This window comes from Rattus rattus, chromosome 8 (genome assembly GCF_011064425.1).
Source record: "Rattus rattus isolate New Zealand chromosome 8, Rrattus_CSIRO_v1, whole genome shotgun sequence".
Taxonomy (NCBI): domain Eukaryota; kingdom Metazoa; phylum Chordata; class Mammalia; order Rodentia; family Muridae; genus Rattus; species Rattus rattus.
Genome location: NC_046161.1, coordinates 77886709 through 77958797, shown reverse-complemented (window position 1 = coordinate 77958797; position 72089 = coordinate 77886709). Strand labels below are relative to the sequence as shown.

General features: G+C 42.6%; 1 protein-coding gene and 2 pseudogenes across 1 annotated transcript; 2 read left to right on the top strand and 1 right to left on the bottom strand.

Annotated features, from left to right (window-relative positions):
- Positions 1-16302: 16302 nt before the first annotated feature.
- On the top strand, positions 16303-44537 carry Elovl4 (ELOVL fatty acid elongase 4). Its single transcript, XM_032909876.1, has 6 exons — positions 16303-16645; positions 33518-33705; positions 35549-35629; positions 38606-38777; positions 40029-40156; positions 42431-44537. The coding sequence occupies exons 1-6, from the start codon at positions 16546-16548 to the stop codon at positions 42704-42706; spliced, it is 945 nt and encodes a 314-aa protein (XP_032765767.1). The 5' UTR covers positions 16303-16545; the 3' UTR covers positions 42707-44537.
- Positions 44538-54801: 10264 nt separating this feature from the next.
- Positions 54802-55220, bottom strand: LOC116907894 (annotated as a pseudogene).
- A 3399-nt stretch (positions 55221-58619) lies between these two features.
- LOC116908226 lies at positions 58620-59296 on the top strand (annotated as a pseudogene).
- Positions 59297-72089: the final 12793 nt, after the last annotated feature.

Here is a 72089-nt window from a genome sequence, read left to right as displayed (position 1 = left end):
TCACAGTAACATATCCCCCTGGAGCTGGTGTTAAAGGCCATATCCCCCTGGAGCTGGCGTCAAAGGCCATTGTGAGCCTTGTCCCAGCATGGATGTTCTCTAGCATCCACCTGTCCATACCCCACCACCCTGTGTCATGTCTTTAATGAGATCTTTTTTTTTTTCTTTTTTTCGGAGCTGGGGACCGAACCCAGGGCCTTGCGCTTGCTAGGTAAGCGCTCTACCACTGAGCTAAATCCCCCATCCCCTTTAATGAGATCTTATGTAACTGCAAGCCCTCCAGGATTTTCTCAGTTCTTCCTCACATCTCTATGCTTATCTGTTCACAGAGTTTTAAACCATCTATAGTAATACTGTTCATTCATTTGTGTTTACTGCTTCTTTGCCCTAACACAAGTACTTTGAACATGAGGTCTTTATTCTTCTTTGTCCCAGGATCAAACTGTAAACCCTGAGATTGTGTTGTTTTCTGAAAACAAACAAACAAACAAACAAACCTATTTCTAGTTGTAGTATGGCTCACCTGTAGCACGCACTTTTAATCCCTCTGGCTGGAATATAGACATGCCTTTAGTACACACCTCTCATTAGAGTTAGTTTGTAGAAGGAAGTCCCGCGCTTGAAAGTGATGTCTAATTGAGGGGCAGACGAAGTGACGAATCAGAGAAAGATTTGACAGAATAGGATACGCCCAACTCTCACAAGAATAGAGATAGAAGGGAAGATACTTGAGGTGCAGTGCAGAAAGAGGAAGGAGGCAGATTTCCTGGGAGAGTTTTACAGAGGCAGGCTGAAGAGAGAACAAGCTAGACAGACAGAAAGGTAGAAGATTAGAACAGATTGTCAAAATTAGTATGGAGGCCAAACAGAGCAATTCAGTAAGAAACTGAGAGAAGCTAGATTGAATCAGTCAGCTTGGAGAGGAGTTCGAGCCAGCAGAGTTGAGTTGAATCAGCCAGTTCTCAGAGAGAACTAGAAAGGGTCGGCTTAATTCAGCAGTGAATCTCAGAGGCCGGAAACATTCTAGTCCTGGATTAGACTCTACGAAGGCCAAAAGCTTTCAGGACTAGGCCTAGGTTAACAGCAGAGGCAGTAAGCCTCAAGACAACAATTACTAAAGGCGACTAAAAGTTACTTCCTCAACTTTTTCACTGTTGTGCCCAAACTATTCAGTGGCATCTAGTTTCGAAGAAGCAGCTGTCACAAAATGTTCAATGAATGTATCTTTACCCGTGCTGTACAGCAGACTATGACTTCTATAAGAACCAGACCGGAGTCTATTTTTCTCATTGCTTTGTATGCACACAGAGAATATGTGCTGTATACAAATGAGAGCTAGGATAGCGATGGTGATAATAGGTTCTAGGCTGTATTTACACTCAAGATCACTGGGCAACTGTCAGAGCATTTCTCTTATGTACCTAGGCTATAAGGTTGGTTTTTTGCCCCTCCCCCCAAGACTGTTGCTGCTCATTACGGCAGGGAGTATCTCGCTTTTGATCAGGAACAAATCCGGCCTCTATAATGTGCCTGTCCCATAGATACCTTCTCCTCCAAGGACCACCACTGCTCTGCCAGGTCACAGGCCTCTAAATATACAATTCTTAGTAAACCCCACTTCTACTACACTGACCATGAAGGATGTTACCACCCTCCACACGTAGTTTCAAAGTTCACAGGAACAAAGCTTGCTGACCCAAGTCAAACTGCCAACCATCACAGGTAAACCGAAATACGTTCGCCTCAACAAGTCTTCATGCTTGACTGATAACGGAAGTCTAACCAGCGTCTGGACGGAGGCAGCAAACAAACTAAGCAACCGTGCCATTACCTGAGCTCTGGCCAATCACAGGATGCCCAAGTATCAGACCGTGACTGTACGAAGAACACGTGAATTGCAACCCGTCAGGTTGTTTCTGTTTGTCACTGCTTTTCCTTTCACCAGAAATATAATTGACACATGCGGCTTGGTGGGGCGCTCTGACCCATCTTTGGTCCAAAATGTCCTATTTCAGAATGTATTCCTTGTCCAAGTATGCTTTATTAGTTGAAGGGGCTTTTTTCTTTTAACACCTTCCTTTCTTTCTCCTTTCTCCTCTTCCCAAATAAACACTGGCAGTATATCTTTTCCTGCACTTTGATGGTCTACGGCGGTGGCTCTCAACTTTATTGAGGCTGGGATCCTTTAATACAGTTCCTCATGTTGTGGTGAAACAGTCATAAAATTGGTTTCGTTGCTGCTTCATGGCTGTAGTTTTGCTACCGTTATGAATCCTAATGTAACCATTGGATAAGCAGGATACCTCACCTGCGACCCCTGTGAAAAGGTCATCTGAATCCCCAAAGGGGTCGAGACCCACAGGTTGAGAAGCTCTGGTCTACGGGCTGCTCGGTGATTGTCCTTATAGTTCTTACGTACAGACCCCAGATGGAACTGGGCTTTGAGTGGGAAGGAGCCACAAAGGTTTTTGAACCTCTTTTGCCCCTCTGGTGCATAAGGTGTGTAGCCTGCATTTCTCTTCTCCTATCCTTAGAATGAGTTCCTTGAAGGAAACTCAACAGCTTCCCTTCCGTTTGCAGTTTATTGCGGTGTTTCACAATTTACCCCACATGCCTGGTAGCACTATAAGGATACGAACCCCAAGCCTGTCCCAAAATGCTCCTCGGGCCCCAGGAAAGCAGCTGGTGTTCCAATTTCTCCAGACATGCCCAGACAGGTAGGACCTGTGACTGCTTCGGCCCAGGTTCCAGCCAAGTCTGTGCTGACTTGATTGATGCACAAGAAAATCTTCACATGGACTCAGCAGTGACAAGCCTTGAAGTCACATAAAGCCACCCACACCCTTGGCATTCAAGACAGTGTCTCCGGAAAGAAAATGGTCTTTTGTTTCTTCTATAAGGGGGCCTGACATAACTTGCTGTTGGATTGTAAGAGCCCAAATCCTTCCTTAAATTGGCTAGAAAAAAAATCACCAGTTTTTTCCTATTGTGTTGGGGTCTGGTGTTTCCTTCCTAAATTAAAAAAATGTGAATTTTTGGTGATTGGAGCAATTTCCTGACACTTTTGTACTGCTCGATTCCTTTTATTGAAAAGCTTCATGGGAATTTATTTGTCCTGTGTACAGATGCAGCAAAGACAGGCCTTAGAGTATAGGATAGAAGTCAGCCACATTATAACAGCTCAGAGCAGAGCTGGACTCCCATGGAGGACACACAGCGAGGTGCCCGAGGCATCTGTCAGAGGTTCACTCCCTGCTTTATCTGCTAGGACAAGCAAGACAGGGAGGGTCCTGCAGCCCAGCTGGTCAGAACCATGGTCCTCTTCTTCTAAACAGGATGAGAAAAACGAAGAGCCCCCTTTCCCACCAATGCCGTAGAGAGTCCAGCATGGATATGGAAGAAAAGCAGATGCCGATGGGTGGTAACAATTTTATTGGTCACGTGGTTCTCTTATACATAAACCATCTGATTTTTAAAATTCAGAAGAGAAGGGTAGAGTAGCAGGAACTTGAAAGGCAACCAAAGCAGGCCTAAATTAATGAATGGATTCTGAGTTTTTAAAGTTAAAAAAAAATTGGAATCCTACTTTAATGGCTTCGTTATTTGATTTGAGTGATTCAAAATTCTGGGGCTGTGCCAGGCAGCGGTGGTACAGTCTTTAATCCCAGCACTCAGGAGGCAGAGGTAGGCGGATCTCTGAGTTCAAGGCCATCCTGGTCTACAAAGTGAGTTCCGGTATAGCCAGGGATACAGAGACACCCAGTCTCAAAAAGAAAACAAACGAACAAACAAACAAATAAAACAATTAAATTAAATTAAATTCTGGGCTGCAGTCCTTTGAAATTGAAGCCTATCTTACCAGGGAATCACACCACATGACCAACAATGACCCTAACAGTAGAGCAGCAGCAATCAGTCCTGGGTTTCTGAAGGAAGCCTCAGAGAGAGCAAACAAAGGGCCAGCATTTTGAATTTGCAAACTGCTGTGTGGAAATCAATGTGCATTGCCATCAGTAGTCTCATTGGGTTCTAATACTAGTTTACAAAACAGGCCGTATAATTTTCTCATTTCTGCTTCCCCTTCCTCCCCCAACACACAGGAGACTGAAGTCCAAACCAGATTAAAGACTTGCCCTGGAATATTCCTCCAAGAAAAAACAAAATGGACATCCCCTTTTCAGTCCTTTTTTATTTCCGGTACAAATAGTATTCATATCTATACATTTGGCCACTAAAAATAGGTACCAGTGTCCAGAGGTGGTTGGTTTCTGTGCAAGTAGGTAGAATTCACATATTCTTTTAGGGTTGAACTGATGTATTTTATGGTGGTGCCTATGGTTAGTTTATATACCTAAATAGGTCAGATCCACATACTTCTTCATGCTGGACATAGAAGGTTGTGCATGTTCCAGCGTTTAATAAAACACTGTGTACACCAGCCTACTAGGCAACTGATCCACTTTCCCGTGGAGCTCCAGAGGGCCTGCTCCCATTGTGGTGCAGTTGGCACGTGTTCCTTCTGAAGGACATCACCTCTACATACTCCATACTCCACCCTCTGACCCAGTTTCTACCAAAAGTTGGCACCACAAGTATCGCATTGCACACACTGCCGAGAGCTCCGCACTTGTTTAAAGTCTGTCTCAGCAACTTTCAGCCAATTTAATTTACCCTGGAAAGAGCTGGGGCGGAGGCTAGGCCTCCACTTAGTTCATTCTTTCCCACCCAGGACAGGTACATTTTCACACAGACCTTCAAGGACCATGATGATATTACCCATGACAGAACTCCGGAAGGCACTTTAGAGGTTCCTGCCGTGATGGCATTCCACGAAGAAGAAGAGTCTGTTTAGCTGAGAACTTCCTGGTAACTGTGGGCCCACTTTGTGAATGAAAAACATTTGTGAGGTCTACAAGAATAGTAGAAAAAGACCCCCCACACTCTACTTGTTGAAATATTTAAATATCCGACTAAATACCTGTAAAATAAAATATGCCCTTTCCCCCTACTGGAACCAAATCATTAAATAAGAGTCGAATGAAAGTATATGTTCAAAATTATGATTTTTATGTCCTGTTATTTGGTAAGATATAAGACACATTCAAGTGTTATTATATCTTTACACTTTAGATGTTTTGTTTGAAAGATAATAACATGGAAGGATATAACTTATAAGCATATTTGCAAATTGATTTTCTTCATAAATCTGTTCTTATTTTCATCAGAAAATTTTCACTTATTAAGTTGCTATAAGTAGGATTATCACCAGGGTCAGTAGGTCATGTCTGTGATACCATCACTTGGGAGATTGACATAGTACGATTGCTGAGTTTGAGGTCAGCTTAACTACCACAGTGAGTGGGGTGATAGCTACACAGTGAGACCCTATCTCAAAAAAATGCAAATTTAAAAAACATATTTTCCTATAATTTATGACTATTAACACAAATGAATATGCTTTAAATGTCTTCAGAAAAATTAAGCATGCTTAAAACTATCTTATACTAGTCTTCTAAGAAGTAATTCTTCTTTAAAATGATCTGTTGAAGTGGAGAATCACATTCAGATCAACGTACATGAAAACTGTAATATAAATTATCTAGAGTTAACCTTTTGACTTACTTTTCAAAATAGCCAAATTTTAGATTGTATTTTATCATGTCTGAACTGGTGTGGTCTAATAAGGAGTAGCGTAAACTTTTTCATATTTTATATTAAAACTTTACCTATATCGTAAATGTATATAATAATTAATAATTTTAATGTTTTATTTATTCCTATAAGGCTGAAATATTATTTGAGCATATGATCAATATAAAACAATAAAGTGTTTTATAGTCTTTTTCATACTAAACCTTAAGTGTTTTAAAGCCCTCGTAAGTGTAGTTTACACTGATCACGCTCTCAGGTGGATGAGTCACATTTCAGATGCTCAATAGCTACAATTTCTTAACCTGGCAAGGATTCTTTGGCTGCCTGTGTGCAATTGTTGCAAATATTGCATTCATCAGTGAAGCTTTCAGACCCATGAACTGAGAGAAGCAAGAGTATGACTTTGCACTACTGGGAATGACTGTGAACAGAACTCAACTTGTCATTTTCTTTGTCTTTCCTCTTAACCAACCCCCTTTACCATTCCAGATCTGTGGGCAGTCTCCACTGTCCATGCAGATAGTGGCAGGATCCCTAGGCTTTCGTGGATGTAGGTGTTTTTGTTGTAAAAGACACAGGACAGGAATTTTGGAAAAGAATGACTCAGGGCCCAAGTGTGGTTAACCATTAATGTTTTCTACTTAAGTAGCTTAAGCCTTACTGCGTATAACTGAACACCAGCTAATGAGTAGTGGAGATTGGTGTGTGTGCTAATTCACAGGTTGGTGTGTTTGTGTAAGACAGGGCTCTGGGTTTATTTTCATAGGTATGAGGAAGGATCAGAATCAGGGCAACCCCAAGACTAGCTAGCTCTTCTAGGAGCACATGAGGACAGGAAATGATTAAGGTGAGCCGGTCCTCTCAGGACTGTAGATGAGCTGGACTTTGAGCTTCCACATGGCAAGATGGAAATGAATGGCAGGCCAAGGTGGGAACGAGCCTGCCCCCTTTGGCATGGCTGGGAAACTGACGATTTGGGATGCACATGATCCATTCACCTCTGTTAGCCTAGTTCTGTCACAGTAGTCAAATGTCGAAATGAAGGTACAAATTATTTCAGTGGCCACTTGCGTGTTCTAACTTACCCATCAGTCCATTCCTTTAGTCAACATTTGTTATCTGTATTGGACATTTATTTCTGGGAAGTTGGATCTTGGGACCACAGTACCAAGATGCCTAGGACAACATTGCCACCCATCAATAGCGCTTGCCATTCTGTAGGACTCAACCCCACAGGACCTTCTTTCTTTCCTTTGCCAGTAATTTCTTTGACATGAGAACACCTGGTTGTACTGTCCTAGTTGATGCTGGTGTGACCAAGGCTGCTATGGGAATATGGGAGATGTCTTCCATCATAATATCTCTCTCTCTCTCTCTCTCTCTCTCTCTCTCTCTCTCTCTCTCTCTCTTTCCCCCTCTCTTTCTTTTTTGGGGGGAGACTGAAAATTGCCCTGTAGCATTTTATAGGGTCTCCTTTTAAGGTCACTTGTTGAAGGAAAATTTCTCTATGAAATGTCTAAGTAGAATATATAGTGTAGGAAGAAAAGAGGGACATCAGATCCTTCTAAATTATATGTAATGGAAAAGAAAGAGAAAATAATGCTAACCCTACATTTAATGAAAGATGTTCTTTAAAGAAATAATAAAAAGCTCCATCCATTTGCCTAAGAATTTCATGTAGTCATTGTTTTTAATAGTAGTGCTCCATTGTGTAAATGTACCACATTTTCTGTGTCCATCCCGAGTGAGGTAACCCAATCACAAAAGAACACACATGGTATGCACTCACTGATAAGTGGATATTAGCCCAAAAGCTTGGAATACCTAAGAAAAAAATTCATAGATCATATGAAGCTCAAGAAGAAGGAAGACCAAAATGTGGATGCTTCAGTCCTTCTTAGAAGGGAGAACAAAATACTCATGGGAGAAATACAGGGGCAAAGAGTGGAGCAGAGACTGAAGGAAAGGCCATCCAGAGACTGCCCCACCTGGGGATCCATCCCATATGCAGCCACCAAACCCAGTCACTATTGCTGATGCCAAGAAGTGCTTTCTGACAGGAGCCTGATATGGATGTCTCCTGAGAGGCTCTGCCACAGCCCTACTGATACAGATGAGGATGCTTGCAGCTAGCTATTGGGCTGAGCACGGGAACCCCAATGGAGGCGCTAGAGAAAAGAGGCTGATCATGGGAATCCCAGCAGATGATGGTGGGTTGTTACAGAGAGGTGGGATATAGAGATAATATAGAGATAATATATACTGAAGATATAGAGACCCTGAATGAAGAGTCAGGATAGCAGGGATGTGTTGGAGCAGCTTCTCACAAGCTCATGGATGCCCACATGAGTATCTCCTTCCAGTCTGCATTCACTGATGAAATGTTCCTGGGCTTAGTCACACAGGGAATTTTTAATCACAGAAACCAGACAATGCTGCAAATGAAGCCTTTGATACCTCTTATACATTCTTCAAACTCCAAAAAGAACACACACACACACACACACACACACACACACACACACACTTTTTCTTCAAATTCTGCTCTTAAACTCTGCTCAAACCTTTCTCTTCATCTATTGTCGCTCTTTGCACCCTAATTATCTCCTTCTTACAGCACCTTTAAAGGTTCTTGATCTCCTTGTTGAAAGTGTTGATCCCTAAAGTGCCTCTTTCAAACATCAAATTGTTTTCTGAAATATATACAAGAGTATTCTTGTGCTTCTTATCTTTTCTATCAATTGTATACAGAAAAGGCCAACACTCCCCAGCATGATTTCCCAAGGCCTTTATCCACCATCTGATACTCCTGCCTTGATCTTAATACCTGGCAACCTTTCATTACTTCTTATTCTATGTATGGTGATGTGGAGATAAGCACAAATTCTATTTGTCACTTTTGAAGTTGTTGTTTTTAAATATCTTACATTTGTTAACAATTTTATACAATGTATACAGTATGTCTCGATCATGTATAACTTCTACTTTTCTTTCCCAAAGGTGGACTTGTAATTGTCTCCACTGTGTGAGAGGTTATCCTAGCCTGTGATGGTACGCTCCAATTGTTAATGTGACTCAATCTATAATCTCCTGGGAAGAGAGTCTCCATTAAGGTTCAGTTGAAGTTAGCTGATGCTCTTGCCTTTGGGGGATTGTCTTAATTATATTCACTGATGTGGGAAGACTCGTTCCACTGTGGGCACTACCATTCTCTAAGTTTGGGTTCTGACTGCATAAAGTGGGCAAGTACAAGTAGGTGTCTGGGAATTTATCTTCTCTCTGCTCTTGACTGTGGAGGCTTCAGTTCTAACCTCTGCACTCTTGGCCATTTTTACATTTACTTCATTCCATTGAAATCTTACCCTTCTTCCTCTCTAAAAATCCTAAGAAGAAAGACAACCTGGCATACACTCCAAACTTAACATACACAGAAACTCAACCGATATTTATTTAATGCTTAACGGAGTTCATGTTTATTCATGACATTCATTTTAGTTATTACTTTGTCCAATAAGCCAGAAATATCCCCCACCAGAATTGGAGATATTTTTATTTCACCTCATCATCCCCCTGGCTTCAATCTCATCAGTATTGTCGTTGAGGCTAATGTTTTCAACGTCATCATTTCTGCTACATTTAGTCAATATTCTGACCTAGGCAATGGGATTAACTATTTTTATGAAGTCAAAGAGAAAACTAAGAGCTATTCATTATCAGTCACTTGTCATGTATTATACTAGTTATTCTTTTTCCTATCTCAACAACACTGTCAGTTCTTTGAGGATTGTGCCTTATTCAGAGCCAGTTTTAAATAAAAATATTAACAGTTGTAAGTAATAACAACAATAAAGTGTGTGTACCAAAATTAGTATTTCCGAGCCTAGACTAAGATATATCAGTTATTTCTTCAGAATAAATTCCCAGACTCAAAATTACTCCAAAAGGTCATATTTTTCACTTTTTATTTATTCTTTAAAACTATTTATCAGTTACAAGAGTTTAAGATTTGCGTAGAGGGCTTGGAGAGATGACCTGGAAGTTAAGCGTGCTTCCTAATCTCCTAGAGGACCTGGTTCCCAGGACCCACATCAATGGCTTCAGGGGGTCTGATACCTTTTTCTGGCTTCCCTGGGCACCGTAACACTCTCAGTGTGTGTTGGTGTGTGTTCACATAGACACACATGTATACATGTACACATGAAAACAATAAAAGTAAATTTTTTTGAAGTTTTATGTAGAATTTGTAAAGATAAGCCAAAGTGTCCACATATGCCTTCTCCAGTTTTCCTTATTATCGAACATGACAACTTTGTCACACTTGCTCAAAAGACATAGAGCCTAAACTTTATGACTTACTTGGTTTTACACAACAATCAGTCACAGTTCCCGTCTCTTTTGCTGTTATAAAACACCGACTATAAACAAGTCGGGAAGGGAAAGGGTTTGTTTCATCATGCTATTCAGGTCACAATCCAACCACTGAGGGAAGCTGGGGCAGGAACTCAAGGCAGGAACCTGGAGGCAGGAACTGGAGCAGAGACCATGGAGAAACACTGTTTCCTGGCTTACTTTCCATAGCTTGCCCAATTGGCTTTCTTATACATCCCAGGTTCACTTGCCCAGGGGCGACACCACCTACAGTGGGCTGGGTCCTCCCACATCAAACAGCAATCAAGCAAATATCCCACAGACATGCCCATGGGCCAGCCTGATGGGGACAATTCCTCAATTTAGGTTCCTTCTCCCAGGTGGCTCTAGCTTGTGCCAAGTTGACAAAAGAGCTGGCTGGAGCAACTGACCTTCGTCAATCCAAAACACAAATCCATCACTGTTAAAACACGACCTGTTCTTTCTTGTTTACCCCCAAGATCTCATGCTAATCCACAAAATAAAGCATAGTGTAGCTTACGAAGCCCACACATCTTTAAAAGTTTCAGACACTTCAAGATCCAAAGCCTCTAACTGTAGGTTCCCATAAAATAAAATCTAAAAAACAACTTAAATAGCCCTTTACTCCAAAACGGGGGGTGGGGAGCACAGTGGGCACAAGAGCAGTCACGCTTAAGCAAAATCAATGTCTAGAAGTGTAGCTTCAAATCGTGTGGCAGGGTAGAATTCCCTGAAGTGTGTCCAGGAGGCCACTGGCGAAGGGGCTGCTTCCCCTGTAATGGAAACCTGAGCATATTGGAGAAGCCAATGGATGTCTCAGGACAACCACCAAAGATAACAGCAGGTGAGAAGCCTAGGGGTCAACCTGTGTGCTCCGATGGCAGAGAAACGCTAGTTCCATGTGCTGCAGAATAATTTGCCATCGGAACTTGTCTGCTGTTACTCACACGGTGAGAATTTTGAGGAGCAGGGCCAAGAGGCACACAGGGAACAGCTTCACATCACCATCCTTATCTGGTTTCAATATTTATTCTTTTCATCCATCTGATTGATGTTATCCACTGTGAAGTTACCCTTTTTCTTATTTCAGTTCTTTCCTGGCTGGGAAGAAGTTACGATGTATAGGATGCACACGGTAAGGAGTGGCTGTTATGACTTGAAGATAGGCTACCTACAAAAACTATTTGGAGTTTTTGCTGCAAAGATAATTTTTTTTAGTGCTAAGCATAAAAGGCAGGGCATCGTGCATTCTAAGTGTGTATTCTACCCCTGAGCTAAACCTCCAGCCCCATATAGCAAGTGCATTTATGCACAATCGCTAATATCTACATTCATCCCCAAATAAGCTTGTACTGTTGTGCCAAATTCTGATGTAGTGTGTCACATGACCACCTTGGCCTCCTCCTCCTGCTTACCTGTGCACTTACTTCTTTATTGAGATACTTGGCTTTGTCTGTGCATCCATTCACTTTCTGATTGAGTTCCAGTGTAACTATATGGATGTATCAGAATGATTGCTTCATACCACTGTGGGTACCAATTTGCCTTAGTATTTTAATGATGTTTTTTATTTATTTTTTTGAGCATTTTGTACAGTATATTTTGATCATACTCTTTCTCCTCTCGTAGCTTCTCTCAGAACCTCTCCTACCTATCCAACATAATGTTATTTCTCAACAAAACAAAACAATTCTCTCTCTTTCCCTCCCTCCCTTTCTCTCTCTCTTTCTCTCTCTGTCTCTGTCTCTCTGTCTCTGTCTCTGTCTCTCTCTCTCTCTCTCACACACACACACACATGCACACATGCACACACAATCATGGAGTCCAATAGGTGTTGACCAATTAATCTTGAAAATGGAGTCGGTCCTGAGTGTGGTTGATATACCCAATATTACGCACATCAAGAAAACTGATTCCCTCTCTCCCAGAAACTACCAATTGTAAGTAGCTTCTTGGTTAGGGGGGACTTTGTGCCCACTTCCCTTCCTTCCATTGTGGGGATTTATCTGGCTTGAATTTGTGCATATCTCGTGCATACAGGCATTGCCTCTATGAGCCCTGCTGTGTCTGGAAAAATACTATTTTGTTGAAGTTGTCCACCAACTCTGGCTGTTACAGTCTTCTTATTTTCATTCTACATAAATCCCTGAGGATAGAGGGATGGTTGGGTACAGTGCTCGAAGATCTCTCACTCTCTATGCATTGTCTATTCATAGGTCTCTGTGTTAATTGCCGTCTACCACACAAAGTGTTTCTGATGGGGGTTGAGCAATGCACTAATCTATGGGTATAGGCATACATCATTAAGAGCGGTTTTATTCCGGTGTTCATTTAGCAGAAGAATTGTAGCGGGTATCCCCCTGCCAACTAGACCTAGCTAGTCTCAGTTTCCTGGCCTCATTAACTTTGTCAGTTATGAGTTCTACCTCATAGAGGGGCTTTAAATCCAATAAAAGGGTATTGGTTACCCCAATAACTTTGTGCCATTAAGCCAGTGGGCTTGTCTTTCAGGCAGGCTGCTGTCATAGCTCTCAGGCTTCACGGCTGAGTAAATGGATAATTACAATAGTAACGTGAACAGCATTCTTGAGTATTATAAACAGTCAGCAGGGGTGGGAGTGAGGCTTGCAGTTGAATACCAGCTCGATTGCCTCTCGATTCTTTAAACGTGTGTTGTCTTTATCAACAGGGTCTTATCATCAGTGTTGCAGACTGGTGGCAACGCCATTTTGCCTTAGTGTTACTGACTATTCACGTTGGTCAGCAAATTATACTCGGATTCCATTCAGTCAGGCTTCTCTAATATAAGGAAGACAAGGAATTAAGTATGAGGTAACCAAGAAAGGCTTTATACGGATGACTATGTCTCCTGGTTAGATAAAAATTAGATGTGGGCCTGGCAGTGATGGCACATGCCTTTATCCCTAACACTCAGAAGGCAGAGCAGGCACTCTGAGTTCAAGGTTAGCCTGGTCTACAGAGGGAGTTCCAGGACAGCCAGGGCAGCACAGAGAATCCCTGCACAGAAAACACACACACACTAAGTATGTAAGTAAATAAATAGATAAATAGATAGAGTTAGATGTGAAGGAATGAAAGGGAATTCCAGCTGGATCTAGACAGATGTGTCTGACGGAATGCTTCATTCTGGTTAAATATCCTTAAATGTGCAAGTAGGTTCCTTTTGACATATTCAAAATGAGGGCACTAGGGAATTTTCCAAATTTGACATACACTAATGAGTATTCATCTCCCAAAGACCCTGACTTTATTATAATATTTACATTGTTGTTTGACATCCCTACCCTATTGTAGCAGTCCAAGAGGATTATGGGAAGAGTTACTTTAAAAGGGTAATAATCCACCATGATTTGGGAGAGGAGGAAAGGGTTATCTTACCTTCGTAAATATGCTACCCACTTCAGAAATACTCATACAAAATACTTCTTGAAGTTCCAGGATGTATTTGAGGTCAGTCTGTTTCCATGTTGAATGGAGTGTAGTATTGTCTTTGTCCTGCTTTGTTAAATAAGCTACCGAGGAAACTGCGTCTTCTCTGAATTCTTTCTTTTAAGACGAATCAGGGGAAATGTTCACCAAGTTCCAAGTATTTTGTAACATACTTACATTCTTTTGTGACAGTGTGTGTATATATATATACATATATATATACATAATATATATATATATATTATTCCATTTAAAAGTCCTAGTCCCGAAGGCCTCTGTGGGTTTGAGAAGGAAGAAAGAGTCATAGAGACACATGCAGGTTTTGGGATGGACATAACTTAAGTCAGAAGAGTTGCTAGGTCTCTCACATTTAACGAATCCAACTAAAAGCAATTGCTACCGTCGTGTTTTAGACAATTCTATCTGTAGCTCAGCTTATCATTGCTAATCTCCTTCCACACATCCCTAGGCATGGGCACAGTCTAGCCCATTTCACTTTACTTCAGTTTTCAGTGCTGTTCTTATTTCTCTCTGTGGCGTCATCAGAATGGTCTACCCTGTCTGTGTTTCTACTGCTGGTGACCACTTAGGTATAAAGATATGCAGTCCTTCTTCCCCAGGTTCTCTCTGCTGCTCTAACTATTCTTGGGGGGAAAAAAATCTCAATTTTGTAGCTAATCCTTGAAGCTCTTCCGGTCTCTACCCACTACCCTACAAAGCTGCTTCTTTAGTTCCAGGTATCTGCAGTAGCTGTAGGCCCTGCTTCTCATTGTTTTCTGTCTTAGTCTGTTTCCTGTTGCTACAAGAGAGTTCGAAAGTCTAAGTAAATTGTACAGAATACAGATTTAATTCTCACAGTTCTGAAAACTAGGAAGCTTACATTCAAGGCACTAGATCTAGTGAGGGGGACTCCCTCCCATACCCCCCCCCACATCATTCCATGGTAAAAAGGAGACAACTAAGAAGTGCTTATTGTGAGGGACCAAAGTCACAATTTAAAATGCTTTGCAACTTAATCTATTCGTGAAAGTGGAGCCCTCATGACCCACAGCGCTCCAAGTAGGTCTCATCACCCTACCTTGCTGTACTGAGGATAAAAATCCACCACAGGGACTTCCAAGGATGTATTCAAACCGTAGCAGCAAGTTTTGGTTTTATATCATCATTAGTATCTTTAAACCACTTGTGAATTAAGTAATATTAAGTAATGGACCGTAATCTTCACGTCAAGGAATAGAGCTCAAGAGTGAATACATCCTCAGACTGTTTCTTCTTGCATGCTTGAACGGCTCATAAGCATAAATAAAAATGACTATGCCCCCGAGTAAGGCAGACAAAATTATCTAGTTGCCATTTCTAACGTAACATTGATGGGGCTTGTCTATGATTTCCTTATGTGACAGGCGCCCCCTAGTGAACAAGGAACTTAAATTGCCCTCCACTGTAGAAGAGGGGCATCAAGGAAATTCTTGAATAAGGCTGCTCTAAGGATTTCACATTTTATTAGATAAGCAAAGATGGCGAGGTTTTCGTGAGGTGAGGGTAAGAATCTGTTCTCCATAAAAACATCCAAGACTCCAACTCAATAGAGAGATAGAACTCAATATTTATAAGCCAAGGGAAAAACTAACTCATACTTCCGTTACCAAAGGAAATGAGATTTGAGTAGAATTCTTTATAGTCACTAGAATCCTAACTAGGAATTGAGATGTAAGAAGTTCTTTACTCTGGGAAACTTCAGTCTAGCATGCAGATTTGACAAATTAATAGATCATATATCATTTGGTTGGCTTCAGAATAAGGCACTTGAAGAGAGCTATGGTAGCCTGAGTTATACAACAAATCAGTTACTTTTAATTACCCTTTCTCGCTGACAGTCTTTCTACTTAAACGACTCCCACTATGCTCTGGAAGTGGTGTGCATTATAATTTTGTCACCATAAATATTTATGACTTGCTATTTATAGCACAGAGTTAGGGTTCAGGTAGTACTCACCTTAGTTAGGCAATTAACTCAATGGCCTTTAAAATAAGCATTCTAAATCCAGCAAGTGGAGAGAAAAAGCTGAAACAAAAGTGGATGGCATGCATGTCTGGATAAAAAGCAGATGAATTTGTTATTGGACCATTCACTGAAATCTTTCTGTATGTCAGAAACTATAAAAATTACACAGTGTAATTTTATTGCTGCCGTTACTGTTCACAGGGACGGCTCTCTTTTCGCATGGCCCTTTGTCTCCTCAGCATCACCCTTTCAGATTGACTCTTTAATCTATTCTTATGGCTTCCTGTTCTCTGAACTACCAGTAGCCCAACACTGTTCAATATTCACAAGGATTTAACTACATGCTAATGTTATTTATAAGGCGACCACGGACTACTCTCCTTTGAGGCTGCATAAGACAAATGGCATTCTTTTACAGCGAAACCACCTGCGTTTCCTTGTCTGGGTGACAAGCACGTGCCAAAGGCGAAGATAGCAAAAGCACCAGTGATGAGGGTGAATGATAGGCAAGGACCAGAAATGCTTCGCCTGCTTCATCTTTGCCCACAAACTCCCACTGTTTTCCGTCCGGTTTCCCACGTTGCATCCGGTGGAGCAGAGGTAACCGTGGGCAGGAGGACAGGGGAGGGGAGGTGGACTGGGTACGAGGTGTCCCCCTGCGGCGTTCCTTTGGCTCAGGTGGTAGCCCAGGGCTGGCCTTAGCGCGCCTGCGCAGGCCAGGCACCACTCGCGACCGCAGCATCCCTGAGCCCCGGGCGAGAGGAGGCGGCGCCCCGCCCCGCGCGGCCACGTGATGCGGGCGAGGGGATTGGAGCTGCGGCAGCGCGCGGCGACAGAGAGGAGCAGCGCTGGGCGCTCGTGGCGGGTCCTCCTCCTCCTCCACCCTCGGGCTTCTTGTCTCCGCTGCTCGCCACTGCTCGCCGCCCGCTTCCCCAGTCGGGGCGCCTGGAGGAGGAGGAGTCGCCGCTGCCAGCAGGGTCCCCGCCGCAGTCGCCCACCGTCCCTCCGGGCCTCTCTTCTCGCCACTGCTCGCACCTCTCCGCGCCACGATGGGGCTGCTGGACTCAGAGCCCGGCAGCGTCCTGAACGCAGTGTCCACGGCGTTCAACGACACCGTGGAGTTCTACCGCTGGACCTGGTCCATCGCAGGTACAGGCGAGGGGCCTCACCCATCTCCGCTGGCTGCTCCTTGGGTTGCCCACGGCGCAGACGCCAGTCCCCGGCCTCAGCGCCAGGCAAGGCCCTGCGCCCCCTACCCGGCGCCTTGAAGCGGTTGGGGGCGCCCGGGTCCCCGCAGAGCGTCTGTGCACTGGTTAATCGCATGCGAACGTTAAGACGTCCTCCTCCCTGCCCCCCCAATACTCCCATCTCTTCAGGTCCGCGGATGCAGGAGCTGGCTTAACCAGATGCTGCCAGTGCAGCCAAGAATCCACCCCGCCCTGACTCCCGCATTTCCCGAGCTCGCCTATTCTCTTCTGCACTGGTATTCCTTGTAGAGAGAGAGAGAGAGGCCTGGAGGCGGAGGAGAGCTGCGACTACACCTGTCTCTCCGCTACTTCAGCTGCCATGAAGGCTTTGATAAAGAGTGGTTACTCTTTATCGTCTTCCATTTAGCTAACCTCTTTGTAGTATAATTTCGACTGAAAAGTAAAACAGCATTATTTAGCCGCTTGAAGAACGTTGGTTTTTTTTTGTTTTGTTGTTGTTGTTAGTTTTTTGTGTTTTGTTTTATTTGTGGCTCCCCAGTAGCAAATCTGTTAGGCGACTTCTCTGCGAGGGCTTTGCGCAGTGCAGTGCCCTCAGGGGGAGGGGAAGGAAGGCAGTCCTTGGGCAGGGGGTCTCTGCAGCAGCACCTAGAGGTTGGCCAAGAAGCTTGCATAAGTACAGCGTGCTGAGATCGGCGAACTTTCCCTTTAGCTGTTAAGTTTGCAGGGCAGTGCTGTCATTGGGTGACTTGGGTAGTTTTCCTAGCGGAAGTAATTGTAACATAAATGTTCACATTTTAACATTTCTTCATTTGCTTTGTTGCCTATAAAACTTTCCTACATCTTAAACATTAAGTTTAAAGGATCCTAGGGATGGTTTGGGGCTTTAAATTTTTGTTGTCCGTTTGCAGTGTGACCCTGTATTCTAGCAAAGGAGGATATTAACAATATAGGTTATGATAACTGTCTTTAGAAGTGAAAAGTTTCATTTGTAGTTTCTGTTGCTAGGGCAAATGAGACAGTGTACAGTGGATATATATATATATATATACATACATACATACATACGTATATATATCAGTTGAAATTTGATGTATGTGCTGTGGACAAAATGCTTGCTGGAATTGTTTCTGTATGAGACAAATGCCTTTTCAACATGGAGGCTTCATTGACTTTTTTAAAAAGCGCGATATTTCTCAGGAGATCTCACATCTGACCGTAGGAGAGGCAGTAGTTCCCAAGCCTCGTAGCTGGAGATGGTTGAAAGGCAGTTGTCCTGGGACGATTGTTCCCTGAGTTTTTCTTGAATGCTATCACACTGATACTGCAATCCCTGGGGAAGAAGCACCCTTCCCTTCATCTCTGTGATACTGCTCTGAACATTGCATCAGAGCTTCCCCTTACACAACCGCACGGAGTTGAACATCAGACAAGCTGGCTGGCAGGTGGTGACTCGGTTGAGGTCCTCCAGCTGCCTTGCACCCAGAGCCACACCTAGGCGTTCTCAGTCCTGTCTCTCTTGGCTCCTTCCCATTCTGTAGCGTCCTCATCTCTCCTGAGTCTCAAGAAAGAAGAGTGGAGAGCAGAGCTAGAACATTAGCCTTCTGTAGTGCTTCATTCTTTCCAAATGAGTCTGAGAAAGACAGCGAACAGAGTTGGGAGTTTTGTGTGTTCACACATGCACACGCTTGTGCCTACACTTTTGAGGGGCTTATAAAATAATATACTATCATGGGCTACGCTTGAGAAATGAGTAGACGCGGGGACACTCAAGTGACCTCTTGCTAGCAGGTCAGTGGGAAGGTATTCATCCATGCTCTTGACTATCCACTTACGAAACCTGAGACTGCTTCCTCATCTCTGCCCCGAGCTGCCTTGTACAGGCAGAACTGCTTCTTAATCCATCAGAGGCTCAGCGGCTAGAGTCTGTTTGGGCCCTGCTGCAGCATGAGGAGGACCGCTGTTGAATAGTTCAGTTTCGTTTGCTTGCTTTTTAAACACATCTGGTGCTCCTTCTGGAGCTCCTGTGCTCACACCCCTAATGCTCGTGTGTGCTCTGTGTTCCTTCTGGGGGGCAGGTCACACCCCTCTTCTGAGAGCACCCCATTCTTCCTTGAATATTGAAAGCCTGGCTAAGGGGGGCTCCAGAGTAGAAAGGGAGGTTTATTCAGCGATGCTGAAGAGAAGTGGGTGAGTCAGATGTTTGGAAAGAGGAAAATAAAACTGGGTGGGAGACAGAGGTGCTCTTGGGAAATGGTTGTGACGAAAGGATACAATTATTCAGGAAAAGCAAGCTGAGCTAGGCGCCATGCCCGAGTGCCTTGCTGTAGGTGTATGCGGATCCTTCTTCCTTTTACTAGTTCCTTGGGTTTTTCTCTCCTGGAAGTTTCTACCTGAGCACAAGTAAAGTAATTCTACTTTGGATCGTCTTAATAAGAAGGTTACAGGTTGGGGTTGGGGATTTGGCTCAGTGGTAGGCGCTTGCCTAGCAAGCGCCCAGGCCCTGGGTTTGGTCCCCAGCTCCGGAAAAAAAAAAAAAAAAAAAAAAAGAAGAAGAAGGTTCCAGGTTTGTAGAGTGTATTTGACAGCCTAAGACTTTTTTAGTTAGCCTTAAAACAGATAGCTTCGAAATATAATTTCGTACTCTTCCAGCCAAAGGCATAGTGATCTACAAACCTGACTTTTCAACATCTCTCTCTCTCTCTCTCCCTCTCTCTCTCAAATAACAAATTTGTGCGTTCGCAAGATCAAGTCACTTTTATTGTGTCATTGACACTTTACATTTTGAAATTTAAGATCTAAAAGACTGTACTTTTAGAGAAAATAATAAATTTGACTTTCTTAAACCAAGCACTTGCAACAAGAAAGTTACTAATGCTTTTACCGGCAGGAGGAAGCATGGACTGAGGTGAGACTTCATTCTAGCTGCCCATCTTGGAGTTGGAGCTCTGAGGCCCCTGAATTTGCTTTTTCTTTTCTTTTCTGATTTTACTTTGTGTGAATGTGATTAGACTAAAAAAGTAACTAGTTAGGCTCTTTATGTAAAAATTTAAGCTGGCACATTTAAATAGTCCCACCCCACCCCATAAATGTTACATTGACTACTTTACCCACTGCCACCACTTTTCTTCTGGCTACTTGGTTACCTCCTGGAGCATGGTTACATGTCCTGTCATTGAAGTTTGCACTTAAACAGCAGAGTTATCTGGGTTCTTGAGTTTGCTTTGGAAGAGGCAGAAGGGAGAGAGGATAAGACCAGAGGTACAGGAGAGAGGCATCTCCTATATGATGATGACATACTTCAGAAGCCAGTCTTGTATAAGTTAACTGCACTTAGCTTATGTATAGTTCTTTAGTCCAATAATGTACTTGCCAGGCACAATCCGGGTCAGGGATGGAGGTCACTAGGTCGAAGTTCACAGAGTCTAAGGGAGTCAATCCTGGTTTGAGGGCCTGGGGACAATCAGGAGAGACCTTCTCTACTGTCATCTCAGTGTCTTCGCCCTGTGTGTCAGTCATGAGCCGTGAAGTCAGCAGATTGACTGGCTCTGTTTTCTGATAATTTTAGCAATTTCCCACAAGTCTCTTAGCCCCGCAGTGAGCGAGCTGATGGGAGACTAGGGCAAAGGTGTCAATGGCAAAGGGAGTAGGGGCTGAACTGGGGACTGAACCGGGGAAACCGGGACTTCGAAAGGACCAGTGAGTCACTTGGACCTGCTGTGGGCGGGGATGCTTAATGCAACTATAATAAGCTGGATGGAGTCAGAAGAGGTTTATCGTATGACTTACCAGGCTGCAGGGGAGGAAGACAGGTTTTAAATGGTGTACAGAACGTTGATATTCATTTTATTTGACATAGTTAATGTGTAGTTTTCGTTTGTGTTCATTTCTAAAATAGGTTTTGTTTGGATTTGATGGGAAATATGTATATGTAAGAGAACAAGTGTTCTCTCTCCCTCTCCCTCTCCTCCCCCCCCTCAAGGGTTAGGGTTTGAGGTAGGGTTTGTGAAACACATCAAGCTCACTGTGTAGCCAAGGCTAACCCCAAGGTCTTTACCTTTCACCTCCCACTACCATGATTACAGGTGCACACTCTAGCACAAAAACAAAAGTGTGGGGGAATAGCGACCTTCTAGAACCTCCCATGGTCAGTGTTGTTACTGATGTCATCTCACCCTCTCTGAAGCTTCTGTGAGGTCCACACAACTTTAGGGGGGTTGCTATGTTGATATTTTTCCTCTCCTACAGTCTGACTTGAGATAGCATAAGCCCTCGGACATCAATGGCTGATACTCCCTTACCCTCTTTGTCTTATAGCAGCATACCCCTCATGGTCAGATAATAGTGTGGCAAACAGAGTTTGTAGACTGGTGTGGTTTGCTTATCGAGATAGGTTTTAAGATCAAAAAGGTCTTGGACAATGGTTTTGTGATCTTGTAAGGGATAAAGTACCTGTTCATCCTTTTAAAAACTCACTGTTTTAATTTTCTTAAACCATGTAAGTAATGATGTCACATGATATTATTACATATGATATTACATACATGCTAAATATCATGGATGACTTTACATGATATGAGTTTTCCCCTGAGCCACTACTCTTGCATATGTATCCTGGCAGAGAAGAGTTATTTAATGAAGTGTGTCTTTTCTCACTTTCTGTGCCTTTGTTTTCCCCAGATACTACAATCTTTTGTCTATATAAAATGAACCAAGGCTTTGCATCAGAGTCTATTATTATTTAAAAATCATAAGGGTCTGGACACTTAGAAAAGAGAAGGGTGGGAGATACATAGTTTTCAGAATCTGGAAACAGATACATAGTTTCTGGGTTAGCCTCCTAGTGTGCTCAGCCAATAGTCCTCTACCCACAGTCTTCTCCCTGCAGCTCTAGCCAGCCTGGGTAAGTTCCTGGCCCTCCAGTAAAGCAATGCCTGCTTACCTTTCTCTCCTTACAGTATTCCCTTGCTCATTTGCTTCTGTCTACCACTCCAGATACCATATAGCCTTGCTTCCCAACTGCAGGTCCTCCGACATCAAGCATTGTGTTTAGCCATCGCTGGCTTTGCGCCATTTTCTTTTAAATGACCCTAGTCGTGAATTATATAAACCATCATTACGATCTGCCTCATCCTCAACGTGCCCAAGAGACTCTCTCTCTTGCTCTTATGCAAGTGGCAAGAGATGTTTCCCTCACTCTAGCTTTGGTTGTCAGTTTTGAAAGAGAGTCTCACTGATGTAATCCAGTCCTTGAAGTTATGATTCTCCTGTCTCAGTTTCCTGAGTGCTCACACTATAGTCAGGTACCTTGCATAATTTTGATTAGTGATGTCTTGGGGTAATAAAGTTTTAGATGACACTAAATTGCAGACAGGTTCCCCAGCCCCTTTTGTTGTGTGGGGGATTGAACTTCAGGCCTCCACCCATGCCAAGTAAGCATTTTACCATTGAGTGTTTTTTTTAGCTCTGTAGAAAGTTTTTTTTTTAAATTTTGTTCATCAGTCATAATTTCAGTTGGTGCCCACTAAACCTAATGAATCAACTGTCAAATCATTTAGTCGCTCATGGCAGAGATACAAAGTCATATAATCACTCTTTTTGTCTTTCATACATGCAGAAACATTGTGATGTGAGAACTGAGGGTAGTAGGACACAGAGGATGGAAAGACTTAAGGTCTGAGAACCAGGTGACCTGGCTTCAGTCATGAGGCCACTGCTACTGAGTGTGGGGTTTCTCCAACAGTCCTCAACATTGTTTTCCTGTAAATCCAGAGGACTGAATTATGTAATAGTCTTTAGGTTCTTCCTGGATCCATGGTTCTTTTGTGTAGACCAGGCTGGTCTTGAACTCACAGAGACCTGCCTGCCTCTGCCTCTTGAGTACTGGGATTAAAGGCATGTGCCACCATTCTCTGCTTGACCTATAATTCTGTATAGATGCTACTCTTCTGTTCTTTGAATAGAGAGAGCACTTTCAATGGCATATGTCAGTTATTAATTTGAAAATCTTTTTTTTATGATTTAAGTGTTTTCTAACACCTTCTTAGTGCCTCCCCATTGGTAAAAAATAGTACACTTGTTATTAGCCATTTTTTGCCTGGTCTTGCCTGTTCTGCAAGAGCCATGTAGAGGAATAGAGAAATGAAGGATAAAGAGTCTGGTCTATTGCCTGAAACAGCACCGTGTGACCATCCATCACCAGAGCTGTTTAATTATGTCAGTGTGCCTTGAATAACCACAAGTGAGCTAACTTGCCAAAAACAGAACAGCAGTAACAGAAAAAGTATAAATGATTTCAATTCCTTAGTAATTCTATCATGTGATGTACAGCTTCTAAAGATGGCTTCTTACATAGTCTGGGCAAGTTATCAGTATTTCTTCGTGTCTTTTTATAAGGGTTACTTGTGTGAGTAGTGTATGCGCGTGCGTGGATGAATGAAGTGTACCTTTGGAAGCTAGAGAGGGCACCATTGCCATTGGAGCCGGAGTTACAGATGGTTGTGAGCTACACATCTTAGTTAGGTTTTGATTGTGGTGAAAAGACTCCATGACCAAGGCAACTTTTATAAGAACAACATTTAATTGGGGCTGGCTTATAGGTCCAGAGGTTCAGTCCATTATCATCACAGTGGGAGCAGGGCAGCATGCAGGCAGGCATGGTGCAGGAGGAGCTGAGTTCTACATCTTCATCTGAAGGCCGCTAGGAGACTGACGCCCATGAGGCTAGGGAGAGAGTCTCATTGCTTGCCCCGACAGTGACACACATCCTCTAACAAGACCACACCCCCTAATAGTGCCACTCTCTGGGCCAAGCAGATTCAAACCACCACACCTAAGCACTGGAAATCAACTTGGTTCCTGTACAAGAGCAGCAAGTGCTCCTCGCCGCTGCCATCTCTTCAGCCCCATTGCTACCTGTACATATGAAAATTTAACTCTCAGTACATGCCACCCACCAGCAGCTCCTCTGTGTGGTCTGCTCAGCACACTTCCATAGAACGGCAGCTTAAATAGAAGCCTACACCTAATATTACTTTTATTTTTTTCTTTAGGAAAACACATACTTTTCTATAACATTATTAAACTTTTCAGTGATAAATATTTTCTATTTGATAATTCCCAACAAGTTTGGAGAGCATGGCTTAAGATATTTATTAAACTGCTAACGTGCTTTTGATGTATGTACCTCAGTGAATCACTGTATTTATTTAAAAACCCTCCTGTCTTTTTCCCTCAGAAGGTTGTCATTGCTAAGCAAATATCTTAGTATGGTATTTGTTTATGTTTTATTTGTATCTTGGGGTTTATATGACAAGATTCATCAGTCCTCTGAAGGAATCAGTTTGTCTGATGAAATCAGACACTCCTTTGTGATTCTGAATGGGAGCATTTGAAGGAGTCCACATCTCTGTTTTCATTTTTATTTACCAAATATGGACTCGGGCACACATCTGTATATTAATGCATCTCACGTGTGTGTGTGTGTGTGTGTGTGTGTGTGTGTGTGTGTGTGTGTGTGTGTATTAATGCAGCTCACATGTGTGTGTGTGTTAATGCATCTCACGTGTGTGGTTAATGCAACTCACATGTGTATAGTTAATGACGCTCACATGTGTGTGTATGTGTTAATGCATCTCACATATCAGTCATTCCTTGTTGATAGTTGCTTTGCACCATAGCCAAGAGGCAGAAACAGCTGAGCCACATCCGCCGATGACTCGTCAACACGGTGGAACATGGAGAATACTTTTCAGTTTGCAAGGAAATTTTTACACCATATCCAGATGACTCCAGGGGGCACTGAACTCCAACACAACAGGACAGAGATGTGTCATCTTACTCACATGGGCTTTCTAAAGTAATTAATAGAAACAGAAATTAAAACTGTGTTTGGCAGGGCTGGAAAGAGAACGAACCGCCTGGGGAATTGGTGTTTAAGAGGTTTGAAGTTTCCGTTTTGCAATGCGACACCGGTTGTGGAGATTGGCTGTGCATAGCATTCTGAGTGTGTTTGCTAGTGCCAGCAATGTGTTCTTAACACAATTACAGTGATAAACTCCAGGTTTTACACTGAGGAAAATTTGTGTTCACTCACAAAACAACAACAACAACAAAATAACCCGAAACCAAAAACAAAGAAGAAGACATTATGACAAGGGGGTGGATACCTGTGGAAGTGAGAAGTAGGGACTAGAAAGGGGATGGGGGGGCTGCAATTAAAGTGTATCACATGCATGTATGCAGGAATCAAAATGAAACCCATTATTATGTATAATTAATATGGGCTAATAAAACATAGGAAGAACTCCACACACTATAAAATTAATATAACGGCATTCCTAAACTTGACCTTTCTTCAGTATTGGTTCATGAAACAAATGGTTCTTTTGTCTTTCAGCTTAATGTAAAATGGCCTTGTAAAGAGAATACAGGGTGTCGCCAACCGACCAGAAAGTTTTAGCTTTGCATTTTGCTTTAGTTTTACAGAACTCCAGAAGACAGGCTTGGAACATTTTATTTGCTTCTATCTGCTTAGGAATCCCCGAGGTTCACACAAGTGAGGGAATGTGCTGTGTTGTTCCTAGCCTGAGGCTTATTTTATCCCCACACCAGTCAGGAAACAAGTCTTCAGGTCTCTCGCCTATGCATCTTTCTAGCTGATCTTTCTCACTGCCACCCCACCTACGTAGCACTACTACATTCTTATTCCTGTGAGACAGCACAGACATGTATGTAGGCAAAACATGCATACATGTTTTTAAAAGAAACTGAAAAGTGGTATTTTCTTAAATAAATCTATATGCTGACATATATATTTAAGATATAAGACATGTATCCTGAGATGCAATTGTCTTCCATAAGATAGAATTGTTAGAAATGTTAATTTATTATGTTCAAAGTGATTATGAACTTACTTGCCAAATGGCGTGAGACGGGTGCTACCAGCTACTGTTAATTAGTAAAAATTCAGGTTGGGATAACACTCTGCCCAGTGAGTATTTAGTTTATAGGAGCGTTAAAGACAAAGAGCCCCACCTCATGCACATCCACACACGTACACACACACACACACACACACACACACACACACACACACACACACACACAAATGCTACAAGCCCTTTAACAATAGGACGCATCACTGTGATTTTCTTAAAGCTTTGAGATCATTGGCAATGCTCAGCATTGTTTGGACTCATACAAGGAGAGTTCATGAAACAGGGAGAGGAGAAAATTGCTTGCCTGCCTTCTGGTCTTGACTTGTAGGACACATGGTATCATTTCCATCTTCCAGACGGCCCTGTCGATACAAATGTTTTCCCCACTGCATGTGTCCCTTTCTCTTGAACTGGCTTGAATGATGCGCTGGTCCTTAAACTATGAGTCAGGCATCCCTGGCAATTTACGACGCTCACTGCCATCCATGAACTGCCTGCTGCCGCCCCTAAGGACTCTGTGAGGCCACAGTAGTGTTCCTTAATCCCTGTGTCTTCATCCTTCACAGCATTCCTTCATTAGGTATTTCTTAACTGTCTGGAGACGGGGAAAGGCGTAGAACCACACGGCTTTCCTTCCGTCACACAGCATTGGCTGTCATTCCTTTATCACTGATGCTGACGGAGTGCCAGGCGCTGTAGCCAGGGCTTTGACTGTCGTCACATTTATTTAATTCTTACGCTCTTTGAGTTGTGTGCCATGGTTATTTTCTTCTCGAGAGCAAATTGACTTTTCCTCCCAAGTCAGAACTCAGTCTAAGTAGCATGTATCGCACACTGATTTGATCTCCCAACAGTCTTTGGTTTTATCCTTTGCAGCATCCAAACTCAACCCTTTTCTGTATTCTGCAGGCAACTGCAGGCTTTTCCTTCCCTTTAACCTTTACTATGATCTCTGTTTAGACTCACTACCAAACTATTTTTCTCTCTTCACTTTACCTCCCCTCCCCCTTGGCTGACTGCTACATAACTGGGTTAGTAAACTAGTTTGAAATACTCTGAGGCCGTCAGACACTCATCCTACCCCCCTTTTCATTTATTTATGTATTTATTTTTTAATTATTTTATTCATTACAGCCCAACTGCAGCCCCCTCCTTTCCTCCCAGTCCCACCTTCCTGCTCCATTTCCCTTCCCCTCCCGTTCTCCTCAGAGAAGGGGAGCCCCCCTCCTGTGTCCCCCACGTACCAACCTGCCCTGGGACATCAAGTCACATCAGGACTAAGCACGTCCTCTGCCACTGAGGCCAGACAAGGCAGCCAAGCTAGTGGAAAGGGATCCAAAGGCAGGCAACAGAGTCCAAGTCAGATGGCTCCCACTCCATTGAGGACTTAGTTCTGACATCGTGAATAAACTCCCAAGGCTGGTCTGGCTAGTGGTCCTTAGACTTGTGGTTTTCTTTTGATAATGGCAGATCACACAGATGAGAGCGTTGTTAGAAGCAAAGAGAAAGTGGCTGGTTCCTCCAGGTAGAGTCAGGGACCGACTCAAAGACATCTGGGGCGGTCTGGGCGGGATGAGGATTCTGAGGTAATGCTCCAGGGAAGAGAGATTCTGTGCCCACCAGTCCCAGATGATGACACTTCACCGGTATATTGACCACACTTTAATAGAAAGGAGTAAAGGGAGTATTGCTACTTTCCTTTGTTTAATACTGTAGAAAAAGTAGAAGTTTTAAATGGATTTAAGTTATTATTATAAACCAGGTAATGGGCCAAGCCTGGAGGTGCATACCAATGACCCAGCACTCCCTCCCCCAACCCCTATGTTGCTTCTGCCATCCAGGTGGGCAGGGAATGCGTCATTTTTCTTGCCTCAGCATCATGATTAGGTGGGACTATGATGTGTGCCATACCCTGGGATCCAGTTCTTGATGTGAGTCTTATCTTTTGTCCACATGTTCTGTGAGCCTTCCCAGGGCATCATCCACCACCCATGACTGGTTTCTTCCTGCAGACCTGGGTCCATCTGTTCTAGGAATCTAGATCGTCTAAAACCGTTTAATTTTACTAATGTTTTCTTCTGGGATGTGATAGTGGAATTCTACTAGAGAGAAAGTTCATTTTGGCAGGTGGAAATCCTGATCTACAAGAACAACCTTTTAGCTCAGCCTTTCAGAGAAAAAGTAGGCCAATTAGAGTTTCCCAAGGCTTCATTAGAAGCAGAGATTACCTGAGCTACTTAAAACCTACGGGACTAGTGGTATTTCATTCTTTATTACATTTTGTTCTATGTAGCCTTTAAAAATGATTTTGAAAATAGCCTTTCAACATAATTTGAAAATTAAACTAGCGAGGCCTGGGCAGGACGGCTTGGCAGGTAAAGGGGCTTGTGGTGCAGGCCCGACAACCCGAGTTCAACCCCCAGATCCCATGTATAAAGGTAGAAGGGGAGAAGTGACTTCCCAGAGTTGTCCTCTGACCTCCATACACACAGCATGGTACATGTGCGTGTACTGAAAAGGAGGGAGGGACTTAGAGAATCCCTGTGGGCTGGGAACACTGAAGTTCATTAAATCTTCCCTTATCAACTCTCAAGGTAATGAGTTCCTCAAACAAAGAAGGAAGGGACAGAGGGATAGATGGATGGAGAGAGGGAGGGAGGGCACAGTTGATTCCAGTGTCTGGCTATTTTCTCTCCCCTACCTCTGAGACCGATTTGCTGTCTTTTGCCTCCTCTCCCTGTGTAACTCCAGGCACAGACCTTTTTGCTTCCCCCCCATTCTGTGCACTTGACTTGCTTGTGATCTGGTGTGATTCTCATGGCTTCTGTCTCACGTCTGCTGCCCTGGCAGTTGCGCTGCATCCCGGGAGCCTCCTGGCTGCCTCACCTAGGGACCACTTAGGTACATCACCCAGGGATGTTTAAACATTTCCTGCTCACTTTCTCCTGGGCCTTCTTGCTGGTGTAGTCTACACTGTCCTGACTTTCCCAGTTGCCTCCTGACCATAAATATGGCTGGAATTCTGAAATGTTCCCCCTTTCCCTCTCGAATCTGTACCTGTCTCCAGATGTATAGCGCTTCTTTCCCTTGTGATGTTCTTGTTGTCTCCCATCCAGAGCAACATCTGGAGCCTGAGATTCCATCACCTCATGTGTCTTAGAGCCAAGAAGCATCGTAGTCCAGTTGGGCCCAGCTGGAGAGGTGTCAGTTCAGATCATGGGATGGACCTGGGAGTCAGGGCATTAACTAGCACCTCCTCCTTATTCTCCAGTACAGATGGACCCGTCATGGTGTCCATGCTTCCCAACAATCCCCTTCCCTTGCAGCCTCTCCTTCACTGATACCAGATTCTTGTCAAACAGCAAAAGGAGCTCTGGGTCAGTTTCTCTAATTCTCTTCTCTGAAGCAGGACTTCTCTGCCTGCCTGGCATATTCCCTTTTCCTGGAGTAGAAGTTTAGATGCCTGTAGTTAAGCCATGTTCTGTCCACTTTCCTGTCCTCTTGCTCAATTTGGACTCTTATCCTGCAGCAGAGTAGATGAGTTTTCAAGTCTGTCCTTCCCTCCTATAAATGATAAACTTTGATAGGTCAGTGACCAAGTGATCTGTGCATGAATGTATGTATACACAGACACACAGACACAGACACAGACACAGACACAGACACAGACACACACACACACACACACACACACACACTTACTCACAAAGGTAAAGTTGTTGGCTTCAGTGCTACATGTCATAAGGTACAAATGAAGTTAGAAACAAAAATGTGTCCCTGGTGTGTGAAAGCTCACCTGCTGGCTGTGTTGACACACATCTATAATTCTAGCACTGGGGCGGTAGAGGCAGATAGATCTCCTTGAGTTCAAGGCAATTGTGTTATGCATAGGGAATTTCAGGCTAGCAAGGGATACATCGTCAGACACTGTCTCAGTAAATAAATAAGTATCCATTTCAGATGAACATACCCCCTTTATTTTTTTTTATAGTTAACATTTGAGTAATTACGTATGAATTTTTAGTATAGGTAAAATGTGGTTATTCTCCAAGCTGACACCTAGAAGCAGATTGGTCCAGCTTGCCGTGGGCCTCTTGAAACAGTAACTAAGTTATAGATATAAACCATTGTAACCTTTAAGGAAGAGGCTTGAAGACACGTGCCTGTCATTCTAAATCCAAGATGTTGAGGTACAAGAATCCTGCTGTCTCAAAGGAAAAACCAAACCAAAACAAAGTGCAAACACTTATTTGGAGTAAAGTGGAGGAGTATGGAGAATCCCAGATACACAGACAGTGCAGCATCCCTGGAAATGGCTGCAGCCTGCCAACCACTCCTGGAGCTTGCTGCTGTCTTGTTAAGGCTGGAGAATCACAAATCTGATTCACCACCTCCCCTCCCCTATTTATAGATGGAGGAAACGTAGGGGGACTGTGCTGTAGCATCCTGTGCACCATGGCAGGACCAGTGCTGGAGCTGTCATTCACTGACTGCGTCCTGTATACTCCATTATTTCTTCTTCTCTGGCTTCTTAACTGGGTCTCAGCCTCCCTTAGTGCTTGATAATTGTAGAGCCTTCAGCTTCTCACTGTGTCTTCCCCTGCCTGTCCTTGATAGTCCTCTTAAAGTCATCGCTGAATGAGAGAATGAGACAGTGTACCACTAGCACTGCAAGCTAGACATAGTTCTACCACTGTTTGGGAGGCTGAGGCAGAGGCATCAACCTGAACTCAAATGTTCAAGCCCAGGCTGGACAACAGAGTAAGACCCCTTAGCTTTGCTCAAAAACACTGAAGGAATACATTGTTTACTCTTAATTTCTGGCTAATTTTGGTGCCTGGCTTTCTTTGTTTTGTATTTGTTTGCATAAGCTAATGTGTGTATATGTATTCATATACGTGTGTGTGTGTGTGTGTGTGTGTGTGTGTGTGTGTGTGTGTGTGTGTGTGTGTGTATGTAGACAAGAGGTTGATTCTGGGTGTCTTTCTTAATTGCTTGACACCTGGTTTTTTGAGCTTGAGTCTCTTGGATGGGGCAAGTTCCAGGGGTCCTCCTATGTCTGCCTCTCCAGCACTTGGGTGATAAGCGTGCACAGCCACTCCCAATTTTACATGAACTCTAGGGATCAGACTCAGGTCCTCATATTTGCATGGCAAGTATTTTACTGACCTAGCCTTCCCTCCAGCCCCTGAACCTGTCGTTCTAATTTTTCTTTCTGTCCTTGCTACTTGGAACTTCTTTGAAGTCAATAGGAATCCTTCGTGTGGTGGAATAAAAGGTGAGACAGAATCCAGGATCTTAAGGCCTCTTTCCAGCAGAGTTCATTTTCCTTTCTCTGAGGCTGACTATCCCATTAATAATGCATTGGCTCTTGACCTCCGTGTGGTAAGCCAGTAAGACCCTGGAGCAACTCTGCTGTGACCTAGAACAAGACCTTAAGCTTCTGGAATCTGTCCACATCAGGGAAGACCTAGGTTGATAAGCATCTTGTGTTTTATATGGTGGCTTCTGTCGGGGAAACATGTTTATAGGAAGACAATTATCACTGAGGGATGACCTGTCTTCTAAGCCCCACACAGCCATGACAGTCATGTGCCCTTTGACAAATGTCAGCACAAGTCAACATGGTTTAAGTCTCTTATTTTTTAATTTAAGTCTGGTTGAATGTGATTTGATCAATGTAATCACAGTTATCATGAACAGTAGGCCTCCTTTGTAAAGTAGGAAATAAAATCCGATTGCAGTTTTTCCTGTTCCCATGTATGTTCTTCTTAAATTAATAATATCTCGTTCTCCTTTTTAAAAATATATATTTTTTGTTTTTTTAAGATTATATATACTTGTATAATTTCTCTTTTTCCTCTTCTCCCTCCAAACTGTCCCATGTACTCTTCTCCCTCTGTCCTTCAAATTCACCATCATATCATTTTCCTTAATTGGTGGTGGTGGGAGCAGCAGTGTGTGTGTGTGTGTGTGTGTGTGTGTGTGTGTGTGTGTAGGGAGGTATATTCCCTGTACTATGTTTTCAGGGCTGACCATTTGAGTAACCAATTCATGTGCTCTTCCCTGGGGAAGGCTATTTCTTCTACTTTCAGCATCCCATAGCTATCTATAGTTCTTTGTGTAGAATTCAGACCTCATGGATTTCCCCAAGTCCATATTCTTATGTCCCTGGGTATCATCTTTGTTCGAGTCATCTTTAGACTGCCATATTGGTGAGAATTAATGGATATTGCTTCTGACATTTCTAAGAGACATCATCTCACGGCTTTTACTATTTTCTACTCCCTTCTGCAATGATTCCTGAGTCTTGGGTGTTGTATATTTGGGGCTGGGCTCTACAACGCTACTTTTTTATCTGTTGTGGTTTTCCACAATGGCCTCTGTCTATGGCAAAGAAAAGGATTTTTTTTTTTGACAAGTGGTGAGAACTATGCATATCCAGCCAGACCCTAGAGGAGAATATCCCCTTCTTTGTTCTGTTGAGGCAGGGTAGGAGATTGGCCTCAAACAGTCTTTCTGCCTGAATGCCCCCCTACCCTCTCACCTTTTGATCAATTTATTTCATTGAAACTCTAGTAAATATGGTACTTCCTGGCTTGAAAGATTATCTCATGAAACCTAATGTTTTCTTGTGTCTTATTTTCAACTGACAGTATATAGAAATAGACGAATGTGTGTTTATGCATATGTACAGGTGCGCATGCGTATGTATGTATGCACACAGACACAAAGGGAGATCCTCTCTTTACCTCTGAGCCACACCCCCGCCTGATTTGTGTATTTTAAAACAGTATTCTAATAGTTATCTAATTCAGAACCGTTTTGCATATATAGTTGTAGTAAACAAGTACATTTTAATTGAGGTTACTGTAATTAGTATATTACATTCACTTAGGATGGATTCTAGAAACTGGCTAAAAGCCTTTTTTCCTTTATTTTACAAATAAACTGTGCCAAAAATAGAATGTTAAATGTGTTTTGTATCACCAAAAGTAGATATTTGATTATAAAAGATAAAACAGATATTTGATTATAAAAATTGAAATTCTGTTTAACACGAGAAATGTAAACTTTAACCTTAATATACTTTAGATAGAGATTTTCTTAATCTATTAATTCATTATCATTTCTTTTCTAATCAATGTTATATTACATTATAAGACTAATTGATGGTTGCATATTTAAATATTGTATGCAATCAATTTACTTTAAATGAAATTATTTGTTCTATATGTATTTACACATATATGAATAAGTGAAGTTAAGCATAAAATTCATTTTTCATCAATAATAAGATTGATAACACATTATCAATAGGAAAGCAGCAAGCCTGTCTTGAATAGGGCTACTGTTTGAGAGAAATTAAAATCATAAAGACATTACCTTAGTTCCTCATGTATGATTGAATAGTAACTCTTATCTCTAGACCTATTCTATCTCATGGCCTACATTGCCCCAAACCTCATCAGTGCAAAGCACAGTGCCACACTTCTACACTGCCACACTTGCCACACTGCCTGTTAAATTTCATTGGCTTAGTGCAGAAGATTAGTGGTTTTTGAAATAATTATTCTTATGTTATGAGGTCTTCACTTTCAACTCAAGTTATCTTCCATATTTTTAGTGCATTTCCTGTTGTTTCTTTGATTCTCTATAAAACACACCATGTAATCTAAGTAAAGCATTGATTTTCCATCAATACTTGTAGGACCCAGCTATGCTCATATTAGTTTTATATGCCATGTATTTTCCTGGGGACAATGATTTGCACTTAGTCTAATTATAGAATTAGGACATTTGAATGCCTAAGAGAATTTTGTTTTGTAAGATGTACACTGCTCAGTAAATGGCATGTCGTTTGATTCTCTCCGTAGATAAACGTGTAGAAGACTGGCCGTTGATGCAGTCTCCATGGCCAACACTAAGCATAAGCACGCTCTATCTCCTGTTCGTGTGGCTGGGGCCGAAATGGATGAAAGACCGAGAGCCATTTCAAATGCGCTTAGTGCTCATAATCTATAATTTTGGCATGGTTTTGCTTAACCTTTTCATCTTCAGAGAGGTATGTTTATTAACTTTAGTAATCCTCCAGGATTGTTGGAAATAATTTAAAAATGAGACCCCATGAATCTACCCTTGCAGCCTTGCATGGAGTGTAGGATAGCTGTTTAGATGAGACTTTGAGGCAAGCATAGAATGAATTTTCACTATAGCCTTAGTAACTGGTTTGTCATGGGACTATACCTGCCCAGTATGGAAGGCTGTTATTAGAGGTGAGAGAGGCGTGTTTCTAGGATGTTTGCACATATTTGACATTTAGTGAGCAACAAGAGCTACCCAGAACCCTTCTTCATCAGTTTCAGGCCTGACAACCTGATCAAAACACTTGTAAGTGTGAGTTTCGCATTAAACCATCTTATGTAATTTGCCATATTGTGTGCGGGAGCTGAAAGGAGTTGGCTGTTATGCAGGTGTGGCTACTTAATCATCAGAATTTTCTGGACATCAGCAAATTCTCCAGGGTATTTTGAAAGAAAATCCGGAAGGCTGGAATTGGCAGGGTCCTTTCAAGTGGCTAAAGTCTGAGGAATTTCTTCTTGAGAGACTTAGTAAAATTCCATATGGGCTGATGGCTAACCAGAGGTACTGAGTAAATGAACCCTTCTTTAGAGAAGCTTCCCAACGACAACTTAACCTAAAGACTCTCAACTTCACAAATGCTCTTGTTTGACGGTTACACACCACCTTAGATCAAGATATAAATCAGTCAAGGCAGGACAACTTTCAGCTCAGAATCCAAAGAGTTTTATCTCTTACACTCCCGGGTAGCAATCCAGGTAAAGGGAAGTCAGGGCAGGAACTAAAGGCAGGAACCTGGAGGCAGGAACTGAGGCAGAAGCCACAGAGGAACATTGCTTCCTGACTCGCTCTCTGGTAGCTTGCTCAGCCAGCTTTTTAGAGCACATACTGCCCAGGGGTGGCCCCACCCACAGCGAGCGGACCCTCCAACGCCAGCCATCAGTCATGAAAGTGCTCTACATGCTTACTCACAGGGCTTTCTGGTAGGGGTATTTTCTGAATTGACATTCCTTCTTCCCAAATGACTTAGCTTGTATCAAATTGGCAAAAATCTAGCAAGCACAGCTGCTGTAAAAATTCCTCTTTGACTGAGTTGGCGTTATATAGAACTAGCATCCACAGTAGTTTAGAAACGTTAAATGTATCTTTCCAATGGTGAATTATGCTAAAGATGTAACATCTTGCCTATGCAAGTTTAATTATAGGAACTAATAAGCTACTATCTACATAATGGAAAATATGTATTTGATTAGTCAATGTCTTGGTGAAAAAGAGTATGCTTGCTTTTTATTTAGCCTTTATTAAAATTATAGTATGGGGTTGGGGATTTAGCTCAGTGGTAGAGCGCTTGCCTAGCAAGCGCAAGGCCCTGGGTTCGGTCCCCAGCTCCGAAAAAAAGAAAAAAAATAAAATAAAATTATAGTAAAGCTATCACACAAAGGATTTTAGAACATTGCATGTCAGTTCAGGGCTGGAAATGAGAAACCCTGTCTCAAATGCAGTCGTACAGCGTTTGACCCGTATGTGAAGTCCTGAGTTTGACCCTCAGCTCTACTAAAGAACAAGAAAAAAACTTTATTTTTTTTTTTTTTTTTTTTTTCGGTGCTGGGGACCGAACCCGGCCTTGCGCTTCCCAGGCAAGCGCTCTACCACTGAGCCAAATCCCCAACCCCAGAAAAAAACTTTAAAATGTTTAGTGCACTTGAAATGTTTTTAAAGAAAATAACTGCTTTCACAACACTTGAAACAATTGTGAGTCAAATTTACTGTTTCCAATGCTGTGTTTTCTAAACCTTTACTCCAAATGTTAATCCCTTTGTCCCCAGCTATTCATGGGATCATACAACGCAGGATACAGCTATATTTGCCAGTCAGTGGATTATTCTAATGACGTTAATGAAGTCAGGGTGAGTATGCCAGTGAAAGTCGTTGATGACTACAGTTTAACTTCACAGGCTCTCAGGCCATAAAAAATACAGTATTGTATGGGATTAGCATGTGTTGAGTGTGGAAGAGAAAGCTCTGTTTGCCTTTAAAACACATAATTGGGAAATCTGGCTTTATACCTCCAGTGTGCTTTTTTATTGGGTGTTGAAAGAGTGAACATGATGGAATTGCTACTATCCAGTACTTTAAAATAGGCCATGTAAGTGGAGAGGCGGTGGCTCACACCTTTAATCCTAGCAGTTAGGAGGCAGAGACAGGCAGATCTCTGAATCTGAGGCCAGCCTGGTCTACAGAGTGAGTTCCAGGACAGCCTAGGCTACACAGAGAAACCCTGCCTCAAACACACACACACACACACACACACACACACACACACACACACACACACACACACGTCATGCATTATTTGATATTTTTATTTTTTCTCAGGCGTGATAGTACATGCCTTTAATTCTAGCACTATGGATGAAGAGGCAGACAGATCTCTGAATTCAAGGCCAAGCCAGTCCTTTAGCAAGTTCCATGCCAGTCAGTGCTACATCATGAGACTGTGTCTCCAAGTTTGTTTTTAAACTTTTGTGACAAAAATAGAAACTACAAAAGAAAGCTAACTTATTTGAGGAAAACATTTTAATTATACAATACTTAGGAAAGGCACAAGATAACTCATATGGGTATGAAATTGATTTTTATTGAATTTGTAAAAAACAATATAAACAATATAAGGCTCCATTTTCCCCAGTCATCTATATCAGTAAAATTATCATTTAAGTGGAAGGAATAGCAAATTGTTACCCATTTAGCGAACTCTTAAATCTGTGACTCCTATACATATTATACACAACAAACCCAGTTTGCATACATATGTGTGCTTTGTGTGTCCCATGTATCTGTTTTATATATATATGTGTAATAATGCTATATGTATGTAATAGCATACATTGGGAAAATAAATAATGTTGTAGCATGAATTTTAGGAACTGTAACCAAATTGTTTTAATGTACTTAGGACTTCATGTCCAGATCATTTCCCAGTCACGCTGTTGCTTGACTCCATTTGCCCGCTGCATGTGTGTGGAGCCTGCCTTTGTATGCATATAGTATCAGGGCCTGGACCATAGGAGCAAGAAGACAGATTAAGTCTCTGCCTGCAAAGAGCTCATGTTTTGGTGTGGTCTGGAAGGCATGTAGTCAGCATGTCAGGAAACAGTTAAAGTAAAGCCCAGGGTGTGGCTGAGAGACCGAGCAAGGTTGCTTCATTCAGACTCACAGAATATATTAACTCTATTGCCAAAGATTCTCCTCAGTGAAGAGCTGGCCCCCTGTCAAAGGTGGGAAAAGGAGAAAGGCTGGACTTGACCTTCTCTCAGGAGTACACTTAGGAAGCACCCTGGGTCAGGCAGTGTGTTCATATTAGGATAAAGCCTCAATGTTACTTTGCTGATTGTGAATCCACTGCTGACACACTCAGACTTCACCCACTTTGGTGAGGGGATATCCCACTCAGTCAACAGCATTCAACAGCACTCTTTCAGTTAAAAAAAAAGCTATTGTGAAAACACACCCAGCACCCCCCACCCCCCAAATATCTCGTAGCTGAGCAGATTGCGGCCCTCCCTCTACCCGCCTCGCCCATCTAAGAGTGAACTTGGTGAAATGAGCCTTGTACTCAGACTCCTTTCTTGTGTGCATTGCATGTTCCAAAGTGTGGGCCCTCGTTTTGATGTATCCTATTCACAGATAGCTAGTGCAGTTTACAGACTAAGTAGAAAAGTCATTACATATGAACTGGGCTAGCTTAGAGGTCCACATGGAGGAAAAACGGCCTCGTCTCTTTCCTCCTACAGTTTACCGTGCTAAAATGGAGAGTTACTTTATCTTACAGTGGGCATCAGTTACTGTGGGTAGACTAAACTGTGTCAAGCAGCTTTTCAGCTCATTCTGTGGCCCATAACAATGCTGCTCAGACTGTGTAAGTGCCTACCGGCTGATAAATACAAGAGTTTATTTTGTTTCTGGACTGGCCCTTTTTCTTCCTCTATGTTGGGGAATACTTATTCATTAATGTCTGATTCTAGAAGTGACAATAACAAATTAAGAACTTCAAATTGCCATGAAGTCCTGGTAATGATTCCAGCACTTAAAAAAATAATTTTGTTTTTCAGAAGCAAAAGCCAAAACATGAGCAAATACTCATACTCAGATGTGGGTATAAAATGAGGACAGGATCTTAGCCTTCTGTCTTAGAAAGGTTTATAAATATACTTCAGTTATGCACTGATTTAATTTTTAGTTTTATCCACAATTATTACCAGAAATCTATACAGAGGTTACAGTTTGGTCATTGTTATCGTCAGATCCTTGCAGAATGATTTAAAACATATTCAGAGGTCACCTCTTCTTGAATCCTTAATCCCCCAGCAAGTCACATAATCGTTTTGTACCATCTGGTGTCTTAATTAGAGCCCGAGAAAAGACTTACTTGTGTAAACAGGATTATATTTGTGACCTAGGAAATAGTTGTTGTTTTCGAATTGATCATTTTAAAGACTATACTAACACAGGCTGCAGGGATTAGCTACCTTTTGTACAGTTAAAGGGAAGTGGGGGAAAATGTTAGACTAGCTGTTATGTAAACATAGGGTCTGTAGGAAACAGCTAAAATACCCAAAGATACGTTGTTTTCTCTACAATCTGCAAAGCATAGCAGTGTGACAGGTGTAGTGCTCAGAAGCTGGATACTGCCTGGCTGTAAGCAGAGAAAGCTTGGGTTTGTTTTCTGATGGGTACACAGTTAGGTCTCAAACCTACCTAGCGGAAGAACGATTGCATGCCTTGTACGTTTTGTATGCTGTGCTCTGCAGTTTTCAACAGAGTAGAAGCCCACACCGCGGTGTGATTTCGTTTTATAGTGTGCCTTTCCTTCCCCTTTACAGATAGCTGCTGCCCTGTGGTGGTACTTTGTATCCAAAGGAGTCGAGTATTTGGACACAGTGTTTTTTATCCTGAGGAAGAAAAACAACCAGGTGTCTTTCCTTCACGTGTACCATCACTGCACCATGTTCACACTGTGGTGGATTGGAATCAAGTGGGTGGCAGGAGGCCAAGGTGAGAGACCCACACGTCTGCCTGAACCCCCCCCCCCTAGTACTTGGAGGGAGGTAGATTCACCTACTGTGTGTGTCAGTAAGCTTGCTTTTGTGGTTAATCCTCTCCGTTCCTATTCATCCCTCTTCTTAAAAACTTCAGCTTTTCAGTCATTGGACACCTAAAGACTTGTCCCCAAGGTGGACATAAACCACTAAGCCTAAACACCAGAAAACAGTACTTGCTTGAGTGGGAAAAGGAGCTGATGGACAGTTCTGATCTGATAGAAACTGAGATACAACGCCTCAGGTTCAGTCCAAGCCCTCAGCTTACCCCTGCTGTGACACAGACCCTGGGTAACTCCATTGCTTCCCATTTAAATGAACTTTTACACAGCCTCCTTAGTACTAAAGAGGCTCAGAAGTCACAGCCGGGCAGAGAGTTGCTCTAGTCTCTCAGGTGGCTGTAGACTAGGGGTGATGTGTGCAGGCTGAGCTGGAAACAGCCCTTTCCTGGGGATGCGTGCGACTATTGACAGTGTACACATTTCACACTGAACACTTGCTAGTAACGTTAAAGTGAAACTCTGTACATCTAAACTGACCCTCAGCTTACATCATGACGAAATGCATTGGTGTACACACGCCTTAATTAGTATTCTAAAGAGGAGTGCTGTTGAATTCGACTGAGTGGGACATTGCTGTATAGACTAAAAGAATTGATCACTCAGTATATAATGCTGTCGTGTTTAAAACCATGTTGAAACCTAAGAAATGAGTGTTACTTACCCCTGGTGTGCACATTAGTGTCTCCAGAGGCGATAATGTAATACACATAAACCCTTGGAAGCACCCGAGCCTCCTTCCAAGGACTTACTGGTAGGTAACATTAAAATTCAGGGAAGAGGAAGGCAGCAGCCATTGTACGTTGTTTGCTGAAGCTCGCTGGAGTCCCGCCTTTAACAATTTACTGCTTCAAAAACCCTTTGCAGTTTAGCAATTCACATTTCTATTTGTATGCTTTTAAAAGGAACCCTCAAACCTAAATTGTGAAAAATATCAAGCTTAATTTGAGAGGCTTTGGCTTCTCTTTGGGGCTAAAGTAGAATGTGTAGCATGTGATGTAAATTCAGTGGAAAGCGGTGGAGAAAGTATTCTAATATGCTTTAATCACAGTGTACACATCCTTTCTATCAGCGGGATCGCTCTTTAATCTCAGTGCCTTCGATGAACCATAATAGTTTCCTCGCAATTGCCTCTTATTTCTCGACAGCGTTTTTTGGGGCCCAGATGAATTCTTTCATCCATGTGATCATGTACTCCTACTATGGGCTGACTGCATTCGGCCCCTGGATCCAGAAATATCTTTGGTGGAAGCGGTACCTGACCATGCTGCAGCTGGTGAGTCAAACGTTTTCATTGAAAAGTTACTTCCGGTTGTTGGCAGGAAAAATCAAAATACTAAAAATATGTGATGTTTATTATTTGTAATGTGCCAAGTTGTTTTAGGTGGTTCTCCATCACAAAATTAAGTTTGTAAGCAAGGTACGGTGTCAAGACTGGCTCGGTTCAACCTGAACACTCATGGGTGGACTGGTCATGGTCACTTGGTTTATAAAGCCCTTAAAAACTGGATTGAGAACCTGTCCCTTTGAGAGGAAGCCTGTAAAACCAGCTGTGGAAAGAATGGTTAAACTGTAGCTATGCCATAAAGTACATAGACATATATGACTAGAAAAATACTTTCTGTGAGTGACTATTTTTTTCTACCTTACTATTTTATTCTCTCTTCTTGTTCTTACTTAAGTTTCCAGTTTTCCCATGTTTTGATTCTTGTTAACAGACCACATACATGTAGCAAAGGAAGGACAAAGCCAAGGAAGGGGAAGGGTGGGGGAAGGAATTGAATACAAGAAGGAGTACTCTTTCTAGTTGGGTAACACTGTGCTTGAACAGCAGAGCCAAGGATTTGAACTCCCAGAGTTCCAGGCAGACAGTTCTCAGGAGCTCCTCTCTGTAGAGCTTCTCATTACACACCAGTGCATTCATCAAAGCACCGTACAGAGCTTGGGTGTGGCCTATAATCAAACCAAACATGCAAATCCACGCTGGTACCTCATTTCCAGGCTTCAGAAAGTATTCTAATATGCTTTAATCATAGTGCACACATCATTTTTATCAGTGGGATCGCATTTAGAAATACCCATCTGTGCTCTGAGTTGCCACATAGCTGCCTAACCAAACAGGAACCACAGCCTTTGGGGAATGTTGGGTGTGAAGGATTCATCAGTAAAGAAACTTCTTCCAGCATCGTGGAAGCGGGTGATAATAGTTTGTAGAACTTATTCCTCACACTGAGACCTAGGTGGTCCCAAGAACGTGAAGAGGTGACCCAAATCCTATAAAGTATTCAGTCTCTTTCGTCAGGGTTTGCCCTCAGGCTGTCGGTGAGCTACATCATACTCAACTACACCCTATACACAACACACCCTTTTTCAGTGGTATAGGTTCTAAGAGCCATTGTGAAATTACAAGTTCTACAAATTTGGCTTTTTGCCATGGGAATTATAAAAGTTAATATAAACTGAAGTGTGTGGAACAAATTATCTTGATATTTAGTGAAATAAATATAAGGATAATGCTGTCTTTCTCAAAGAACCTATAGTTGCCCATTACAGACAGGATGCTGAACTTGAATTTCTGAGTCAGACTTCCTCCAAACACTTAAATAATATAAGAGTTTTACAAAAAAGTTCACCCTTGCTAATGCTACAGAATTTGTAATTCTGTGTCTCAGATCACCCAGTGACTAGTGCACTAGAACTTAAGTTTATTCTTCAAACATTTCTGTGTTTTGAATTTTCTCTTCCTGGGAGTTCATAAAATTGGAGGTAATTCTTTTTGCATTTATTGATTTTAATTGGATAATAAGTTTTTAAAGAATGATGTTCACTCAGATGCAGACTTGTCTGTGTCTTACCTGCAGGAGAGAGTGAGCTTGGGTTCGTTTTTAGGGTGAATGTGCTTTATTTGGAATGAGAACAGGACGGGGAAGGAGACCAGTGTGTGGGGAGGTGTTGGGCCAATTACAGTGATGAACATGGATGAGAATGTCAGGGAACCCCGTTATTTTTTGTTCCTGCCTAAAGATGAAATAAAAAAGCATATAGTGAGTGTAGTAACTTCTTGGTGAGAGCTTAAGTTTAAAAATAAAAAGGAAGCAAAAGACCCTATAAATACTATTGCTTTATCATTCGCCCCTGTCCATTGGCTCCCTGTCCTTGAATGCCCTTCAGCGAGTATTCAAATGTCCAAATTCTATGCCAGAGACTCTGGAATGGCCAGTGAACGAGGCAAAGCCCTGCCTCCAGAAACTACAGTGGAAGTGGCAACAGATACAGGAGTCAGCTTCAGATAGCTGTCACACCACTTTACAAACAAAACACAGAGGCCCGGCGATGGGTGCCGGATCTGTGGAAATCCATAGAATGTCCGTGCTGAGCAGGTGGTGTTTGAGCTGTGATCTCAGAGAGAGAAAGAGGCCGAGACGCTTACCCTTTCCAACCATAGAGCACAGCTCGGGCCCGTGTCAGCCCTGTAGGAGACTGTGATGCTGTTAGAAGTCACTTCCTGCTCTGATCACGTGTTCCCTCCACCTCTGCTTTTGTTTTTCAGGTTCAGTTCCATGTGACCATCGGGCACACAGCACTATCTCTCTACACCGACTGCCCCTTCCCCAAGTGGATGCACTGGGCTCTGATCGCCTATGCCATCAGCTTCATCTTCCTCTTCCTCAACTTCTACACTCGGACATACAATGAGCCCAAGAAGTCAAAAACCGGAAAGACAGCCACGAATGGCATCTCAGCGAACGGTGTGAACAAGTCAGAGAAGCAGCTGGTGTTAGAAAACGGGAAACCCCAGAAGAACGGGAAGCCAAAAGGAGAGTAAATCGAACTGGGCCTTAACCGGTGACAGTGAGGAAACTCCTGTGTCATTTAAAAGTTCAGGGGCAACAGAAGCAGAGGATCTGGGGTGGGGAGAAAGGCAGATAGGGTCTGTGCACCTTCAGACTGAGTAAACCTTTCAATATACGGTTCCTAGATGTTTTATTTATGAAGTTTTTATTTTAAACATTTTTTTTATTAGCCTTCATGTTGTCCAGACCAAAGCAATCCCAACGTGACCTTGGAGCCTCTCCTCCTGTTCGCTCACCTGTGCAGTGGGTGGAAATTTCACCTATCTTCCATTTACTCTTTCCTCAGTCTGAATTTTAGATGATCACAGAACACAGTTTTATGAAAAAAAATTTTTTTCCCTAAATCACTAGTTTCCTACTGGTTGCAAATCAGTTACCTGACATTTTCTTGTTCAGAGACAGAACAAGAAAATACATTCGAATTTGGATCCATTTACTGACCCTTGTGGTCAAACCTCTCCTCCTCTAAGCCAGAATATTCCCTTTTGGCTGTAATTAAATTTGAAAGCTCTGAAAAATCTCGGTAGATTCATAAAGGCTTGATGATGATGATGATGATGACGACGATGTTGATGGTGATGATGGTGGTGTTGGTGAAGATAAGAAAGAATAGCAGTAAAATCTTTGTGACCCAAAGGCCACCATGACTTATGGCACAAATCACTGTGGGAAACAATATATCTCTCTCTATTTTTTTGTAATGAGGAAGGTAACCTTTGAATACTATTATTAGCAGGAATGTATCATGCGAATTAAGATTATTGTATGATTGAAATATGGAAGAACTCATGTCTTTGTTAGTAACATCTAAGGTAGTCACATTTACATGCACTTAGAACTCTGAGGGTGGATTGATTTATTTTTATCAGGGCTTTCCTTGTTTTGATTTGTGGCTGTTGCTGATTTTTTTTTTCATACGTGGACATTCACCTACCTCTTCTGTTGGAAAGAACATTTAAAATGAAATAAATTTTACTTAAAAAAAATCAAGGAGTCCTCTAATGTAGATTTTGATTTTAACTTTCAAATTTACTTTTTATTTTGTTTTATTTTCAAATAGCTCAAACATTTCCGTGATGTTATCCATCTCTTTCAGTGTGTCTAATTCTGAGTAATGCTTACTTCCCCTGTGACTACGTTGCAAAAAAAAAAAATCTTCCTTATTAACTAGAAAAGTGTAAATGCATTTTGGTGCAATATCTCGACTCCTTGGTGCTAATGGTCACTAAATTCAGTGCTTGCCCTTACAAGGTGTTACTTATTAATACAAGATGAGAAAAATTGAGACCAAGTTGGATCTCTCAAGTCAAATGTGGTGTTTACAAAAGATATGTCTCATGTAATCGAAACGGAGGACTGGAGGACTGCAGAAGAGACGTTGTTCCACATTTTATTTTTACACAGATTAATTTGTTATGGGACGTCACAGAGGGATCACATGGAAAGAGAAACTGTGACAAAAAAAATAGCATGAATATTTCTAAATCTTCCAACTTGTCAAAACCGCATGTGTAGGATGTCTGCTGTTTGTACAGACTTTCAGGACATTTTGTAAATTATACAATATTTATTGTGCGTTGAGATTACGTTTTCCCCGAAGGCATGCAGTCACAAACATTACAGAAATTAGCAGCACATGAAACAGCACGGTCTCAGAGGATCACCACGTTGTCTTTCGCCAGTGTGTAATGACTAGAGATGTGTAAATCTTTGCAAACATTCTGTTCTGGCTTCCCACACCCCTTCATTCCCTGCTATCAGATTTCAGCACAATAAATATACTACTGCTGTGGGAAAAGTGAACCTTCGTCAATCAATTCATTTGTTTCTGTCTTAACTTATTTTCTGTTGCCAACCTCTTACAGAGAAAAGCAGTGAAACTGGACCAGAGTTCTCGGAGTTTCTGGTTCAAAGTTTATTATTTTTGTATGCATTCCTTTGTTTATTTTTGAGACAGAGTTCTGCTATGTAGTTGACGCCAGCCATGAACTCACCACCCACTCTTTTCTGCCTTCAGAGTGCTGGGATTATAGGAGCATAGTAGAACTAAAAGCTTGATATTTTTTGGTAACATGTTTACTATTATTATTATTTATATAATTATTTTAATTTGCTTTCAGACATGAAATTCTAAATAATTCTGAGGAGGTTCTTAGAGTCTCATATTTAAATCACTCAGTCCTTATTATGAGTTTATGGACTATGATTTTAAATGCCTCAATGGCAGCCTTTCCTAATAGCTTTGATAATTTCTGAATCATCACAGAGCAGTCAACATGCCTTGCTGCTGACGCCCAGTGAAAAAAGGTTGCACCTGCTTTGTGTTAAACTTCTTTCACGAAGACATTTGAAGTAGAAAACAGTTTATTAAACAACCTTTGCACATTCAGACACCCGACTATAGATACCAGAACAGCTGCGTTCCAGTAGAGTTGATAACTGTAGCCGCCCCTCCCCCACCCCACGCCATCCCCATGCTCTTGGGTCCGTTTCCTGACGGACACTGACTGGCTGCTAGTTTAAGCTTCAGCATTACTAGTTCATCCATTCGTCCGTGCCACACTCCGGGCATCTGAACATGGTTTAGAACAGATACTGATGTTCACATCTTGAAACGTGGGCCCTCCCAGCACTGTAGTTCTGGCTAGGTCATTCTGATGTCTGTGGCTGAGGGCTGCTACTTAGAAAGGGACAGGGAGCCAAAGTGACCTCAGAAGGAGTCCTAGAAGCGAGCTGCAGGAGACTTGTAAGGTTTTCAGTGATTTCCCCCCCAGCTGTCTCCTGAAGAGCAGAGAGAAAGAAACCAGGCATACACAGCTGTCCCCTGGGTGGTACTTGGTAGAAACGTGGCTTTTGTGTCCCTGGGTTCACCGGCTTGAGATAGAAGCCAAAGTTAACAGAGCCAGTGGGTTGTCTCTGTGGGCTGCGGAAGGCCACAGGCTGCTTGCCAGGCTGGTGTCTGTCTGCTTCAGGCTCTCCCATTTCTGAGGTGATGGTGTTAATGAGCCAGAGACAGGAGAAATGATGCAGATGGTGACAGGCAGAGATGGCCTAGCTTTGTCTGAAAATGTCGAGGGATTTTTCTAACAAATGCATCAAAACATAGAGTCCCAGGACTCAGCAGTCTGTTGGTTCACCCAGTTTATTATGCATATCTTGGACACAGTGAAACTGGGCTGTTTAAAATAAAGATAAAGTGAACCACTTTTAAAAAAGAAAAATCTTAATTTATGGATTTGTTCTCTTTGTGTCATGCCATTGCCCTATATATGGGGGGTGGGGGGGAAGCCTGGAAGAAGAGATTATTTTATTGCGCTGCCTAATTGATACCACACCGATTCGGGCACCAATTCTGGAAGAGCTGTCCTCTCAGCTCTTCTCCACTTAGAGTTTGACCTCAACCATCTGAATTCTATCCCCTGGTTCCCTCCTCCCTCCCTCCCTTCCTTCCTTCCTTCCTTCCTTCCTTCCTTCCTTCCTTCCTTCCTATCTTAGAGAAAACAGCTCTTCCTTTTCTTACTTTAGAATTCTCCCCTTCCTGTTTCCCGGGAGGGAAAAGAAGGTGCTGGTTAGAATTCTTTTATCACCGGTGATACATTTGATTAAACCGAGGCTCTCCTCCCTGTTAAGGAAGGATCCTGTGAACCAGTCTTTCAAGAGTAATGATTACCTAGCTATTTGGAAATGAGGTGGTGTGGGTAGATGATGAGGCCTCATGATATGAAAGCATTATGCGTACAAGTTGTGCCCCACCTTGTGGCTTATGTTCTAATGTACTTAATCTGGGCATCCTGGACAACACATTCCACAGGCATATTATACAGCTAAGAATATTATCAGTTCATACATAGTTTCATTTCATATATATTTTTTTATCTCTCTCAGTGATGAGTTTGAAACCAAGGCCTCATTCAGGCTAGGCAAGAACTCTGACTGTGAGCTATATCCCTAAGTTTCACATGTATTCTAATTTCAGGTTCAATCAGAAAAAATTTAAAGATGTTCCATAATCACAAGAGAGAAAGTAGCCTTTCTCTAAATTTGTATTTAGAAAAAAGAAATGAAGGAGGAGGAGGAGGAGGAGGAAGAGGAGGAGGAGGAGGAGGAGGAGGAAGGAGGAGGAGGAGGAGGAGGAGGAGGAGGAGGAGAAGAAGAAGAAGAAGAAGAAGAAGAAGAAGAAAGAAGAAGAAGAAGAAGAAGAAGAAGAAGAAGAAGAAGAAGAAAAGAAAAAAGAAGAAAGCAGAAAGCAGAAAGCTGTGGCTTACAAAAGTAAAATCTAATATTTTCTGCACTATAAAAATATCCTGGGGGCTTGAGGCAAAGGAGCAACGAAATGAAACCGAGGGGCAGATTTCTTACAGTTGAGATTTTTCATCCTAGAAGTTAAAGACTAATTACCTCATAATTCTAGCTCCTTCATGTTAGACGTGGATTGACACAAGGAATCCATTCCAGGTGATGTGCTCTCCGTTCTCCCTCAGCATTGCAGAGACTGAAAAGCCAAATTTACATTAGATTCCTTTTCAGGCTGTGTTTCTCTGACAACTTTTAACTTTTGTCAACCCAAGGCAGAAATTGAAATCTTAAGAAGGCAGAGGACACAGATACATCTTGTAGTAGTCGAGCTGAAGCAATCGGTTCTTCCAGGCAAGTTGGCAGCAGCTGGCCTGTGTGCTTCCCTGTCTGGATCAGTCTTGTAGCTGCAGACAGTTGTGGTGATAACGGTCACAGCGGATGCAGTCATACACGTTTGAAGTCGAAGCTAAAGGCAGTGTTTTGACCTTCACGCTTCCAAGTGTCTAAATGATTGTAACCACATTCAATCCTTTGAGGTGTGTGTTTGAGATATCTTAGCTGGTATCTGTTTCATACATTGAACTTTCCATAATTCAGTCTGTATACAGCACTAAATGGGACAGAGACATGGCTCTAAAGATGATACGGAATTAGCTATCTGCCCTGGTTGGGTTTCCAGGGAGCAGTAACCTAATGTGAGAAATGTGATACTGTTTTCATGAGGCTCATAGCTGAGTTATGACCTGTAGTGGGAATTGTAATCGAAGACAAGCATTTAGCACAGGGCTATTATACCTTTATCATGCAAATAAGAAACGTAAAGATTAGTGACAAGTCTGCTACTGATCACACTACAGGGCACTCGGGAAGAAAATTAGCTCATGTTTTAAATTCTTGCTTCAGAGTAGGACAAGGAGCTTGTGTGACTACCCATCAAAGGCTTTCTTGTACTTCATAGTGGTACACTCGAAATGTCTCCAAACAATGCTTATTTCCATGGGTTGCGGAGGTAAAACTTAAGTCCACAACCTCAGTAGTCTTTTTATGTGAACGTTGTAACAAGAGACTAGGGATCCGGGGTTGGGGATTTAGCTCAGTGGTAGAGCGCTTGCCTAGGAAGCGCAAGGCCCTGGGTTCGGTCCCCAGCTCCGAAAAAAAGAACCAAAAAAAAAGAGAGACTAGGGATCCAAAGAACTGCATTGTGAACATTTGAAATGCATCTAAAAACCTAGTTAGGGCACCAGTGGAAGGGGAAGCCCTTGGTCCTGCCAAGGCTGGACCCCCAGTGAATGGGATTCTTGGGGGTAGGATGGTAATGGGGGAGGATTGGGAGGGGAACACCCATATAGAATGGGAGGGGGAGGGGTTAGGGGGATATTGGCATGGAAACTGGGAAAGGGAGTAACATTTGAAATGTAAATAAGAAATACCCAATTTAATAAAGATGGAAAAAAAAAAAACCCTGAATTTCTCAATTCCTTTGACCATGCCTGGCCAACTAAATCACTTTATCAGCTGAATAAGCCTTCGTTACACACAAAACCTTACAATGAGTTTCTTTCTGCTCTCAGTACCATTTCATCTAGGAGAATTATATGGAATGTTGTGGGGGGACCAACCCGATAGGAGATGGTGAAGTATGGTAGGATTTGGCAGATTTTCATCCATAGTAAGGCGTAGGAATAGATTCTCAGGATGCTAACCAGAGCAGATGAAACATCTATAAAATGAACTGAAATTATTGGTATGTGTAACATACCGTAATCCTTGAGCTGAAACTTGTGCTCACCAGTGAGGATGCACTTTATGGTTTTGTCAATTGTTTAACAGACTTAGTGGCCTGCATTAAAGTGAGATAAAAATTAGAGATGCATTAGAATCACGTGCAAATGAAAATTAAAAGGCTTATGGAGCGAGTATGGTTGGGGCTATCGTGTACAACCCATTTAGCCACTTCCTTGGCGTTTGATAATGACCGCCAACATGCTTGAAAAGTTGCTTCTCAGCTACTTCCTGTAGGCTGTGGATGAGAAGGAGAGAAGGCTGTCTCAGATGCGGTCCCTTCAGTGACAATGAGAGTGTCACCAGTTGGAGAGTTACCTAAGGGCCAGTGATGGTGAGGCCAGGCTATCATAACAACAGGAGAATCGATATTAGAATGGTTTTGGATAGTACAGTGATGGTAATTGACTACAATGTGCCTGAGACAGAAATAAACGGGCAACTTACTATGTCCTATTGATAGATATAACTGTCAAAGTCTTGCAAACACAGGCCTAAGTCGCTACAGTAGAAAGAAAACTCCCCTACCAATTCCCATATGTGATCCAGAGCACAGACTTGGAGATTCCTTTCTCCCTCCCTCCCTCTCTCCTTCCATCTCTCCCTCCCTCCCTCCCTCTCTCCCTCCCTCCATCCCTCTTTTCTTTTCTTTCATTTGAAACAGGTCTCACTATGTTGCCTAGGATGGTCTTGATTTTCTGGGCCCCAGCTTTCCTCCTATCTTGGCCTCCTGAAGGCTGAGACTAGAGGCCTTGACCACCATGTCTAACTGCAGAGCTACCTCAGTGAAGGGAATTTTGGGGGGGTGATGTCTTGAGTATATATTATAAATCTGCTTACCTTTCACTGAGAAAGAAGAGAAACAGTTTAGGGGGATTATCGGAATATGGAACATGTCCATCATTAAGTACCCAAGTTAGAACTGTGGTAACCAATCAAAATGAGGGTTGTAGTGGCCAGGTGACAGATTGAATTGTGGCCTGAGTCCATCCCACTGGGGCTCATTGACTCCTCCCCCAAACACAGACATGCCTCCCCAGTTACCACATGTACAGCTGAATTACGCACCGTCATTCTCGGGTCCTACGCTGCTTCCTTTCCTCATGAAACGAGAGGAATGGTATGAGAGACCAAGTCAGAGCTAGGACATTCTCTCCCAGTTGAAGCAGTGTGCCAGAAGTAACGAACACCCTATTCCTGGTAAGGTCAGCTGTTCATGTTGCCTTCCGTGGTCTGAAAGATTCAAGGCAATACATCTTTGTTATGTTCCCACTGAACTCTTCCTGTTCGATCGGAACAGAGAAACAGCAGAATCCTGGAGAATGATACTTCACCACAAACTCGTCATGCAGCTCCAATTCAGCCCCTGTGGCAGATCTCAGTTAGTCGGCAATCAGTATAATTTTGAGAGCTATCAACGCATTAGACATTTTCCTTCATTTTCAATAGTGGAAAGTCAGGTTTTCACCTGCGGTGTACGCTATGCCATCTCACCTCAGAGCTAGGTCATCCCCTTTCAGTAAGCGTCTACCACAGCAGCCTTGTTTGTCTCACCGTGACATCTGTCACCATGGTCCATTGTGCAGATAGATAGCATCGTGTTGGTGCGCTGCCATGAGGAGGAGGCAGCAAATGCCAATGGTTTCTTTGGCAAAGGAAAATGTATGCCAGGAGTCGGAGGGAAAATAAATGGTGAATTCAAGGGTCATGACTTCAGTAACACGTATGGAGGTCCACTGACCTATAGAGGGCTGAGACACTCCCTCCAGAGTAAGAAAATTGCTGCTGTCTGCCACCCATCACTATTAAAGTAACACGTGTCATCTTGTTGGCTTTTTAACAACACCCACATCAGAAGGTGCTGCTTTTTCTCATTTATCAGGTAGGCTATTAGCCTGCCAGTTCCGAAGGGGGTCAGAGGCAAGAAAGGGATTGCAGGTACCATGCATTGCAGGGCAAGTGACTCTGCTATTTACGATTGAGGAGCCAACAGATTAAATGGTGCTTGATGTGCTTAACTTAAAGCAGCTCTGGAGGTGACATCTGAAAGTCCTCAAGGTGCAGTCCTTTAGGGTTTAGGAAAAAGCCATGACCTGGTCCCCAGATTATTAGGAAACAGATCAGAGGTTATACCTGGGCTTTGGTATGCATTTGTGTATCTGCCAGAGAACATGAAATGATTCTGCGAACTGAGCTGCTCACCCTGGGCTGGGTGTTATCTGAACCACTGCCTCCTAAGCTAGAGCAGGTGCAACGGTGTCCCCTCATCAAGTGGGAGGTTGTGAAGGCACAGGCACAAGGCCTGAGCGTCCCTCAGAGCACAGGATACCTGCCCTTGCTGCATGCCACGTCTCCCTCATATAGAATGTTTCACCTCATGACAGTTCCATTTAGAACTTTGTTCAAATGCTGCACACGTTTGACACGTGTCCTGAAACAGTGAACCATACAGACTACATCATCCCAACTCCTTCTGTGGTTTTAGTGTGGGCCTCAAATTTATATGTTGGTTGAAATTTAGGCCTTGAGGTCACAATGGTATTTGGAAGTGGGATCTTTGGGCCATAGGGGTTTGTCTGTCATGAATGAATATGGGTCATGTTGAGTTTGATACTAACCCTGTTATGTGATCATATCTTAACCCTGTAGGAAGACCCTTTCCCTGTGCCAAGCAATGTTCTAAGACCATGACCTCATTAACCATTTCCTTTTCTAAATATCCATGGGGCTGAATTTTGCAATGACCTCAGAAAATGGAGAAAGGCAGCAAGCCCTCTGGTCAACTGGTCTCCAGCTGATTTTAGTCAAGAAGTTATGAAAGTCATGACCAAAAGATTCCACTGTGAGGACACTGCCTTGTGCCCTCTTTACTGTGAGTTGCTTCTCTAACCCAGCCCCGTCCCTCCAAAACACAGCCTCTTCACCTTCTATTTCTCACAGAGCTCAAGAGTTTCTCTTCCTGTTCTGGGAGAACAGCACCAGACTCTTTCCCATTTCCCTGAACCTCAGTGTTCCCTGTTTGTTCCTTTCTCCCTGTGCCCACATCTACATACGATCCGATCCTTTCACTAAAACATCTTCAGGCAAATAATGTGGGGGCAAATTCTGATTTATGGTGGGCCCCTCCTCGAGAAACTGAAAAAGGAAATAATTAAAGACAAAATTACAAATGATATGTAACATTGCAAATACCAATTGCAAATAGACTGTGGCAGAGACCTAACTGAGCTTGGAAGTGTCCCTAAAACAAAGCCTTGGTGGGTAAGGCTATGAAAATATGAGTTCAAGTACTCAGCATCCGCATAAAAAGCCAGGTATGGCTATGTACAGTAATGGGTATGGTGACAGAGACATTCCAAAAGCTTCCTAGTCAGCCGGGCTAGCTGAAATAGCTGGATCCCTGTTCAGTGACAGACCCTGTGTCAAGACAATAGGACAGTGAGTGATAAAGGAAGACAGTTGATGGTCTGCTCTCACTATGCTTGTTCCTGCAGGGTTATAAGTTCCTGCACATTCATGTGTATGCAACACATATGCCCCTATCGTGCACACATGTGCACAACGTGTGCATGCATGCAGAAGAAATGGCCCCAGAGAAATGTGGAAAATTCCCTGTGAGAGGATATTAGACTTTGCATCCACGTGGTGACCTTCCCTAAAGGAAAAAGGACCAGAAGTATGAATTCGATAATGATTTGGACAAATTATGAATTACTAGAAAGCCTAACATTGAAGATCCTGAGTGTGACACATTTTGTGTTCCCTTTGGATGGTCACTGATCAGAGGCTTTTAATAAACGGCAGGGTATCAGTCCATTGCTTTCCCTAGAGAGCTCATGGTTGCTTGATAGCTCTCAAAGTGGACAAGAGACTGATTGTGTAGTGGACTGAATGGTAGCCCCTGGAGCCTATAGATGCCACCCTTCTTGGAAATAAAAGGCATTGTAGATGTGGTTAGACTCTTAAAATGGGGCTGGAGAGATGGTTCAGCTGTTAAGAGCACTTGCTGCTCTTACAGAGGGCCTGAATTCTATTCCCAGCACCCACATGGCAGCTCACAACCATCTTTAGCTCCAGTTCCAAGGGATTCTATGTCCTCTTCTGATCTCCACTGAGACCAGGCATGCCTGTCGCACATGTACATACATGTAGGCAAACCACATACATAAATTCTTAAGTAATGTTAAGGTGAGGAGAGAATTCTGTATTATTAATTGTTTTCTGAATGTTTCTGCAAACATTCTTAAAAGAGAGATGCTTCCCATGCAAAGAGAAGGTGAGGAAGAAGAGGGCAGGCTTGGAGGGATGCATGCAGCCCAGGGATGTTGGCCCTCATCAGAAACAAGAAGAGGCAAGGAAAGGATTGTTTCTTAGAGCCAAGAAAAAGAGAGGTGGGGGGAGAGGGAGATGGGGAGGGGGAGAGGGAGGGAGTGAGGGAGAGGGAGAAGAAGCTGTCTTGACTACATCTTCACATCAGACTTCTAGGCTTCAAAACCGTAAGAGGTTAAAGTTTGGAGGTCATTTTCTACAAGAACATAGGGATGATGAACAAGGGCTTGAATAATGTGGACTTCTCAGCAAGGTTGATCAGGTAGGCACCTCTGTGGAGTGGCCAGCCTCCCACGGTGGAGCCGGATGCTGGTTTTGATATGAATGAGACCATCCTTGGACTAGACAGCCACTTGACAGCTCCCATTGCAGAGAGCACAGTAGTCCGTTCTAATTGGAGTAACTCAATGTGAACTGAATGGTTTGTCAGTGGTAGCATCAGCTTATGGGCTTCAGAGCACTGCTTCACATTCAGAAATTTCTTTTATAATACAAGAAATAATGTGCTCTCAGCGAAGGTATCTAGTCATCTTCCTGTGAATCACAGTATGAACTCCCGGGTTTGCATATTTGTGATAGCTTTGCATATTTCCTTTAGCACACGTTCATATCCGTCCATACTCACCAAAAGAAAAGTGCAGCCTCCTTTCCCCGTGCTATGCGGTAGAAGGTATATTACAGACGACACAGTTTGGAATCTAATCTATAATAAAGAAGGCAAAGTGGAATGGCGCATGCTCTAGAAGGGAGCAGTAGCACTAGCTCTGTCTGCAGAATGACTTGGGGTCTTTAAATAATTACTGGATATAGGAGAGGGTGAGCTTTGAAAAAAACATCAGGGGTAGCCACACTTTTAACTTCTCTGGGCTACATGGGACAAAAAACAAATTTTTTTTCTTAACTTGGGCCACACATTAAATGCAGAAACACCAGCAAAACCAGGAGAGCAAAGAATGTCTGCTTATATTTTCCGCATAGCTGACACTACAGATGAGTGGAGATTATCCTGACTATAGGCAGTGCATTCTGAGGCTCAAGTTGCTTCCGATGAAGAGAATGGGCCTACTTGAGTAATAAAGTTTTATTGATTTTTTTTCGAATTTTTTAAAATAAAAACAATAGAAAAGATGCAATATAAAACTAGTGGGATATTTGACGTTGTGTTTGAGATAATTATATAGTGTTTCTCAACCTTCCTAATGCTGCAACCCTTTAAGACAGATCCTCATGTTATGGTGACCTCAACCATAAAATTTGTTTTTGTGGCCACTTCATAACTGTAATTTTGCTAGCATTATGAATCATAATGTAAATATCTGTATTCTCTGAGGTGACCCCTCAGAAAGGGTCATTTGACCACCAAAGGGGTCTTGACCCAGGGGCTGAGAATCACTGAATTAATGCATTATTAGTGTTTGGTTTGATGGAAGAGTCGCGACTCCCAGGATGCTCATTAGGTGCTAGGTTCTGACTGTCCTCTCAGCTTTCCTCTTGAAAACAGGAGCTCACAAACAAGAGCTGTCAGAGAGTGGTGGCATGAATAAGGGGAGATTATAAGATAGGATCTATAAAATCTAATAAAAAGACAATGAAATGTCTTTTTTCTTGCAGTTTTTTTGTGGTTTTATTTAAACACAAAACAGGCACACAAGCCATCTATTCATTTTCTGTGTAGCCTGGCGTTGGAATTGGTGACTCTGATGGCCAGCAGTGCTGCTCTTTCTACGATGGCTTTTCAGTTCTTAGAGGACACATTGTGAGCAATCTCAGCACCGTAAGATTTGTTGTACATCAGCTGCACTTCCAGCTCTTTGACATTGTGGACCAGAAACTTCCGGAAGCCGCTAGGTAACACGTGCTTGGGTTTTTTTGTTTGTTTTTGTTACTCCCGTCACCAATGTTGGGCATCAGGATCTGGCCCTTGACTCTTCTCTGCACCCTGTTGTCGATGCCTCTGGGTTTCCTCCAGTTTCCCTTAATTTTCACATATTGGTCTGACTGGTGCCTGATGAACTTCTTGGTCCTCTTTTTGACCATCTTGGGCTTCACCAGAGGCCAAAGGGCAGCCATGATGCCGCAAAACAGATGGCAGTCACCTGGCAGGCAGCGCCGAGGAAGAAGAATGAAATGTCTTGAAGTCAGATGCCAGGTTGCAACTGTGCATTCCATTTGAAAACTGGCAAAAGAACATTTGTGTCAACTGAACGGGAGTTGCAAATATGAGAAAAGACTGATTGTTTTGAGGAAACTTTAAAATTGCATTTCTTTTTTAAAAATATATTTAACATTTTCCACAACATAATATTTTAATTAAATATTTGGGAATTTTGTACAGTCTCTGCCAATTCTACTCACTTCCCACCTCTCCAAGACCACCCTCCCACCCTCCACCCCCTCAAAAACAAAAAACCCCAAACCCTCCTACCGAGTCCTTTGTGTTGCTCATATATTAATTGGAGCATGATCAAACTCCAGTTGCCCATCCCTTAACCGAGTCCTTCTCCACATTCTTCACACACACACACACACACACACACACACACACACACACACACACACACACACACACGCCTCCCCCACCAGAAGCCATCACCTGTGAAGAGCTACACTCCAGCATCCACGGTTTTTAAGGACTGTCTTCAGTAGCCTCCTGGCTGAACTTTTTCCTATGGGGAGGGGGACAGAGATGTCACAGAAGCCTTCAACGTCTCTTATTCTCTGTCACGAGTCTGTGGTCACTGATGTCACTGAAAGAGAAGTTTCTTTGCCCATAACAGCCAGTAGCAACATGGATCATAGACGTCCATGTTATTCCTGGCAGCAGCATTGTCACAGACTTCAACATGGTTTTCAGTAGCACCTTGGATCATGGACATCAGCGTGGTCCCTGGCAACAGGATGGACCAAGGACACCAGCATGGCCTGCAGTGGCCGCACAGACCATCCTTGTATAAAACTGAAACCACAGCTACAAGCTTTTCACTGTTCATAGGACAACCTGTCAAAGTGCACAGAATCACTGACCTTAATGTGAGCTTGTCATAATTTTGCTTTCATTTGGAATGCTGTTATATTTGAACTTTACTGCTAACTTGGTTCTCATCTTTTTTTGTTTGTTTGTTTTTGTTTTTTTGGGGGGTGATCTGAGGTACTTTGTTTTACTTTTTTATTTTTATTCTTTTTTAATTTTTTATTAGATATATTTCTTTACTTACATTTCAAAGGTTATTCCCCTTCCTGGTTTCCTGTCCATAAGCCCCCATCCCCTCCCCCTTGGTTCTCATCTTAAAGCTACCCATAATCTCATCTTAAATGAATTATCTAATTCACTAAAAGTGCTAAATCTGCAAGCCAGTTATTGTCAACTTCCGATGCAAATATTTTTGATACCATAAGGAAATTTGATACCCTGTTGCAAATATTAAAATTTCAATATCTGGCTTCAGCTCAGTCACCTTACTTCTGACAATAAATGACGTTGTCACAGTCAGTGTCAACATTTTTGAGGAGTTCCTAGGACTGATAGTGATTTAATCTCTTGGCCTTTATGAAATTCGGTCTTAATGACAATTTGCATGATTTTATGCATTTTTATACTTTTGCATATACCCTTTCCTGATACGCTATAAAATGATACCTCATTAAGCATGAGCATTGGACAGCAGCTGCATAGACTTCTTATCCAATTTATAATAAGTTCCTCTTTCTTCCTCATCATCAATGGGCACCACCAGTAACCATACCAGCTATGTTGACGACGGACAAAGAAAATCGCTTTAAGGTGCTTTTTACTCACTGATTCATGTAAAGGTCTGGGCATGTGCTGTGCAAGCCAGAGGTCGCCCTCAGATGTTGTTTCTTAGGAGCCATCTATCTTGTTTTTGGACACAGGATCTTTCACTTGGCTGTGGAGCTCTCTGACTAGGCTAGGCTACTGGCCAGAAAGCTCCAGGTATTGGCCAATCTCCATAACCCATGCCCCACCTCCAGCCCCACCCCCAGCACTAGTGTTATAGAAACACGCCACCATCCCCAGACCTTGACATGGGCACTGGGTTAAACTTGAGTCTTCACGCTCACTTGACAAGGACGTTGGTGAGTGGATCATCTCCCCACACTTGCACACGCACCCATGCACACTCACACATGAATCTCCGCCACATAGCCTAGCCCATGCAAAGTGACAAGTTCAGGCTCACCTGTAGCATCAGCACTATCACTCAAGGTGTAGAATTAACATTAGAGGCTCTGCTCTCTAAACCTCTTTGGAAAGGTTTCTCCAGCATCTTTAGTCTCTCTGGCTAGTTGGTGAGACAAACTGATTTTAGAAGGATCTTTTCTCTCTCTTTTTCTTTTTTTCTTTTTCTTTTTGTGAGAGCATATTGTATCCGCCATGCTCTCTCTACCTCATTTAGTAATTTACCATCTGAAAATGGTTTTGGTTTCTCTTGCCATTAGATATATTACTACTTAACAAGAAACAAGAGAACATTTATGAGCTTAAAAAAGCAATGTTAACGAACAGATAGATTTGTTTTTCTGTCCTGCTGTTTGGGTGCAGTCCCTGATGGAAACCAAATTTGGCAGCATGGTTTTGTATACCTTTTCAAATCACAGCCTTTGGAAGCTTGCACAAATTCCCTACAAATTAAGCAGAATGCCTTACAGTTTATCTCAACAACAACAACAACAACAACAACAGCAAAATTAGTCATTGGGCGACTGAATAATTCTCATTCTTGCCTAACTTTTCATTTTGTGGGTTTCTGCTTCCTTTTGAGACATTATAGAAGCCATATTGCAATAGAAAATAGTCATCAATAAGGGATTATCTTAATGTTTAAAATACTTTTACCCGTGTGTATGAGGATGGGTACATGTGTACAGGTGAATCACCCTCGGAAGCCAGGGTGGGTGTCAGATCCCCTGGGATCTGCCTGTGGGCTGTGACCTGCCTATATGGGTGTTGGGAACTAAAGCTGGATCCTCCGAGAGAGTAGTCCTAGCTCTGAGCCATTTCTCCAGCCCAAGGGCTATTTTTCCTTCTATTATGAAAATTAATTGACAGGTACATAGAAAGCAAGGTTTGGTTTTTCATCCAGCTTCTGGGGCAGCATGAAGTGGAAAGTAAGTTGTAAAGCCCACAGGCAATGACTGAAGTGTGCAGAGATGTAAAACTGCCTTTAATAAGCAGGTGGACCTTCCAAAGGTCTTCATTAAAGGCCGACTGTCCCAGTGGCGGTTAAAACACGATTCGTGATCCGTTTTGCCCATGGAATCACAACAAACGCATGTGACAACTATTGGTACTGGGTCTACAGTGATTTTGGAAGAAAACATGCTAGAAGTCTCACACCATGGTAAAACTGCAGCCACGCTGTGCGAACATCCAGCGAGAGCCTGCTTAAGAATCGCACAGTTGAGTCATATATTACAATACAAAGCTCATGTTAAAACTAAGTTTTTAGGGTCAGCACCATGAGCTCCATCGGCACTGGGTATGACCTGTCAGCCTCTACATTCTCTCCTGATGGAAGTTTTCCAAGTTGAATACTCCATGAAGGTTGTGGAAAACAGTAGTAAGCCATTGGGATCAGATGTAAAGACGGTGTTGTGTTTGGGGTAGGAAAACTAGTCCTTTCTAAACTCTATGAAGAGGCTCCAACAGACGTCTTTTTAATGTGGATCGACACGTTGGGATGGCAGTGGCAGGTTTGTTAGCAGATGCTCGTTCCCTGGCAGACAGAGCAAGAAAAGAAGCGTCCAACTTTAGGTCTAACTTTTGGTATAACGTTCCTCTAAAACATCTTGCAGACAGAGTGGCCATGTGCGTACACGCTTATACACTCTACAGCGCTGTTAGACCTTTTGGCTGCGGTTTCATGTTGGGGTCTTACAGTGCGAATGATGGTGCACAGCTCTGTATGATCGATCCATCAGGTGTTTCATATGGTCACCGGGGCTGTGCCATTGGCAAAGCCAGGCAAGCTGCAGAGACAGAAATAGAAAAGCTTCAGATGGAGGAAACGACTTGCCGGGGTGTAGTTAAAGAAGTTGCAAAAATAATTTACATAGTACATGATGAAGTTAAGGGTAAAGCTTTTGAACTTCACCATCCTCTGGTTTCCATTTGTGTGACAGTTGCATATGGCTAGCACCATGGATTATACATACCCGCTGACCAATTTTCATTAAATTTTGTCTTATAAACAAAAAAATAGGTTTTTAATTTTGTGCTGGGTGGACCCCATTCATAGATATCCTGGACCACACGTGGGCTGTGTACCGAGAGTTGGACACACCTGGTTTGTGTGAAAGGCAGTGGTACTATGCAAATTTGAACGCACTTGTGATGATTTTGCTCTGGTTTTTGTTTGGAAGACAAACCCTGGGAGGCGACTGGTGGTGGTAGGTAGATTGTGTGGGATATGTTTATTGACTCTGGCGTCTGCTCCCATTCTTCCCTTACTCTTCTTAATTCATCATGGCAAGGGGAGCGCTCAACAAATCCTACTCCCGGGAGCACTTGAGGCCAGAGTGCTGGGTCTCTAATGTTCTTCATCCGCGCTCATCACAAGCTGAAGGGACGCAGTTTTTAGAGGAAAGGGGTAATATAACTGCTCAGGCAGACTCCATGGGATCCCATGGTTTTTTGTTTTGTTTTGTTTGTTTGTTTTTTAAACACATCATCTGCTCCTTTAATATGAGGCAGCTTTGATGGTGCCCAAACCCAGCAATTATCTGCACTACTTCCTGACCTCTGGGCCAATGCAGAACAGCACCATGGGCAAGAAAGCAGAATGGGGAGTCCTTGACTTGTGTTCCTCCCACCTACGCCTTTCTGTAGGCACATAATTTCCTTCCTTGGCTGAACCCTTTTTGCCTTTGGGCTGGGGAGATGGGTCAGTGGTTAAGAGCACTGACTGCTCTTCCAGAGGTCCTGAGTTCAATTCCCAGGAACCACATGGTGGCTCACAACCATCTGGAATGGGGATCCAATACCCTAGTCCGATGTGTCTGAAGATAGCTACAGTGTACTCATATAAATAAAAATAAATAAATCTTTAAAAAACAAAACAAAATTCTAGTTTCTGATAGGTGGTGACAGCGTCTGATTGGTGACAGCACACGCCATTAATCCCAGCACTCTGGAGACAGAGGCAGATGGATCCCTGAGTCCAAGGCCAGCTTGGTATGCAGAGACTTCGAGGACAGCCAACACTGCACAGAAAAGCCAAGTCTGGAGAAACCAAAACCAAACCAAACCAAAATCTCTAGTTTGTGTTTCTGTTCTCTGCACTCAATAGGCACCTAAATTACGTGTAATATGATGTAAATTTATGCTACTCTAGACTGCAACGGCCATGAAAAGTTGAATGGTTCTAGTATTTAAAATGAAACTTCTTACTTTTTAATTTTAATTTTTGTGTTTGCGTGTGCTATATGAATGCATATTGTTGGGGATTGGTTCTAATGCTTTGACTTAATCTGGCCCCCCCAAACCGGGAATCTGAGTGTCCAGACACTGAAGGTCCTTGTCCCCCATTGGTTTTTGATTGATCAATAAAGAGCCAATGGCCAATGGCTGGGCAGGTGGACCAAGGTGGGACCTTTAGATTTGCATGAACTAGGGATGGGGAGAGAGAACAAAGGGGACTCTCTGTGGTTCGGAGGGAGACAGATCAGGTTTAGAGCTATAGAAGGAAAATCATCTGAAATGTAGGTGAGAAGGAGTGTGGCCCCCAGAAGGGCCGCCCAGAAGCATCTTGGACAGCAAAGACTGGGAGGCGGGGGACTCCCAAAAGGAGCCATTTAACAAAGTTAAAATATAGAATTAGAGGACCTTAAGCCAGAGTATTGGAGGGAAATGTGTGCTAGCAGTGGGGAGGAGAGAACTGCCCAGTCAGTGAGCTAGCCAGGACGTGTGTGTGTGTGTGTGTGTGTGTGTGTGTGTGTGTGTGTGTGTGTGTGTGTGTCTTTCATTTGTGAATCCAGATAGCTTTTGGGCAGGTCCATGCATGCAGCCCATAGGGAGCACAAAGCGGAATAGCTAATCTGCAGCTACAGCATATGTCTGTGTATGCACATGTGTGTGTGCACATGTGTGTACACATGTATGTGCACATGTGTGTACACATGTGTGTGTGTACACATGTGTGTGGAGATCAGAGGCTAACTCTGGGTGTCTTCCTCAGTCATTCTTCAGTCTACTTGTTTATTTGTGTTTTTTTCTTCCTTACTGGTGACTATGTGTTCAAGCACATACATGTGCATGTAGACATCTGAAGCTGCTATCCGGAACCTTCTTCTGTCTTTCTTCCACCTTGTTCATTGAGGCAGGCTCTCTCAGTCAAGCCTAGAGTTCATTGGTATGACTAGTCTCATAACCCACATGCTGGGGAGCTCTCCTATCTCCATGTTCCCAGGCCAGAATTCCAGGCAAGCCTCCCAGCCCGACACCTATATGCTTTCTGGGGATCTGAACTTTGGTCCTTCTGCTGTGCTGAAAAGCACTTTAACTGAGGAACCATACTTCTCAGACCCAACTTCACCTTATCTTTCGAGACAAGGTCTCTCACTGAACCTGGAGATCAGTGATTCAGCTAGGCTGGCCGGCCAGGAGAGATCACCCATGTCTGCCTTCCTGGAGGTGGGATTACAGACAGGCAGTGCTGTGCTTGGCTGTCTGCATGGTTTCTAAGGATCCAAACTCAGGTTTGCACAGAAAACACTCTGCTGACTAAACCATCATCCCAGCCTCATGGATATTTTATGTGCGTATGTATTCTCATATTTTTATTTTAATTAAAATATAATTTTATAATTTCTCCTGTCTTTTCCTTCCTCCGCCTCTTCCAAATCCTCCTTCCCCAGCCCCTCCCATATCTCTCCCGCTACGTCCTCTCAGATTCATGGCCTCTCTTCCCATAGTATTGTTACATAGGTACATGTGTGTATACACATAAATATGTAAACACAACCTGATGAGCATGCACACATCCCCCCATTTTTATTTGCTTTGTGTGAACGGATGCTTAGACGTGTGCCCTGATGCACGAGTGGAGGTCAGAGGAAACCCCGTGGGAGTTGCTTCTCTCCTCACTATGTGTGTCCCAGGGGTTAAACCCAGGTCTTCAAGCTCAGTGGAATGGACCTTACCCACTAAGCCATCTCTGCTCTCCTTGGATACTGTCGTCGTCGTCATTGTTGTTATTGTTGCTGCTGCTGCTGCTGTGACTCCTGTGTTATCACACTGCTTCCCTTCACTGTACCTAGCACTCTTCCATACTACTGAAATGGTCCTTAAAATGCTAAAGAATTGTTCCCACTTACATGGTATCCTAGCATTGCTTCTGTCCTAGATTCACGTGTCTTGTTTGTTTTGGGATAGTCTCACTCTGTGACCCAGGTTAGGCTTAAACCTGGGATTCTTCGTCTCAGCCTCCTGAGTGCTGTGCATGGACCATCATGCCTCACCAGGTTTTTTGTGGTTGTTATTGTTGTTGTCATTTTGGGTTTTTTTTGGGGGGGGTGTGTTTTGTTTTTTGTTTTCTTTCTAGAGATTGAACTGAGGGACATGAATACTACGAAAACACTACCGCTGAGCCACAGTCCAGCCTTTTTCTCCTTTAGAAGATTTTAATTGTCCTTTTACTTTTATTTATTTACTTACTTTTTTCTGAGACAGTATCTTACTTATGTAGCCCTGGCTGGCTTGGACTTCATTTATGTAGTCCATGTTGGTCTCAAACTCAAATCAACCTGCTACCCAGCCTCTGCCTCTGCCTCTGCCTCTCTCTGCCCCTGCCCCTGCCTCCTGCCTCCTGCCCCTTGCCTCTGCCCCCGCCTCCTCCCTCCTGCCCCCTGCCCCTTCCCCCTCTCTCTCCCTCTTCTTCTGCCCCTGCCCCTGCCCCTGCCCCTGCCCCTGCCCCTGCCCCTGCCCCCCTGCCCCTGCCCCTGCCCCTGCCCCTGCCCCTGCCCCTGCCCCTGCCCCTCTGCCTCTGTCTCTGTTAGAATTAAGGATGTATACCATCACTTCTGGCTTTTCTTTTCTTTTCTGAGCTTGTAAAATTTAGTACAGCACCTCACTAATTGTCCCGTACAGCACCTCACTAATTTTCCCATGCTGGCTTTGCACTCACATGCTTGCCGTCATCTGACCTCAGCTTTCTTAGTGTTGGGATCACAGGTTTGTAACAACCAGAGTTGATTGTTCTTAACTGTTTTTTTTAACCAATGTAATGCAAAAGTGTGTGTGTTCTGTTCTTTCTATCTCAGAGCTGTGTAACTCATGCCTGATGATCATGTTTGAATCAAACAACACAAGACGAAGACTGTGTAGTCAGGTATGATGTGTCGGCTGTTGAGTTTCATGTGAGTGGGCAAGACTGCCACACAGAGGGCTTAATGTCAGAATGATGTGACTCCATCCGTGTGTGTGTGTGTGTGTGTGTGTGTATAACATGTGTGTGTAACTTTTCTATCACTGTGACAAACTCCCTGACCAAAACAACTCATAGAAGAAAGTCTAATTGGTTATATAGTTCCAGAGGATATAGTTCCCACTATGGAAGAATAAAGCTATGTCGGGAGCAGCTGAGATCTCACATCTTGAACTTCAAACACTAAGCTGAGAGTGAACTTAAAATGGTGCAAGTCTTTAAATCCTCAAAGCTCACCTCCAGGGACACACCTCCAACAAGGCCCTACCTCCAATACCTCCCCAAACAGTGCCACAAACTGGGGACCAAGTATTTAAATGACGGAGACTATGGGAAGACATCTCAATCAAACCGCTGCATATACAAGCCTTCATTCTCACCATTATTCTTTGAAAGAGTTACGGAAAGTAAAATTTAACGGATGTAAGGGAGATAGCCAGGAAGTGACGGTTGAGCTGTCTCTGTATAAGCTTCCTTAAGTCCATTTCTTTTTCAGCCAAGAACTCACTTCTCACAGCCCATCAATCTTGGATTTGGGAACTGTGGAAGAAAAGCTCAACGCTTCTTTCACAACATCTCTCTTCATGCAATTTTTGTGGTTCAATGACATAAGGATCTGCATTCATCTCATCAAATGTTATTGAAACTTATCTGTTGTGATTCTTTTATTTTCTTCCCATTAACATGGGCTTTGACATTTTGCTCATCTTTAGAACTATCAGAAGGTGGATATTCAAAAGAGGTAAGCGTACCTGTTATCTAAAATCAGAAAACTTATTGATATTTCTCAAAACTGAAGGCATTTTTTTTTAACAGAGAGAGAATCATGTCTGAGCTTTGTTACTTAGGTAAAACCTGGAACAAGCTACTAAATCCTTCTGGGTCCATTTCTTTATATATAAATTGTAGCTAATAATATCTAACTCAATACAAGAAAATTAAATAAAATCGTATAGATAGTCTTTAGTTTGTTTCTAACTCAGAGTTGCACAGAACATGACAATGTTTGCATTTTCTCATTATCTCCTTAAAAGTCCTACATCTCCTGCATTCAGTAAAATAGTTTTATTATTATTTCTTAATTTATTTTATAACAGTTCTGGAGAAAGTCGGATGCTTTGCATGGTTATTATTCAGTAATAAGAAGAAGTGAATTATTGCTCTAGGCTATTTTCTAGTTGTAAATTATTCACAACCTGTCCTTTAAGCTCATTTCCAAAAATGGTTATATCACCTAGTTGCTGCAAGAAACTAACTATTCATTGCATATTTAAGCTAATATTGGGGTGTTTTTCTTCATGTCTATTCATGGCTTAAAGTATACTTTCGAAGAAATTTTGCTGTACTGAGAAAATGATAGAACTTTTCTAGTGAATTGATCTAGTAAATTCATAATTAATATTTCAAAAGGTAATGTATGCATGATGTATATTAACTACTCCTTAGGAGACTGTTTGCATTGTTGCTTATATAACATAATGCATTATGTCATCATCAAATAGTTACAATAGTGCTATGATCATATGGCTTCATGCCTCCTTGGAAAACAACCATACACACAGACACACAGACACACAGACACATACACACACATACACATACACACATACACACATACACACACACACACACACACACACACACACACACACACTGCAAACACAAAATTTGGTTTGCAGAGAGAATTTTCCAGTTAAGGGGTAACTGAGACATTAATTGTACCCCTGAAGTTCTGATAGTGTCGACTATACCTTGATGGACTATAATTTGAATTTCGACAAAGAAAATCACTATAGGAAGATCTCGTTACTTATACACTTAAGTTTATTTAATAGCGGACCAAACCTAAATAACTTTCTGTATTAGGTCTTACACATTTATAGAAGGAATTAATGTGCACTCCTTCTGAGATGGGGGAGGGGTAGAATAGCAAGAAAGATAATCAGATTAAGGGCTCATGGTCAGACACTGTGACAATAATAGAAATTAATGACTGTAAATCCTAAGGGGCCTGTCATAGATCCCTAGCCTAAACACATCACTAATGCCATGCCCTGCACTCCACGGGTCTCCAAACCTCTTTCAGTTTCAGTATTAGGACCTCAGATACATCTCTTAGCTGGGCATAGTGTTGTGTGCCTCAGCTGCTTGAGAAACTAAGGCAGGAGGATCACCTGAGCACAGAGCTTTCAGATCAGCCATGAAAGTTTGCCTCAAAACTTTTTATTAATTGGGGGAATACAGATGCCTCAGTGTTTAAAAACCAAGTTGGGTTCCCAGCTCGCAACTGCCTGTAACCCTGAGAGTACCTGCTCTCACATGCACATAGTCACACACACACACACACACACACACACACACACACACACACACACACTCACACACACACATTAAAAATAAAACATATTAGCAGGGCGGTTGTGGCACCAACACTCCAGAGGCAGAGGCAGGCAGGCCAGGCTAGTCTACAGAGTGAGTTCCAGGTCAGCTACAGCGAGAAACCTTGTCTTGAAAAACAAACAAAATAAAAGGAATATTTAGAAGGGTTAACAATCATCTCAACAAAATTCTACTATGGGTCTATTATTGGCATACTCAAAGTCACATGCAAAATTTTTATTATAAATATCCTTAAAAACAGACATCATGTTTTAGAGTAATTTTGGGTTCATGGAGGAAAACTTAGCAGAGATCATAGAGGATCCATAATCTGCCCTACTTCATGACTTTTACTGATTTTAACACATTAATACTTAGTAGTTCTAGTTTGCATTAGGGCCCACTCTTGGTGTTATATAAACCCTATGGTCATAGTTCACTACTATGTCATCATAGATTCAGTCCCTCTTTGTGACACCCGTATTCACTCCTCTCTTCCTCCAACACTGGCCACTACTCATCTTTTCACTGTCTCCATGTTTATACCTTTTGCAGAATGTTCTATTCATTGGAAACACGTTGTGACCTTTTCAGCTAGGGTTATTTGTTAGTGCGTGTGTGTTTAAGACTTCTTACACGTTTTCTCAGTTCTTCTTTATCACTGACTTGTATGCCATTGTTTGGATGGACTACCATTCTTTTTTTTTTTTTTCTTTTTCTTTTTCCGGAGCTGGGGACCAAACCCAGGGCCTTGCACTTGCTAGGCAAGCGCTCTACCACTGAGCTAAATCCCCAACCCCTCAGCTTGCTTTCTTATAGAACCCAAGACTACCAGCCCAAGGAGGGCACCACCCACAATGGGCCCTCCCACCCTTGATCACTAATTGAGAAAATGCCTTACAGCTGGATCTCATGGGGGCATTTCCTCAAGGGAGGCTCCTTTCTCTGTGATAACTCCAGCTGTGTCAAATTGACACACAAAACCAGCCAGTACAACATCTTAAGATTCCTTTTTTTTTCTTTAATGGGTATTTCTTTTCTGATGAAGACCCCCCGTCTCTGGGCGTGCGTGCGTGCGTGCGTGCATGCATGTGTGTGTGTGTGTGTGTGTGAGTACGTGTGTGCATGCACGCACACACCTATTTTCAGTTGGATAGTTAATTCCCTGCCTCCTTTCCAGGACACACTTGGCCCTGGGATGTGCCAGTCAAGTCTACCACTGAGTAAACTGCCCTGGACCGTTGTTTTTCTTGTTGTTGAATTTTAAGAATTCTCTCTGGATTTGGGAAAATCGGCCTCTATCATATCTATCTCTTAAAAGCATTTCTTCCTTTCTATGGATTGTCATTTGATGTGTCATATTTTTTGAGTGAAATAATATATCATTCTTTAGGGTCTACACACTAGGCAATTTGCATTTTTAAATTATTGTATCCTTGCATGTTAGAGATTAAGTTGAGACCTGACAAATAGATGAAGTTGCCCTAGTAATAATACATTTTCATCAGAGTCATGGCATCTGCTTCAGTCACAGACGTTTGGAATTAACCATTCCATTTTTTTTATATTTTGCACTTAGTCACTTTTATTCTAAACATTGTTAAGTAAATCACTGTGTTCTTTGTGGCTGCTGTGTTGTAAGTCGGGAGGGGAAGATAAGAAGGTTTCTCGGCTTGCTGTGTATCTTATTTTTGCATTAATAATCATGTCAACTTGCCTACTGCTCCGTGATAATTGAATGGTCAGAGGCCAAGTAGCAATTGTTTTATGAATATGCATCTAGTTTTCACTAGAACCCATGAAAAAGTTAATCACAGATACTAGTATTTTAGCTATCAGTTTCATTAGTTATTACTGTAAGTAAATGACTGATTTATCAAATCCTGGGACCTTTGAACCAAGAAAAGCCCTTACCTCCTCCAGACGTATGTGACAAATCTTGTTGATACTGATTAGTCTCCGCTGTCTCCCTTCTGTCCAGCTGCACATCCCCTAGCATCCTGCTGATTGAGGCTGGCCTGGAAATGTAAGAGGAAGAGGCTGGCTCCAGAGTGATTCATGAATGTCTCCTTCATGTGAATCATTACTTTATGATAAAGACTATCGGCATGCTCACAGGGGTGGCTCTGGTTTCTGTGTCATCATCTTTGGGGACTGAACTATGATTAGACCATGACAAAATTTTTTGTTGTAAAACTGGCTAAGAGTTGGGATTGGCTTTCTACAGTAGTTTGGGCAAGGTGCAAAAGGCAAGCTATACTGGAGATAAGAGTGGGAAAGAAGGGTACACTGGGCTCAAAAATGACAAGCAGGTACAGCATAAAAATTAGTCTTGTAATAGGTGCTGTTGAGTAATAGAGAGACTGGCATTTTCAGTGATCTATGAAAAGACAAGACACTCTTGTAGACTACAGCATGGGATTCGCCTCAGACATGAAACAAAGCTGTCACATGCTATATGCCTTTTGGTGAAGGTGGCATTTTCTGGCTTAGGAAGATACAGATTTTCCTGAAGGAATCAACTTATATGAAATACAAAACCAACTATGTTCTAACTCATAAAACACTATTGAGAATCAGACTGATTTCAAAACCATAGATTTTAAAGTAGAAATGGCCTACTGTGTGGCTTCCTATGGCCTTGGCCCCAACCCCTCTCTCCCAGCCACATACTTGGGTTTGCTTTGGAAGAGAGAAGCCACCTACCTGTATGGTGTGATTTTCCTCACACTGGTGAGAGGACTGACTACATGTAAGTTTTGGTCAGTGAGGAGACAATGATCCAAGGTGGAATGTTTTCTGCCTGTGATGCTCATGTCCTGTTCACCTGCTCTCACTCTGCACCCATAATCACCGAGGGCTCACTCTCTTGCTGGGAGAAGGGGCATAGGAAGGCACTGCCCAGACTCCCCAGGACGTTTTCCGAGCCAGCTGCTGAATGATGAGAAGCTCATTCAAAGGACTCTCAGAACACATGTCAGTGTTGCAGAAGCAATTTTGTCTGTGCGTTGCAGCTAAGAATGTGGATTCTGGGGTCAGCTGTCGAGGTATATGTGTCCTGGCTCTGACACCTCTGGGTTGTGTCCAACTGGGCAATGTCACTCACCTGGCTTTCGGTACTGGAAGATAGGCTGAAGATTTGATGACAAATTTCATGAAAAGCAGTCAGCCTAGGGCCTAGCAAATATTAAGTATTCAATAATTACTAAATTTGTGTGTGTATGTGTGTTGTATGTGTGTCTTTGTGTGTGTTTGTGTATACTGTATTATGTGTTGATGTGGATGTACACATACATGTGTGCAGGTACATGTCGAGGGCAACACTGGGTGTCTTCCTCAATCCCTCTTAACTTTTACTTTTTGAGATAGGGCCTTTCAAAAAACTTGGGGTTCATCACTTGGGTTAGGCTGACTGGCTGATGAGTTTCAGAAATCTGCCTCTCTCTAAACCCACTCCTAGCACTGGGGTGAGGAGTGCATGCCATTGTGCCTCACCCTTTCATTTTCTCTGGAGATTCAAACTCAGATCCTATGCCTGCATGGCAGGTACTTTATGCACTGAGCCATCGCCCCAGGACCCAAACACTGAATATTATTTATCACAGACTTTCAATAACATCATTGCTGCAACAATATATACAGTATGGCTTTCCCAAAATCATCATTTTGATTTGTAAATTATTATATATAGTTTCTATCCCCACTCACCAATAATCACAGGAAGCAATACTTACTTTGACATCCATAATGCCACACAGCCAGTTCAGTTCAGGACAGGAACCACGTTCATTATGTACTGGACTTAGAGCTCACTTTAGCCAGTAGCCTAGAGAAAATTAATAAACAAAGCATATGCAACCAGAGGAAAAGTCTGGTGCTCTGATTCACAAGTTATAGGAAATGATCTAATGAGATTCCCTGTCATTAGAGGTATGAGATATTAACGCTTCTCTAGTATAGAGAAAGACTCAATAGAGGCCTGGCAAGAAGTAAAAAAAAAAAAAAATAATGCAGACAAACGGATCATTTAGTCTCATAGAGCTACTAAATATTTGGCATAATTTAATGCATTGTTTTAACCTGAGTCTGAGCTCTCGGATGACTTAGACGCAGTGGACTGTGGAATTCTGCCAACCCCAGAAATCAGGCATCTTTCAAAGATTTATTTTTGAGCTGCTTCAGTGATGCTTAAAATGGCACCCTCTGCAGAATTCGGCATTTCACAGTCAGATCTTAAGTTGGAGCTTTCTCTGTCGTAGCTCAGGTTCGTAGAGACATTTAGGGGACAGGACTGCAGTTTGGGAAACAAGGCAGTCTGTGTCAAACAGTAGTGTGCCTATTGCATACCCTTGACGGTAAAGAGAGAGCCGGTCCTATAATTTTTGTGGTAATTATACTTTATACTCTCAGGTTACTACCGAATTCATTCAGTCAACAAATGTTTAATGAATTTCTTGTATATACCAATTATTGTACTAGCCTCAAGAAGCTAATGATATACATCCAAAACCTTTGAAGAAGCCATTGACTATGGAGTTGGGCAGAGACACTAATAATTATATTACAAAAGATGCTGTAATTGAAGCCTACATGAACATGAAGGTTAGAACCACTTTGTAAAATCTTTCATCTCCTTATAAACATCTTTTATGACTATACGCACACTCAAAGTATATTATGTATTAAGTTATATTAATATTAGTGTATTATGTAGTCACAGTTGAGTATTCTGCTAGAGAGCACAGAGAATATGTGATATTTATAGAAGTCAATCTGTCTGAGATGGGCATGAAATGTTAGTGACATGTGCTTCTTCCCTGTAAACATATTAAAGAGTCCATTGGTGAAAAAGTGTGTTCACGGAAACATTTAATTTATAATCATCTTAATTCGTGTATGTATACAAAGAAAGCCAGTGAGTGTTTGAGCTAGACTCCATACTTCCTCTCTTAGTCTGTACTGTGTTCTTTTCTTTTTACTTTTTAATCTTTATTAAATTGTTTTATTTAATTACATTCCAAAAATTGCCCCCCTTCCCAGTTCTCCCTCCCCCAGTCCTCTGCCCCATACCCCCACCTCTGAGAGCATGCTCCCCCACCTGCCCTCTCACCCCCACCGGCATCCCTCTTTCCTGGGGCATCAAGTTTCCACAGGATTAACTGCACCCTGTCCCACTGAGGCCATACGAGGCAGTCGTCTGCTACACGTGTGCCTGGGACCATGAACCAGCCCATGTATGCTCCTTGGCTTTTGGCTTAGTCTCTGGGAGCTCTGAGGGGTCCGGGTTAGTTGACACAGTTCTTCCTATGGGGATGCAATCCCCTTCAGCTCCTTCAGTCCTTCCGTTTAATTCTTCCATATTGGTCCCTGGCCTCAATCTAATGGTTGACTGTATTAGATTTGTCTCAGTAGTTACTGGAAGAGCCTCTCAGAGGACAGCCACGCCAGGCTCTGTCTGCATGCACAATATGGCCTTAAGCATATGGTACACGCTGGCGAGGATGAGAAGAAAGAGGAGTAAACATCCCTCCATTGTTGGTGGGATTGCAAATTGGTACAACCACTCTGGAAATCAATCCAGCGGTTCCTCAGAAAGTTGGAATAGTTCTACCTGAAGACTCAGCTATAGCACTCCTGGGCATATACTCAAAAGATGCTCCAACATATCACAAAGACACCTGCTCCATTATGTTCATAGCAGCCTTATTTGTAATAGTCAGAAGCTGGAAACAACCCAGATGTCCTCCTGAAGAATGAATACAGAAAATGTGGTTCATTTACACAACGGAATACTACTCGGCTATTAAAAATGAGGACATTATGAATTTTGGAGGCAAATGGATGGGCCTAGAAAATATCATCCCGAGGTAACTCAGACCCAAGTGGATATTAGTCAACAACTTCAGTGCCCACGATACAACTCACAGACCATAGGAAGCTGAACAAGAAGGCTCAAGTGTGGATGCCTGAAACCCACTTAGAAGGGGAACAAAATAATGATGGGAGGCAGAGGGAGGGAGGAACCTGGGTGTGAGGGGGAATGGGAGGAGGGGAAAGGGAGGGACAGAATCAGGTATCCGGAGAGGCAGAAGGGATGCCCAGAGGGCCAGGGGAATGAACTGAAATA

What these genes read in the sequence shown, in the direction of transcription:
- Elovl4 (XM_032909876.1), top strand. Translation starts at nt 16,546, where the DNA reads ATGGGGCTGCTGGACTCAGAGCCCGGCAGCGTCCTGAACGCAGTGTCC. An exon ending in GTGGGTGGCAGGAGGCCAAG is followed by an intron (nt 38,778 to 40,028) that starts GTGAGAGACCCA and finishes ATTTCTCGACAG; the next exon opens with CGTTTTTTGGGGCCCAGATG. An exon ending in ACCTGACCATGCTGCAGCTG is followed by an intron (nt 40,157 to 42,430) that starts GTGAGTCAAACG and finishes TTTGTTTTTCAG; the next exon opens with GTTCAGTTCCATGTGACCAT.